Source organism: Mya arenaria, chromosome 5 (assembly GCF_026914265.1).
Source record: "Mya arenaria isolate MELC-2E11 chromosome 5, ASM2691426v1".
In the NCBI taxonomy this organism is placed as follows: domain Eukaryota; kingdom Metazoa; phylum Mollusca; class Bivalvia; order Myida; family Myidae; genus Mya; species Mya arenaria.
The window spans coordinates 68,073,644-68,145,732 of NC_069126.1; positions in this window are offsets into that span (position 1 = coordinate 68,073,644).

Here is a 72,089-nt window from a genome sequence, read left to right on the forward strand (position 1 = left end):
TAAGTTTTTAAAACAGGCTTTTGTCGGAATGTTCGGTTTTGGTAAACTCTATAGGAAACGTTTACTGTGCATAACCAAATGTCTTGTTTTAGAATGTCTAAACTGTTGATTTTTTCATTTTTGTTCCCTGGTCATATATCAAAGAAGTAAAGCCGTTATTTTACCTTTTTGGTGTGAAAGTAAAATAAAATATGAAAGCCATACACATTAGAATATGCGCATGCCTTTCAAGAGGCTTCATCCTGTTTTGCTTCATCACGTATTCTAGATATACACATGTATAATAAGAAAACACTTTCTGCTGTCACCAAATATATATTTTGGTCGTCACATTGTTAAAACAGTCATTGATGTTGTTGTTGTTGCTGTTGTTGTTGAAAAATAGGTTGGAACACTTTTTGTAATACATTTTACTACTTTCGAAAAAGGTCCTAGTTTAACTCGCATTGACATTTACACAAAAGTACATTAATATTTGCAATTGTTGACGAAATTAGTGTGTGTTTAAGAACAATCGTTGACATAATATTACAAATAACCAAATGGCTGTTGCAAATATGTATATCAATTCCATTCTATTATGAAGTTTTGATGACGAACTAGAACTTATCTTTCAGCTTTAGCCTTGAAGACATTCACTTTGTTTTTCCTTTAGCTCCTAATGGCAACTGTATCACTGCATAGCCATGGGCGAAGACTGTATGCCTTAATAGATTTTATTTCGTGGAAATCATGTTTAACAGTTGTTGTATATTATTGGTGAAACATTTACATATAGCATATAAACAAAACAGAAAGAAACACTCATAGCATGATTTCTTTATTGATACAATCTGACTATGTGCTATATGAATCTACATTGGAGACTAAAACGACAAACACACAAAACAAAACGGTTATATGTTAACATAGTTTAACAGCACATGTACCAGAACCCCATAAAACAATCCACTGCATGCACAAAATACAACAAATAAAATATATCAAAATTTACATTGTACAATAGTTATCAAGATATTGTCCATGAATAAATGTTTAAATTACCGCATCGAAAACTGTGTAGCCTTCAAAATGGGCGTAACCAGATTACAGGATCGCAAACGCCCCGACATTCAACATATAGGCCTAGTATGAGTCCGCAACTTGAAAATAATAAAGCAAAACAAAACCCAATACTTTATATTAAACCTGAAATACTCAATGACCAAATTCAAACTAATGCACGATACAACAAGACCTTGACACTCATACAACTTGTCTACGAACATACCTAAAACTATGCATTATTATGTGTCATAATGACATGGCCAATGTACAAACAAGAGGGGGACCCAAATGCAATAAGAAAAGAAAAACAATTGTTTAAAATATGTTATCAACAACTCTGAAAATTGTATTCAGTTCTTCGAAAACAAAATGATAAGATGCTAATAAAATTTAAAGTAATTAAGTAGCTTACTAAGTTAAGTGTGTATTGAGTTTTGAATGGCATATAAGATGTACAAGGAAGATATTAATGTGAGCATCAGCGAATCAAGATTTTTTTTATAAATAATTCAAACGACTTTTTCACTTATCTGCACATTTTACAAGCACGTGTAGCTTCGCCTACAAGTACACGTACATAGCGTGTTTTTTGCAAACTGTCTATAAGGTAACTTAAACATCACCACATGCATTTTTCAAATATTCAAGTACAAAGAGATTATTAGCTTATCTCCGGTGATATTCATCCATTTAAAGTGTTTCACCATATCTGAATATTAAAGAAAGTCATTGCATGTCTCTAAGGTTTTTTATACTAAGGATCGTTAAGTTCAAAATGTTATACCTGAACCAAAGATACTCTTTGCTTTAAATGTAAGTATTTGAAAAGGCAAGAGTCAATGATGTAAAGACTTACAAACAGTTTTAGAACTCGTGGTATCGGCGTATAGCTCCAATGCTTTTTGACGATGAGAGTGGTATTGTGGATGCCTCTCATCGAAGAGGCTGTGTGCTCGCGTCCCACTAGGGGTAAGGTATGATCACTCGATCTCTCATAAAGAACACTAGCTCCTTTTTTAATGTACAAGGTATATTCGAGAGTGATTTACATCAGCTTAAAATTGTCTTCACATTTAGCTGAAATATACTCGTATAAACAAATATTATCTATTATTTTGGCTAGCATCTGTTTATGACGGTGTAAATTGTTGTGTAAATCAGTTTGCATCAGTATCATTTTGGTTTACATATATACATTTATATATGCAATACTGTCATAGCTTCATACTAACACATACATACGACCATTGTAAGTACTTTTTCTTACCATAAACGCCTCGAAACGGTAAGCGAAAGTACGATGCTTATAGGAATTCCAAAGAATTCAAATTTTGCCCACATAGTAAATATTCACATCGGAAACTCAAAAAACTTTATTTAGCTTGAATATAATTTGCATCCGGGGGGTTTGTCAGACGGTACCTGGGTCAAATGTTGTTTTCACATAGTCGTAGTTGCTAACATTCTCGTTTGTACGGGTTTTGTTTTCTTCCCTATCCAATAGTGGTGGAGCGTCTTCTTTCTCGATTGCACGTGCAGACCCTCCTCTCTTAAACAATTAAGTTATGGTTTCTTTAGTAATTGGAATAAACATAAAACCAAGACTAAGAAAAACTTCGTTGAAAATTTAATGCTTCTAAAATACGTTTATTTTTTACAAATATTAAGTTACAAATAGGTTTTGGTTTTTAAACTCTTTGCTATTAGACTTGTTTCTGTAGTTTTTTTAAATAAGTATTGGGGCTAAACTTGTATGGACGAACTGTGAGTAACATTATACTACTAGCAAACAAGTATTACTTATCAAATGGCGATACATACTGTTACTTAAGCTAAATGATGTATGGTACTATGCTCAATTACGTTCAACCATCTGTGGCTTCTTACAAAACAATTTCAAACGGGTTTTATGAAACCTCTACTGTCCCGAGTGGTATGAAACCACTGAAGGTTTTTAGTTTCTAACGGTGTAATGATTGCTCCTTTACCTGATCATGTTATCGCTCTAAATCCAATCGCAAAACGTCGTTCATGACGAAGCTGAGATGACTTTGAATACGTGTATTAAACAAATTTAAATGCAATGTCAGGTTTTAATCGGCTTTTAAAAACGAATACTTACACAAATTCGATCATCGGCCTCCAACAATCAGAGGTTAAACAATAAATGATTCTTAGTCTAGACAACATTACATTTGATAAATAAACTTTAAGGCAATATTACTAGATTGTGAAGTGCAGTTGTCTCAATACTAGACTGAATTTCATCATACACAGGTGTACTTTGCTGTCTATCTGCAGGTCTTCTTCGGTGTAGAAGCGTTTCATAAACGGTGTCAAAGATAAAAATGCTTTCATCAATAATATAGTTTTCTTCAAATTCAATACAAACGAAAATGTTTGAAAATTGCAAAATACTCGCCAACATTCTTTCAGATATCGAACGTCAACCATTCATGTTTTTCCTTTTTTATGAACACAACAAAATCAACCGATGGTACAAATAGCCAAATATGAATATATAACATGCAAAAAAAAGCTCATTTATTGGTAATCTATCCAAAATTAATTGAATAACATTTATTTTATATTCATGTAAGGTGTGTGTATGTTTGTGCAGTGTTATTTATACTTTAGATTCTTATGCTTTTTAAAGATAACAGTAGATTTCTTGGCTGTTGAACATGTATTCGCAGCTTTCGTTGTTTTTACGATTTAATATCCTTATGGTATTTAAATTTCGTTTTAATAAGTTTCTATTCCCTTTGACCTAGTGAGCTGCAAATAGCCCTAAGATGTAAAGCCAAACATGTGTACTTTCTCAAGCTTCAATCATGATTGTTCGTATACAGGACACCGTTATGCTAATTATAGTAGTGAGGTAGCACACGATTTATGATGCTGGATAGACATATATTATTAACATTTTAAATTCATCAAAGTCGGCACATGATCACCAAAAACATGTGATATGTCACAGATAACTGTACTTGGGTCCACATTTGGTGCTAAGTAAAATATTATTAACGGGAAACCAACCATCACAAATAGCTAACGATGGACTTTGATGAGCTATATGAGATAATATTTGTCAAGAAATTTTTCAAATTATTACTTAAGACCGAGGAAAAACATATACGTATTGATTAAATATATACTGTTTTGAATGTCTAATTTCTATTAAAGTATCGGCACAGTTACCATGAGGCTTCCATCGATTAAATAGAATCACGGAAAACGTTGTAACAAGTAACCTATATATGTCCCCGATACGGCGTAAAGGACAGACATACACCACTTTTTGGTAGCAACTTGTGCAGGGTGGTGGTTGTTTCTGCAATTAAAGAAAATATTCCATACAAGTACTACAGTTTGGAAAGTAAAGTTTTTGTCGATATATCATTTTGTCCATTAGTAAATGTGTTTGTTGCATTTTTAATAATTATTCAAAATAATGTCAACCAGAGAAAGAAAACGAACAACGATTATAATAGTTAAATAACTTAATTCAGATGTGCATAAGTAGTGGAACAAACGTATTTAACACAGTAATATCAGTGATCACATTTATTTTATGTACTTTAATACAGGAGATTTCTTTAAACCTCCTTCGATTTCAAAGCGTTGCAAATATTTGGCATGCCTCCATCTCCTGTATTATTCAATGTTAACAGGCAATCCTCTATTTGGTGAAAGGTTTTTATAACAGTGTTATTTTCATACTCCAACCAAAGCGTCCATTGCCCTTTAGAAATGCAGTCATTTACAAGACATTTGACGGTCACTGTGATATTAAGAAGTAAATCGACAGGCGATGTCGCGTTCAAATACAGAATCTGACCACCTGAAATGTAGTGTAGAAATTGTTGAGAAGTAACCAAGCAAAATGAAAACACATTTAAGAGAAATCAGAAGATATTATGTTTTAAATCAGATTAAATCCTATTCCTGGTACAAGTGGGTAAAACATACTCAGTTAAAGATTTTACACCTACATTCTGGTAGACTGGTCGCTTTGTTAGAACAATGTTCATCAGCATATAAGTCACGGTTGGATTGATAAGGTGATAGAAAGTCAACAAATAATAAGTTCGAGAAAGTTCATAAACACGCTACTGTATATTCTCTAACTAAATGAGATCGTAATAATCGCATCTTGGTAAACATGTTATAGTTGCCCTAGCCATGTCTTTACGCACTTCGTAAAGCACATTGGAACCAGAACGGTAACTCAGACCTGCATCATTTGTAGAGTTCATACTATGAACGTATCTTAAATTATCGTTGTCGCTTTACCATTCAATTCTTCAAGGTGAATTTGACTCACGTGTTTTACAAGAACATTTAAGAAACAGACATACATATTGTTGTGATATCCTTGTATTTTGTCCACGGACAACGAAATGTTAAAGGGATGAACTGTTATGAAATTATGAAAACACATCGGTAAAACAGTAAGCTTAAATTATTTAATTGTACTTGTACTTTGACCACTTTTCACTGATATTCGAGAAAATATTGCTATTATTGTGCATTTATTTCAATGCGTGTGATATATACCATTTGATGTATATTATGATAGTAAAATGTTTCCTACTTGAGTGAAGGTGGTTATACATTACTGTACTTGAACGAAGGGTCATCATATAAATGTTCGATGCACATACATTCAAATTTAGGCATATTTTATAATGATACAATGATTACCAATTACACTCTAGGTTGATTGTATACTAGTAAACCAAACGTATATAACATTTAAATGTACGTGCACTATATAATTAATCAATGTGTACCATTTTAAATAAAGGTGCATATTATACTAGTTCAATATATATCAATTTGAAAGTAGGTGCATTTGAAAATAACAAAACATTTACCAATTCAGTTGTAGATTTATTTTACGTAGAGAGAATTTATGCATACTTAAGCTAAAGGTCGTTACATATTTTATCGAGTGAGCATCAAAAGCTATATTTCACGCGTGGCATAGCTCACTCGGTGAATAATATTGCGATCTTACACTGAACGCAAACAATTTTTCTTATTATTATATACCTAAAAAGAAGATATCAAAATGAGATTTAGTTGTTGTTGTTTTTTTAAAACGTGAACCAAATTGTATGCGAACGTAACGATATTGCGAAAACTGTAAACCGTGCCAAAGTATCGACATGTTATTTCACTATTTAAAATACTTAAATATCATTTTAATTTCACTTATTAATTTATATGAATAACCGGAAAGTTTATTATGAAATGTCTTATTTTTTCTATAGAATCGTTTGATTTAAATGATGTTTTAGTTGCATATTCTTAAGTTGCATTTAATGCATGCTTAACAACGGTACGTACGATCGAATGCTTACACGTCTAATATTTAAATACTTTATTAAAACTCAAAACCGATTCAATATACATTCAACCTACATTTCATACTGATATGTTTGCATACTGAAGCATCTTTTAGACCAAAATCGTATTTGCTGCTGATCTTCCTGCATCACATTTCTTTTTTCCATTCCACGTTTCGTTGGTCATTGTTACCTTTGCAGTACTTGTGAGAGTATGAGTAGATCCATTAAATGAAACAGTCTGTTAATCATCAGCTAGCAAGACATTGTCAATGAATATTTCTATTGTATGAGGCTGGGATAGCATTGCATACTTTACAGATTGCTGTAGATATATTTCCATGAAGAAACTCAGGAACTGTTAGAACAGGTTGGCTACATTTCTCTAAAATAAGAAAATAATTTAACAGCATTCAATATTATACCCATACCAATGAGTTCAATCTCCGCAAAAAAAACCAAAAAACGATTCAACGGTCGTCACTATGTGACTTCTATTTGCTTACCTACGCTACTTAGAATGCCATGCACTTTGTAAGGTGTTTCAATGACTGCATAAATAAACCGACATGTCAAATTTCGCCTTGAAAGTCCAGACATTAATTGATGAACGTTATGAAATCACTACATCCCTTTATTCCGGTTTTTTTCAGCAAGCAGAACTGAATAGTGGCTAATAAAAAGTACGACTTGTTGATGGTTGTGTCCCTTTGTCAGTTAAGCAATATACGACGGCGCCTACATAAACATAAATGCATTCTGTTATGTTAAAAGGACTTTGGACCTATAACTTGGTATTTTGGTCTTTCTGAAAACACAACAGCATTTATATAATCAGGCATATTACGCAACCTTTCAAAATACCGATGAAATATAGGTTGCATTGATACTCAAGCAGATAAAATCAGCAATCATAAGTTATTCATCTTACACTTATATGACTCATGTTTTCATTCAACGCAGTCAATCATGAAATAAAGCTGTACTTAATTTATCGAAATTATCGATAAAGTACAATAAAGGTACCTGAAATATTAAGATCCACAGACTCCATGGTTTGCACTGAATTACACTCTAAGACCCCTCGTCTATTTCATCAAAATTTATGATCGTTAATGTGTACAGATATTTAGATATTCTTTCCTTTTCGTACGAGCCTTCTCTTAGCAATAGCTCTTGAATGGTTTTCTTCCACGTTCGTCTAGTGTTGGCTTGACGCTGTATATATTGATCAGACGGAAAATATTCCAGTATAACGTCAGCACCGCGAACGACCGGACTTAGAAGAACGAGAGCCACACATCGACCAGTTATATCTATTTATACGACAAAAATCATTTTTTACAACAAAACCAAATGTTTACTTCATGTTCATTTATAGCAAAATTAATGTCAAACTTGATGTGGCAAATTAAAAACACAAATTCACTTATTTTGTTGTAGAGGCTTCAATTAAAACCAAAGTATAAAAAACAAAGGTTAGTCTTGAGATTATATATACTTATTAAACACTTTATATCTATTTAAACAAACGTAAAGCAAAATGTTTGTTTATACATTGCAATTGACTTTTGATATTTACATTTGATAGTTATAGATATTAAACGTGTTCTTATTGTTATATTTGTTGAACATTCAGCGTCAGAATTGGTGTATTGAATTGAAGCGTTCCATTACAAAAAGAATGACGCATCCTCCCAATATTTTTAACTAGTGGTCCATTAATTGTTTGAAAATGTGTGCCGCCTTTCAATATGTATTTTCCATTTTACATTTCACATCCCCAAGGGGAGAACGGTGTCATTATGAGTGTAACCTCCCTGTTGACAAACACAGGCCCTATCAATGATATCGATGCATGCTGGCTTCTTGCAGAACAGATGTAACTAGCAACAGCTGAAATTGTGTTTGTCAACTACATTATAACAACGAGGATTTCAAATCATGAATAAAATATATTTATTGTTGTTATTTTTTAATCTGAACGATTTCACGGTATACGATTTTGGAGGGTTTGTATGTTTATAATATTAGGAATCGACATTCAACATTAAATTCACAAAATAAGGCCGTGCTGTAGGGCGAATGTCATACAGATCGATGCTTATTTGAAACATTGCTCGTCATTCAGGTACTAAGACGACTGCTAAAACAATTTCTAAATCGTTAATTAATTCAAACGTCATTTATTTCCGCTTCTGACTAAACGTACTTATATTCTTCGTCCACTTTGCACACCTATTACCACAAATCTTAATCCAAGTTAAAAAGTGCTTGACATCTATAAAACTACGAGATTGACACTGCCAATTAACTATAGGCGTCAAAGAAATGAACAAAACACCTTACTGAAACCCGAAACCAGAAGCTTAATGTGTGGTAGCTTGATGGCTTCTGTGAATCAAATATGGTCCGAGGGTCGCCAATATTACACAGTAGTGGCAATGGTGTATGTTACCACACAATGCAATAACCGCACAATAACTTTTTACCCCTGGTGGTTCATTATAAGCAAACAATGGTCGACAATGATGGGAAATGTTCGAACACAATGCAAGTTGAAATCCCCAACAAAGAACAAACAAACAAAACATTTGATTAATCACAGTAGGGCGAATCATATAATAGAAACTACAAAATGGTTAGGAACTGCTGTCGACAATAGTGTAATATCAGAGATCCTCCCAGATGGGTACAACTTTTGCCATGTCTCTAGATCAGAGAGGAGGGGTGGTGGTGTAGGACTTGTATACCAACTTACCATCAATGTTAAGTCTGTACAATCGTTTACACAGGCAACACATTTTGAGCATATGGAATGCGACATCAGTACCAATAGCTCACATTTTATCTTGAGTTCGTTATACAGACCTCCTGTGTCAAAGGGCAACAACTTTCAAATTGCAACATTCTTCGAGGAGTGGTCATCATATTTAGATGAAGTAGCTTTGAGCCCAGAAGAAGTCATCTTAACAGGTGATCTAAACTTTCATCTCGATGACTATACCAACGTTGACAGTCAGAAGTTCCTTGAGACTCTCGAAGTACATGGGTTATCTCAACATGTAGTTGGTGCAACTCACAATCGTGGTCACACTCTGGATGTACTCATAACCAGACAAAGTAGCTCTCTACTCCAAGAAACTCCCGTGATAGAGAATCCAGGCCTATTTGACTCTAAAGGTTGCCCATCTGGTGATCATCTTGCCATATGCACCCATCTACAAACTCAAAAGCCAAAAAGAGAACATAAAATTGTATCTTTTCGTGCCTTCCGTGATATATCTATTGACGATCTTGTAACAGATATCACCAATTCATAAACGCTGCAGTCCATAGAGGGAACGAATGAGGAACTTGTAGAGAGGTATAATACAGGCCTCCAGGAGCTGTTAGATAAACATGCCCCATTACAAACCAAAGTTATAACCATCAGGCCAAACACACCATGGTATAATGATAGTCTCCGTGCTGCTAAGAGGAACCGTCGTAAAGCTGAGAGAAAGATGCGAAAATCTAATTTGACATTTCATACAGAGATATACAAAGAAGCTTGTATTATCTATAATAAACTTATGCTACAGACCAAAAAGGATTACTATTCATCCAAAATTGAAGAAAACAGTAACAATCGGTGTCACCTTTTTAAACTCACAAACACTCTCATGGGTTGTAAGCGAGATACGGTGTTACCATCCACCGATAATGACAAATCTTTGGCAAATAAATTTTGTGACTTTTTCATTGGAAAAATTATCAGTATCCGTAACAAGTTGAGTGAGAATCAGACTGACAATGATGTCCTTCGGGCTGATGTTAAGTTCATTGGAGAGCGCATGGAAGCCCTGGCTCCTGTTACCCCTGAAGAGGTTAGGAAAACCATCATACATGCATCTGCAAAGTCTTGTGAATTGGACCCCATTCCAACATCTCTGTTGAAGCCCTGTCTAGATAGTCTCCTCCCAATCATCACAGCTATAATGATTCAATCATTGTTGAACTCTGAAGTACCTACTCAATTTAAGCAGGCCATTGTACGACCCTTTCTAAAGAAACCTGGGTTGGATAATGATACATTTAGTAATTATAGACCTGTATCAAACCTCCCTTTTCTGTCTAAAGTGCTTGAAAAAGTGGTAGCAAGAAGGCTGGAGGATCACTTGGACACTAATACATTACATGACAATTTACAATCTGCGTACCGTGCACGACATTCCACAGAGACAGCACTTCTGCGAGTCCACCAAGACATAGCGGCCGCACTTGACAATAACTCATGTGTGGTTTTGATAATGTTAGATCTATCTGCCGCCTTTGATGTCATCGACCATCTTATTCTACTTAAACGTTTGGAACATTCCTATGGAATATCTGGCTCTGCCCTGCTGGGGTTTCACTCTTATCTGAGTTATAGGTCTCAACGCGTTGCAGTTCGGTCGGCTGTTTCTGACGAAACCTCTTTACATTTTGGCGTTCCTCAGGGCTCGGTACTGGGACCGAGAAAGTACTGTATGATCTCTAAACCAATAGGGGATATATGTAAGAACCACAACATGCTACACCATGGTTATGCTGATGATACGCAATGCTACCTTGTCATTAAACCAAAAGACAGTTGGACTAGTGTAGTACCAGCAATTGAAGCGTGCCTGTCGGACATCAGTTCCTGGATGCACCTGAACATGCTTAAGATCAACCAGGACAAAACTGAACTCATCATCTTTGCACCAAAACATCAAGTAAAGATTTTTTCTGGCTGCAAATTACAATTTGACGGAACAATTGTTCATGAATCATCATTTGTGAAAAACTTAGGTGCCTTCTTTGATAAAACTTTAAGCATGGACAAACAGGCTAATGCAATTTCAAAATCCTGTTTTTTCCATCTGCGTAATATTGGGCGGATTAGGCCATTCATTACCATAAATGCCTGTAAAACACTTGTGAATTCTCTCGTGACCTCTCGGCTGGACTATGCCAATGTTTTGCTATGTGGTGCAAACTGCAAAGTAATCGACAAACTGCAGCGCATCCAGAACACTGCCGCTCGTTTAATCACGCTTACAAAGAAGCGTGACCACATAACCCCGGTTCTATATTCTCTACACTGGCTCCCGGTTCCGTACAGAGTACAGTACAAAGTCATACTGTACTCTTTCAAAATCAGACATGATCTTGCTCCTGTATACATGAACAATCTAATTAGCGAATACCAGCCAATACGACTTCTGAGATCAGACTCTGCTAAGCTACTGAACGTTCCACGTACAAAATCTAAAACATATGGTGAAAGGAGATTTGATAAATGTGCAGCCAATCTTTGGAACAGCCTGCCAGTAGAAATTTAACACATTGACTCCCTGACAGTTTTCAAAAAGGCTTTAAAAACTCACCTATTTAAATTCGCGTATCAGTGAAATGATGTGGACTTTTCAACCTTTTAATTCGCGTGTGCAGCGCTTAGAGACTTGTTTTATAATGCGCTATACAATTATTTACATTCATTCATTTACATTCATTCAAAATGGCACCGGGTTAAAACAGAATCTCTGTTACAGGTCACTCAAAAGAATGACACTCAGGAAACGGGATAGACAAAACCAACCTACATCTGATAATCTGGCCATTTACAAAATAATATTACCATCGACTTTACTTCGGTACTTGGGTGTCCAGATTTTGTTATTTACACCATGATGATATAGAGGATATTTGTTTATTTCAGTGTAAGATCGTATTTTATTTCACGAGTGTCATAGAAAAACATATTTTCACGAGTGGCGAAGCCACGAGTGAAAATGTAGTTTTTTTATGATCACGAGTGAAATTAAATACGATCTTACACTGAAATAAACAAATTTTCTGTTTCTTTTATGCTTATTTTCGGAGTTTTATTTGTTTTTTATTTATTTCTGAATTACCCCCTTTTTGAAAAGGGTGGGCTTTACGCCGCTACCCGTGGGGTGCCCCTCATGCATAATTATAGCTGTCAACTTTTCTACTTTCGGTTTGCTGAGAAATAGTTCTGTGCTATTCATTCTTATTGCTTAATATTCGCTCGTTTTTTATTGCAAAGCTTTATGAATAGTAAACATGAAGTATTATTAGTGCACTAATGTTCCAAAAAATAATGAAAACACTTTTTATATTAACCAAATTACTACGCCGCTATTTATAGAATGAAAATTTGGAAGGTCAAATGTGTTAGCAAAACAAATGTGGATACGCATTGGATTTTAACCATTCTTCTTAGTTTAAGACTCCATATACGCGTGTTTTTAAAGTAAGTTAATATTCAGTCATCTTACTGTCAGAGACCAGTCTGTTTCACTTTAAAATGTTTGTTTTCCGGAAGAGTAAATGCCACGCTAGTTTGTTGATACATTTTGAGATGTGGGTGGGGTAAAAAATATCGGATCTATCTGTAAATTGTTGTGTGAATTCTCCAGGAAGCTCATTTTACGTACTACAACGGTTAACAGTTCAAAATACATTTGAACGATGCTATAAAATTTTATTTATGTTCGAACAGTTGTTTTTGTCTGTAATTTGTTTGGAATGAAAGCAAATGTTCGAACATTCAGCTTCAAAGATCAGTAGAATGTTTGATAAACGGGATAACCGGTAATAAACGGTAAGTTGTTAATTTCCAATTATATATTTATTTAAATTTATAAAATATTTCTTTATTTTTTAAACAGTTTTTGACATAATTTACTGAAGTCCAGTGTTCTGTTTTGACCAAGGCAAGTACATGTAACAACAAAGGATTTTAAAAGTAGTTCTGAATATTGATATTTTCACTCCTTATTTTGCAGTGAAAATATCAAATTGATATTTTCACTGTTGTTATTTCACTGTTAAAACCCCATATTTCATCGTAAAGCATGAAAGAAATCATTGTCTTTACCTTCTTACTTGGGTGTCTAGATCTGGTAATCTGGTAATTTCTATCATGGCAATACCGTAGGCTGTACCGTGATACATAGGTTTCCGGATCTGTTATTATTGTTATTTACACACTATGATAATACTTTTGACTTCGGTTTGGTACTTAGGTATCCGGAACTGGTCATGTGGCTATTTACAACAAGATAATACCATGCATTGTTCCATGATATCTGTCCATATCTAGTATTCTGGTTACTTGTTCATTGATCAGACTTTGGGCTATACCTTGGTACATTGGTATACATATCTGTAATCTAGATATCTGCACAATGGTCAGGCCATGTACTTTACCTTTGTACTTGTATGGCCAGATCTTGTAATCTTGCTATTTGTCCCATTATAAAACCATGTACTTTGCATTGTACATTGATGTACAGATCTGGTAATCTGGCTATTTCTCCCATGATAATTACCATGGATTGTACCATGTTTTTATGGTTTTATAAATGGACTGTATATAAGACATCGATGTCAAGATCTGGCTGTTTGCATCATAGGTAAAACCATGGACTGTATGAATTGGTACATGGGCGTCCGGATCCGGTAGCTTGACCGTGTTCACCATGATAATATCATAGATTAAACACTGTCAAGATCTGGCAGTCTGGCTATTTGTCCCATGATAAATTCATGAACATTTTGGATCTCCTTATTTGTAATTTGGCTATTTTCTCTATGACAATATCATGGATTGTACCTAAGTACTTGGGTTGCCAGATATGGAGACGAAGAAAATATGAGGATGAATTCAGAAAATACAGCTCTGAAAAAAACAGACAATTTGATCGAGTCATATAATAAAGAAATTGCTAGATAAATGTGAAATGCCTAACGGATCCAACCACGAGTAAGCTTTTTATTGAAAAGGTGCTTCCTCTTCGGGCTTGAATTATTATTGCCGGTAATGTTTGGGTCAAAGTTCACTAAGTGACTCAGTGAATTGTACCAGAAGTGGAAGGGATTCTTCTGTCATATGTTAAATGGACTTACTCATGTTTTAGAGCCATAAATAAGTTTATCATTTTATTACTGTATGACATCGACATTTCAAAACAAAGTGTTTTGGTTTTAGTGGGTTGCGAACCCACCCCGGTTAGGTAAATAAAATAAATAGATAACCGACACCCTCACCACTAGGCACCGTTTTATGCAAACCTGTTGGCTATTTCGACAGTTTAACAATACACTGATATCATCAGGTAATAGTGTCATTTAACCAATCTCGCAGCAACAAAGGCACAATTAAGTGAACCATTTGGAATGTTAACGCTAATGAAAATTGTGGTTTTCAAAGACGCTATTTGAACAAATATCAACATTTGCTGAATCGTATTTTTATCTTAGTTTTAACACTCCTTATGTTTTGCCACATTTTATTTCGCCATTTAAAAATGCATTGTACTTAACACATGAGCGAGTGCATTTAATTACTTCATGCAGTTCTGCTGCAGTTTACATTAATTTTGTTAATGTATGCACAGACATTTTCAACATTAAGGTGAATCTCAAAAAAGTGCTTCAAAAACAGTGACAGTGTTGTCGAATTATAAACCTCATGTTTAATGATAATGACATCAATACTTAGGGATACAAAACATATCAGAATGCACTAGGTAGTGAGAATAATTATATTGAAAATTATATCATGTATGATCAAACGCATTTTGTCAAGACTTGGAGAAGTACATTGCCTCATGGACAAATTCATTAGAATAAGCCAGTAAAATTAAGTGTAATATCTTTATATATTAAGGAACGGTCCCATAAAATGCACACAAAGCTTGATGTTGAATTAAGATATATTTAATCTATAAAAAAAGGAAAGAAATCCAACAAACTTCTATGAATGCAGATGATAATTTGGAATTTTTACTAGATCCAATATCCAGTGAATATTTGATTCCAATTAAAAGAAATGTTATGATCCCAGGAGCCAGTCTAAATAAAATTCTAGAATCTCACATGAGTTCAAGCAAAACCACAAAACCATACATCACACGCTAAGGTCTGGTTGTAACAATGGTTATTGTTTCAGTGTATTTCTTTTTGATAATACAATGAGCCATTGGTTATGTTTATATTATTAATATTGTTAATATTGTTTCTATGAGAACGTTGTCAATGTAACTTGATATAGACAATTAACTTGTGCTGATAAATTTTGATGGGCTAGAAATTGTATGTAAAAACACAATAAACAATGACAGTGCTCTTGTTTAAATTATACAATAATGCATTTGCTATTACTGTAAAGTAGCTATTGATTTAATATAATCTGCCTGTGCTACCTATAGTCATTTGTATTCAGTCGCTTGATAAACCCAGTAAAAAACATCAAAGTTGTATCTCATAGACGAACCAGACACAAGTAAAAATCATTTATATCGAAACACAGTGCTTAGAAATCGATTTTGGCTTTCTCGATTCCCTTTTTTGCTTAGCATCGCATGTACACTGCAATTTGAGCAAATTATAAAACATAAGGCGTCGGCAAACTTCGGCTGTGCCTTGTCTCCGGCCTTCGGACTCGGCAAGCCTCTCACCTGGTAACCACTATTCGGTTGCTCGGCAAAGATCGGGTCTGATTGATAACCGCCATGGGGACTCGGGAAGCCTTGGTTCTGCCTGATCACCGTCTTTTAACTCGACAAGCCTCGCGTAAGCCTGGTCATTACAACTTGAACTCGACAATACTCTGATCAGCCTGCTCACCGCAACGAGGACTCGGTTAGTTTTCGGTCAGCTTGATCAACGTTACTTGAACTTAGCAAGCCTCGGGTCTACCTGGGTCCTGCCATTTGGACTGGACAGGACTCTGATCTGCCTGTTCACTGCAATATTTATTTGGCAAGCCACATGCCTGCCTGGTCACCGGCACTAGCACTCGACAAGCCTCAGATCTGCATGGACATTGCCATTCAAATCAGCAACTCTTGGGTCCACCTGGTCATTGACATTGATACTAAGAAGGACTCGGGTCTGATTGGTCACCACCTCGCGCATTCACCAATTCTCGAGTCTGCCAGGTATTCGTCATTACGACTTGGGTCTACCTGTTCATAGCCTTTTGAACTCGGCAAGTCACGGGTTTTTTTTGGCCACCGCCAATCGAACTAGGCAAGCATCAGGTCAGGCTGGTCACAGCAACTCGGACGCGGCCAACTTCGGGTATGCCTGGTCACCGCCACTCAAACTTGGCAGGCCTCTGGCCTGCCTGGTCATCATCAGTTTGACTCAGCAGCCTATATGTGCTCATTGTTACTGCTATAACGTTTTAAGAGGGTATTTGTGTTTCATCCAGGAAGCTTTCTTTTGTTACAGGAACATAACAACAGAACACTGGACACACTTATTAAATGCCTTTGGATTAAGTTTAATGACTGTTCATCAATCACGTGTTTTATATTATATATGTACATTACTTTCTTTAGTAGGAATAAGTTTGCTTACATTTTGCTCGGTGCTTATATGAAATAAACATGGTCACCGCGCGCGTTGTACTTGTCGGTATTAATAAAAATAAAAAGTGCTACCACGTATGTTGTACTTACTCGGTATGTAAATAACAAAAAAAAACGACAAGCGACTATCAGCTTGCATGTTGTAGTTACTCGGTATGTATATGACAATATAACGACCAACGACTAACAGCTTGCATGTTGTAATTACTCGGTATGTATATAACAATATAACGACCAACGACTATCAGCTTGCATGTTGTACTTACTCGGTATGTATATGACAAAATAACGACAAGCGAATATCAGCTTGCATGTTGTACTTACTCGGTATGTACATGATCTAATAAATGTCAGCGCGCGACAGCGCTCATGTTATACCTACTCGATATATATATTTAATAAAAAGGTTAACGTGCGTAGCCGCGCACGTTGTACTTACTTGGAATGTTCATCAACCCAGACAGGTCACAGTTGTTTCAGTTGAAGTTTTTAAAAACAAAATGTTGTCATCAGTTGTAATAGCAAAAAAATGAAAAATGCAAATTAATCAGCTTAAATTATGCTAAAATATTTATTAGCCCTCCCTTGAATGGTTTTCTTTCATGAACGCCTAGTGAAAGTTTGGCGCTGTATATACTGATCAGATGTAAAATATTCCTGTATAATGTCTGTACCGCAAACGATCGAGCTAAGAAGAAAGAGAGCTCCTCATTCTCCAGAAATATCTGAATATTATAATGCAAAAACATTATTTTAACAAAACTATATGTCTACGTTATGTTCACTGATCGCAAAATTATTGTTCAATAGAATAAACTTGGGCAGGCCTAAAAGAAACATAAACTCGCTTAATTTGTTGTAGGAGGCTTGAATGTGAACCTAAATATAAAAAAAAATGAGTATACAAAAGAAATATACTAATTTAAACACTTCGTATCTCTATATTTAAATATTAAGTATAATATGGGTTAAAACAGTGATATAGACTATTTACCTTTCATATTTAATGATTCTAAGCGTGTTTTCGTTTGGTATTTGTTGAACATTTGGCGTAGAAGTCAGAGTTGTTCTATACAATTAAAGCGTTTATTCTAAAACAAAATGCCCCATCCTTTTAACTTGTGGTATTTTCATTGTTTGAAAATGTGTGCCGTCTTCCATTATGTTTTTCCATCCTACCTTACATCTCCAAGAGTAGAACGGTGTCGTTTTTAGTGTAACCTCCCTGTTGACAAAAGCAGGCCCTACAACTTACATATCTGCATGTATACTGACTCATTGCAGAACGGATAATTAAAAAGAGCTAAAATAGTGGTTGTGAAACACAATGAACAAACGACGTTTCACACGAATCGATAAAATATACTTCATTTCAATCCGAACAATTATGCGGTCTACGAGATGGGAGGGTTCGGAAAAGTGTTATTTCAGGAAACGACATTAACCTTAAATTTAACTAAAATAAGGCCGGGCTGTTGAAAATTATTGTCACGCATACCGATGCTTATTCAAACTTAATGGTGGTAGCTTGACAATCTTTGCGTTTACATTGTTTCCGTGAAGAGGAAGGAATGGTCCGAAGGTCGCCATTGTTCAAACGTAGTAACAAACGTGTATGTAACCACACATTACAACAATCACATAATATTATTTTAGCCCCTTATGTTGAACTTCTGATTATTGGCCAATGACCGGCAATTTTAAAATCAGATGCACATACGTAATAAAGCAAAAATAAATAACAACACATATTTTATTTACAATCCTTAAAGTATCAATAAAAATGTGTTGAAACGGTGTTTCTGTTATCGTCTTATGTGTTCAGTGAGATTAATATTTCATTGGGGATGGGGTAAATTATTTAACATAACCCAACTATTGTCCAAGCTAATTCTAAAGGTATGAAACAGAGCTTTTTTACAATATTCATATCGTTAATAATACCAATGGAAATCAATTTTGAAAAGGCAGGGGAGGGCAACCCACTGTCCTGAGAGATAATGCTTCGAACACACGTGGGAAGTAATGTCAAACAGCTAATAAATAACTTGTATCTTGCTTGATTCATGAATTGAAAGCACTCTTTTTTATAGAAAGTATCGCAGTACACTTGGTGCACTTACGTCGATAATTATATGTTTTGCTATAAAAAACTGCATGCCTTGTCCAGCAATTTGAAGTAACTGTTTCGTGGAGTTTGCGACAAGCAGCCAAAATCTACTTAACGATGGTTCTTCTAAAGGCGTGCTCATTAATCACAGTTTGACAAAAATGAATCTAAAAATTATAAAGTGTACAACTATAAATATATCATTTTCTGATATAAGTCTCGACCAAACAAAACGATCGTTACATAAGGTAAGGCAATATTTTATCATCGCCGTCATTTTGGTATTCCAAAAGAAGAATGTTGATTATTGCTTATTTCTGATGGTGATATAGAAAATCTATCTAAGAAAAATAACATATTTGTTCTCATCGCTTGCGTTCATATTGTTTGTTGACAGGTTAAAATCCGAAGTATTCTTAATTTAAACTGTGTTTGAAAGTCTTATTTTAATTGGCCAAAGTCAATCAGCACGGATTGCCGACTTCCAGCGATTCTCTAAATAGAAAACGGAGGAACGTCTCAGATTCCCTGTTTTAACTCAGAATCGGAGCGAATGCATCAGAGGGTTGAACGCATATTATATACATGATATATTTAAACGGATTAAAACAAATACTGATATAATAATGTTTAACTCCGGATATTTGTACCGGTAGTATAAGTATTTAATATGTTACCAATAATTAATCAATAATTAATTATGATAACTTGCTAGTGCAGGACATAATAATTTTAAACTCATGATACAAGTTCAACTGCAAGTGTTTTAAATGTATAAAACAAATACGAGAAAAGCTGAACTATTTAAACATCGAAACGTATTATTAATTGTTCTGTAAAATAAATCAATGTGACGATGGTTTAAATATTAAACAAGTACATTTATGCACTGAAATATGACTGCGATTTGTTCAAATTTTGGCCAAATACACAACCCTTTCTATCCACAAAATGTGTTAACGTATAACATTACCTTCGAACAGATCGGCAGGTTTACTTTTGGCATTATGTTTCATTTTACCAAAGAAAGTGTTCAGTCACTATTTTACCCTATTTGGTCAATATCTGTCTTATTTGAAAATAAATCATCATGAAGCCACAATACATTGTTGATTGGATATTTTGACACGAAACATAATCAATTAGACAAAAGAATAATGCACACGGGATTCAACAAATATTTGATCAAATTTCTTTTTTATACTTGCTTAACTCGTTATTTCAGCCAAAACATGTTGCTACAGGTTACGTTTTACACTCAACAAAATATTGTACATTTAAATTTAAGAATAAATTAAATATTGATTCTTCCCAATCGACTTATGTCTGTGGAAGGTAATTTCCTAGAGTGCACATGTATGCTAAACAGTTGTTACATGACTAGCACATCAAAACAATGATTGGGCCGATTTTCTAGAGTTTTTAAAGTTAACACTTATTTGCATACTATAGTAACACTTTCACCTTCTGGTTCAGTGTCAAAGTGCTGCTGTTTCCATTACTGAAAACATATAAAGTTTTGATCGAGGAAGTTATGTTTTATCGAAAGAGTTCATTAACGGTATCAGATTATTGCTTTTGTTCATCAGTTTCATTATTTAAATATGAAACCGTACTGCCAAATTTGAATTTTAAACATAAAATATATTGGACAGATTATTTAAAAGAAGGGCTTTTGCATTGTTTATGATCTACTAAGACAACATCATGTTTGTCAGAGCCCTTAAGAACATGCAATCCCGCAATTACATTAGTTTACACCGAATAACGGGACGGGTCACATGTGTCGTTTTATCAATAATTCAAACGATTGACGAAGTGATTGTCGTGGAAATTATAATAATCACATACATTTTTAATGAACATGGCTATACATAAACAGACAGTGTCTATCAGAAAAACGTTAAAAATACTCAAATTATTGAATGTAAGAGTTTGATAGTTTGGGATGACTGCAATCCCATATTATTTTGGTATCACAAGAGTAGAAAACAACTATGTTAAAAACATGCTTTTTTGGCCTTCAAATATATTTTGTTAATTTGTTAACTAATTGTTAACACCCGTCCCGTTATTCGGTGTTTTATTATTTTGTAAAAAAGTAAGTGTTAGTTTTGATATACTTCATGTTTTGTCCTTATACGAACATAAAAATGTTTCCGTTTTGAGTAAGTCAATTACATTGCGGTTTGAACAACTTAAAGAATAAAGAATATAGCGCCAGTCTGCGGATTCATATTCATAACGATTAAATCAATTCAATTTCAAATCCAAAGTTAAACTTAAGCGTTTCCGTTACTTGAGTTAAACAATTGTGGACTGACAGGGTGACCAACACATATCTTCCCTGAAAGTGTCTGTTTCTATTTTCTGAAAAGTAAAATGTGAATTATAATAGGCAATAAAAACGACAGAACAACCACAATCGCATTAATTAATAAATCAGTTTGCGGAGATATGCCACGACAATGGATGCTTATATGTGCTCAACTTGCCGTACTAGCTTCTGGTATGTTGTATTAGTAAACCGCTCTATATTAGACCAGAGTAATTAATGATAATTATGATCACTGGTTAATTTTACTCCTACTGCTACAACAAGTACTATTACTACTATTACTACTACTACTACTACTACTACTACTACTACTACTACTACTACAACTACTACTACTACTTCTACTACTACTACTACTTTTTATCATATGTGACTACAGGGACGTATAGTTTCTTCCATTATTCATGTTTAAAAGATTGTTTTGATAATTTCTGTGTTTCTACCTTATTAGATCAAACAAAGACTGCTCATTATTATTATTATTATTATTATTATTATTATTATTATTATTATTATTATTATACTTCTTCATCCTCATCTTCTTCTTTTTCTTTTTTTCTTTTTCTTCTTCTTCTTCTTCTTCTTCTTCTTCTTCTTCTTCTTCTTCTTCTTCTTCTTCTTCTTCTTCTTCTTCTTCTTCTTCTTCTTCTTCTTCATATAAAAAATATTGTTATTATATACCAGATTTTTAAAGCGCACTTTTATTTTTTTTTACCTTTTAAACGTTCAAAATCTCTGGCCTATCAAATTTACAACAATTAATTTTGATTATTATTGTTTTACTTGTAAGGTAACATTATTGAGGGTAATGAGTACTTATTAACAGTTTACAACCTTGATTGCAGCTCTATTTGGCTGCATATCGGCTGCCAGTAACCATTATGGAACACTATCAGTAGTAGGACCAGCCTTTGTGAACAGGGATGTAACACTTAAAGCGACACCGTTCTACCCTTGGGGATGTCACGTTCAGTGGAAATACATTATTGACGGACAAACACAAGTTCAAACAATGGATGCTGACTTTGCTACAAGATATTCGGAGAATGAATCATACTTTTTGAAATGGACGGCTACGTTTGCATACAACAGAGCTGTTTTCTACGCCGTATGTTCAACAAACACATCGATTAGAACAAGCAACGTATCTTTAAATATGACAGGTAAAATATCAAGAAAAAACGATTTATGTCGGTTACCTAAATGATAAAGATAAAACATACTAATACTGATATAAAGACTTTGCGTTGCATTTTTGTTTCCTCCATTTGTTGTTATTTGAGTCTTTAATCATTAAAGCCTTCTAACACAGGCATGGTAGTTTGTTTGCTACTGGGCCTGGTCCATGTACATTATACCTTACTATCATTTTTTTTTCTGAACTACCCGTATTTACCAAATTCACCTATAATTCTTTAAGCCGTTTTGGAAGTAAAATACAAAAAAATGTAAATAGTAATAAGCTAAATATGTGAAACTAATAAGATCTTTGTCGAGTTAATCAGCTCAAATAAATTAACTTCATTTGTTTTAGAAATATTTCTATACTTATTAGTTACTAAGTTCTAATCTTCAGATATTGTTGGACACTGTGGATCTCTCGTGCTTTTAAACCAAGTTGTTCACGGCGCGGACGTCAAATTAGGATACTTTCCGTCCGACCTTTCTCTATATTACAAATCATTCCTTACACGAACATGGAAGAAGAACAACGAAGAGATACAGCTACGCGAAGGTTATTACGTTGAGGAGACAGTATCTGCATATCTGTACACATTAACGGTACTCAACTTTGATCACAGAGATGCGGGTCATATATTTTAGAGTGCAATACAACAGAAACAGCGGACCATGTGCAGCTTTATGTTTTAGGTATCTTCATTGTTCTTCAGGGAATAATCAAACATTTAATTATTAATATTATTTCATGTTCATAATGATCACGTCCGATGGAAGTGAAACATGATTCATATAAGTGTTAGAAAATAAGTATGTACAATGTAAAATACCTTTTAAATTTTATTTTTTAAGTATACATTATATATACTATGCTAACTGATTTAAATGGGTTTTGTTGTTTTTAGAGCGACCAAGTTACCCAGTTCTCGGTCCAAAGTCCCCTGAATTTAATACAACAGAATGCATTTATGTTTATGGAGGCTCCGACTTATATTGCAAAACAGATAACGGAACAAAACCCGTCCATGTCGTACTTTTACTGGGCCAGGATTCAATTGTTCTTGCTGAAAGCAAATATATCAAAGGGTTGTACCGATTCCATGACGTTTATCAACGAATGACCGGTCTGTCAAGACAGAATGTGACATGCCAAGTTTCAAATGCAGCCCTGGAAACACCCTACGACGTGCATGACATTCTCTGTAACGTAGGTAAGCAAATAGGAGACTCATAATGAAAATATAAAAATCGATTTTTTGGATGTGAACCAATTTGGATCTTGCATAATAATAAATGTTAGAACACATTAGGCTTCAATTCCAGAGAAAGGTAGCCAGCCCGTGTTAACAGTTCCTGAATTCCTTGATGGAGAACGTTCGACAACAATCTGTGAAGTGCACAATGCTTTCCCAGCTCCGGCAATAGAAATACGCGTTGGCACATTTTTGCTAGCTGATGTTCAACAAATCGATTCATTTAATAGATCTTCTAATACTTTTACAAGCCGTTTAAAGGCGACAAAGACTAATAAGAGGTGGAATGGAAAAGAAATGTGTTGCATCAGGGATAGTAACAATGCTTTTGGTTTAACAAAAATGTCGATATGCGCGAACATCAGTATAAAATGTAAGTTTAACTCAAAGCGATTGACGACTATTGTTAAATTTTAAGAAAGGGAAAATATGATAAGGAAATCCAAATTTAATATAACGACATTTCCAATGGTAAGTGTTTGTATTATTAAACTTTAAATTCAATATTTTTCTTGTTTGGTTAGTATGAATTATTGAAAAATAAACATTATATGTTTGTATTTTCTAAATTCAAACGGTGACATTTGAATTTAATATTTAGGTTTTCAAGTTTGTTCTATTTTGTTTTCAGATCCCCCGTCGGATCTTTCCATATTATTCTACAAAATACATGAATGTAGCAACAATGCTTCTGTCTATATCTTAAACATGTTTTGTGAAACTGATGCATCAAATCCGCCTTGCGCAACTGAATGGGCAAGTGACAACGATAATTTAAGATACGTTCACATCAACAACTGGACGATTGGTAAAAATGGGAGTTTCCGATCTGTTTCTAACGTGTTGTACAATGTCACTAAAGACATGGCTGGTGGAACTATTACATGTTCAACAAGATGCGAACATTTCCCATCGCATTTAAATGCAAGCTATGCAATATCGTTTTCTGGTACGTACTGGGTCTGTTAAGTTTTCTCGAGTTTCGTTAACACTCTTAACCAAACCATAACTGTATTTCGTGTATTTCTTCTCTCAAAGTAATCTTACGGAATAAACATATTTATGCTCTCCGCAGATTTTAAGAGATTTATTAGTGAACTGAAAATGTGATCTCACTATTACATACAGTTATACATCTTCCGGAATGACGTTACGTTCGCGTACTACTTGGCGCGCTTTTCTAAAGGAAACTACACTTAACTACACCTAGTGTTTGTTTCACATTTAATACAACATACATGATAATAATTATGATAATAAAAATATGATTATTGCTTTATTTCATTTTAAGATCTCGATTATGTCATTCGTTAAATGTAGTTTAACCACTTGTAACTAGAATTCGGTTTATTCAACTTTACGTTGTATACTAACTGTTGTTTTCTCTATACTGCGTGTTCATTTAACTGTGCTACTTCCTGAAATATGTTGACACTACTTTTCGTATTAAGGATGTACATTTTTCTTTGGAAGGAAATGCCATCCGGATATGATATTTTTTACAGAATGTTTCATTCATTTGTAACTAGAACTAAATAGTAGATATCTTTAAATGTATCATAATAATAATAATAATAATAAGTCTTAATTCTTCAACATTTATCTGTTTTACTGTTTGTTTGTTATAGTTCTACGCTTACTTTTCAGGTGGACCAAGTCTCTCTTAAATTTGCAATTTAATTAGAAATAAACTATTTCAGGAAGTCAACCCAACGTTTATGAGAATCAGACATTTTCTTCAACATCACGATTTCCTGTCAACAAGGTACTTATTGGAACAGGCGTTTTCTGTGGACTCTGCATCTTGTTTATAATTGGAATTGGAAGTAAGTACTTGTGCTCCCTAAACGCTCTCTTGAATTTATATATTGAATGTTTTAAAGTTTTAAAATAGTACAATGGCGTAAACGAATGATCTAATCCAGAGTTATAAATAAATAGAAACTGTCCATATTGAAATTTGCTTTTATTATGTTTTGTTTTGCTTGACATTTCACTTTTATCTAATTTTATTTTTCACTTCATTTTAAGGTATGTTTAAAGTCTTTCAAGGGCCACAAATATAAGTTGCTGCCTTTTTTAATTGTAATGCATTATGATGTTTAACATTGCTTGACTTAAATGATCATAGCAAGAAAAACAACATATAATTTATAGCTTAGTGGCGACAAATTTCCCAGTTAAAAAGGCGCCAAAAATATCGCAAATAAATTTTATCCATACCCAAATCATATGCCTTTAATTGTTTAGATTATTAAAGACAAATAGGTTAAGAGACTTATTCACAGAAAGTACAAGGGCCAACATTGGAATATATTTGATATATTGTGCGAGAAATAATTGGGAAAGAGCATAACATTTTATCTATATTTCATTTTGTTCAACTTTCTTTAACTGACGTTTATTTAGAATATCTATTTTTATTTAAATGTCTAAAACTGCACAAGAAAATGAGTTTTTTAAATCAAATATCACAAAATAAAAATATTATTTTCAAAGACAGTTCAAACGAAACTAATTAGAACTAATATTGATCATACTTTTTTATGAACACATATTTTTAGGATGTGTATTACTTAAACGGCGAAAGGTCAACGAAGTCAACACAATAGAGATGTATGTACCAAATGCTATTTTGTAATTTCGAATTAATGATTCAAACTCCAGATGTACGTTTAATGTTACACAGTTGGATTTATGTACATTGTTGAAACATAAAGCAATTGATTCAGAACATAGTTTCAAGCAGATTAGGCTGTGGTTCGTATTACGATACTTAAACTTATATATGTCAAACTCGTATAAGTACAAATTTTCATAAAACAAATAAATACTTGCTATTTTTCAGTGTTGAAAATCACAGCGGTAAGTTTCTTTCTTTTGGTTTACTATACGTACATGCTTTTTATGCTCTTTGAATAGCCCGACATGTACTCTTGCGGATACGTTTTTTTCTTGCTTTTAATTGGTTTTGTTAAATATGTGTTTATGACATTACATATCTAAATTAATTACATAAACATATCCATTTTAATGAAGTGATACATCAAATTTAACTCTCTAAGAATATTAAATTAAAATACGCATTAATTTAAAATTCAACAACTGATATTTCATTTGATACAATATTCATCAGTTCAATTTTAATTTTTTTACCCCAAAATGTATGAGCATTTTCTCTGACATTTGCATCCTGGCATTTTGTAAGTTTTGATCCTGTTATAAATTCGTTAATTGTTGGGGTATTTTAAAAAAAAGAAGATATGATTAAAAACACAATCATTTTGCAAAGACATATGGTATTTTAACAAGTTTTAGACTAATGGTTCTCTTTACCTTATACCCTTTAATATTTCCCTCCAAATGGATGTTTATAATGATGCAATAAACAAAAAACAGACACCTCGTCGGACAATGACGTGCTACATATAGCAATGGAAGGAGTCCAGTACGCAGTCGTGCAGAGGCAGGCGGCCACTCAGAGGACTGGAATGCAGGTAACTCACTTCACTTCGTGACGTTTTCCACGAGAAAATTCATGTGATGCAATGTCATTCCGAAAGTACAAATTACCTTGGACGAAAACGTTTTCCTCATAGAGAACACCATCATTGCAAACATTATGGCCGGTGTGCAACCGTGCATACAGAATCCAGCCTTCATGTCTTCAAAGTTAATGACGTAACATGATATTTTACAAGATGCCATACAGGTTTAAACATACAAGAATCCTTTTCCGTTAAGCTCCGCAATCGGTAATGCTAGTAGTCACGTATCATGTTATTTGTGACAATTTTATACATATATTTCAGCAACCACATAATAACGACGGCCTATCGTACGCCGAGTTGGACATAAAGTTTCTACAAGAGGCTAACGCAAGAGTTTCGTCAAGGAGAAGTAACAAACCGACGGCTTATGCTGACATTGAGTTTACATAAACACAGAAATCTGCTTATTAATAAGAAGATCATGGGTAGCACACTACATCATAGTAGATATCTAGGTCAAAGACAAAGCAATCTAAAATTGATATACTGCCTTGTTTTGTTCTATACTGTTTTGCCTATGATTATGTTTATGTTTTGAACAGAAACGACTACTTCTGAAAAAAAGTTCAATTAAAAACAAATGATTTATATTAATTAAAATACTTTGATTGTGATTGTTGTTTTAACAATTGATTTATTCGGCACTAAGAGTGGGTGGGGGTCTATATTAATGTATTTTGTTCTGACTGTCTTCCGTGAAAAGTAGTTTTTATTCTTATTAATATTAAGACATTATAATTACTACAATATAGTTTGGGTACTGTATTTATTTATTTATTTATTCCAAATTGTTATTCATATAAACAGGTGCACACTTTCGTATGTCAGGCAAACAAAGGTTGCAAACATTTTTGTAATTCACTTCATATAACACTAATTTAATTTTAAAAACATGTAAATATTTTGTATTTGTTTTATACATATTTTGTTTTTGTATACAAGCCTAATGCATTTCACTTTATAAGAGAGTGCAGTTTCTTTTCTTTTTTTTGTCAAATTGGAATCATTTCCTTTTAGAAACACTTTCCTTCTTCCTTGTAACTATTGTTTTCTCTTAAATGCCTATTTGTTTAGTAAAGGTATGCGACTATGATATCAGCCAATCTTTCTTCCCTCACATATTTTATTTAAAATTGAATATTTTGCTAACAGTTATGAAATATGTTTTTGATAGCCATTGGTTTGGCTATTGTTTAGATCTTTATCGTACTCCGTTTAATACGTTCGTTTGAATATACCCTAATACGATAGCGTCAAATGTCCCCCAAAAGACACGTGGACGTTCGTGTTAATATGCAAAAGCCATATTACCTGAAGACGACAATATTGTTTGTACATAGCTTGTCATTAATTGAAATATTCATTATATATTTGTGTTTTTGAATTACCGAAGTTCTGTGACAATGTATTGAGTTTTCTAATTTTCTTCCCCATTTCTACGTTTTAGTTTAAGGTGTATAAAGTAATTGTAGATTAGTTTGTTTGTTCCGTGATTGTATCCACAGAGTAAATAGATGTATGACGTTGAATCTTACGCCAGTTTTCCAGTCATCAGGAAAATTAAGGATGTGTATGTGGTATTTTAGAACATCACTTGCATGTTTGATACATGTTACACCCTTGCCATGCCACTTTCTTATTAACATGCTTTGTTATTGTTTTTTTTGGAAGTTTGCTATTAGTCCATATTATTTCCTTTAATATTATCGCAGCTTCGTTTTTATATATGTATAGTACCCATGATTCTATTGTAGCCATTGATTTTATAAGATAACTATTGTTTTACAAGTACTTGTGGTTACACTAACTGTATTGAATAAATGCTCTTCCTCTTATGCTTGTGTAATATTGATTAATAATTTGTGCATAAACAGTGAAGAAAATTGATAATTCAAACTGAACGTTAACTTAGTAAATACAGAAAAGAAAGCAATATGAAAAAATATTTACTGAAAATCGTTATTAAGATCACTGCACTGGCTCCTTTAGCGAGCATGTATTGCGTAGTATATTACAATGGCACTCATTGAAGCCATTACATTTAGTCAAGCTTTGGAAATGCTCCAATGCGTCTTCATTTTTATTGTCAAATAGTTAAAACATGGAACACGAACAGAACACGAATATGAATTTTTACGAATAACCTTCGAAAGGGAAACATAAGAGATCGTATTCAATGTTGAAGGCAAGTTTTAACACATAACGGAAAGTTGTGGCTTCATTGTTTGCCTTTCGTGCATAAACGATATTCCAACACCACATGCAAAGAAAAATATGAGTATTTAACGTTTATCTTAAGTTTGCTTTAAACGTCGAAATGTAACGAAGATGCAATTATCCTTTCTAGCTGATCACATAACTAAATTTCTGATGCAATTAATTCCTTGAAAATAACGTACGTGCATACCCTATTTTCTCGACATTTCTCAAGTGTACCAGATTTAAAAATCTCATCTCAATTAGCTTAATTGCTACATTGCTAACTGTATTGAATAAATGCTCTTCCTCTTATGCTTGTGTAATATTGATTAATAATTTGTGCATAAACAGTGAAGAAAATTGATAATTCAAACTGAACGTTAACTTAGTAAATACAGAAAAGAAAGCAATATGAAAAAATATTTACTGAAAATCGTTATTAAGATCACTGCACTGGCTCCTTTAGCGAGCATGTATTGCGTAGTATATTACAATGGCGCTCATTGAAGCCATTACATTTAGTCAAGCTTTGGAAATGCTCCAATGCGTCTTCATTTTTATTGTCAAATAGTTAAAACATGGAACACGAACAGAACACGAATATGAATTTTTACGAATAACCTTCGAAAGGGAAACATAAGAGATCGTATTCAATGTTGAAGGCAAGTTTTAACACATAACGGAAAGTTGTGGCTTCATTGTTTGCCTTTCGTGCATAAACGATATTCCAACACCACATGCAAAGAAAAATATGAGTATTTAACGTTTATCTTAAGTTTGCTTTAAACGTCGAAATGTAACGAAGATGCAATTATCCTTTCTAGCTGATCACATAACTAAATTTCTGATGCAATTAATTCCTTGAAAATAACGTACGTGCATACCCAATTTTCTCGACATTTCTCAAGTGTACCAGATTTAAAAATCTCATCTCAATTAGCTTAATTGCTACATTGACCTTAATTTGCAAACTATTTTGTCCATACTTGAATTATTTATGTAAACAACATAATTAAATAATGCCAATCGAAAAACAAGTATAAGCTTTAAAAGGTGACATTGTTTAGGAAATATGGGCCTGACGATTATAATTTGTAATTGTAAAACACACAAATGGTGTAAATTCAGTCTGTAACTGACGATAAAAAAGGATTAGAAGTTTAATTTTATCAAAAGAGTGAGTTTGCAAACAGGCTTCTTAAAGTTTGGTATGCACCAGTGCTTTGTTTATTATTTGAGTATGTGCAGATCAAAGAATGAAAACAGTCGTGGAGACCGTCTAATTACGCATTTGTTAACCATTTCGGACTTATACATCCACCGATGATTTAGTGATGACTGTAAATAGCACGATCAAATAACTCAAATAACAAAATCAGCGTTTAAAGTACTAAACTCAATGAACATTACAAAACTCAAAGTGAGCGGAAACAATCTCAACATTATATATGTTATACATGAGACTTCGTTTTTTCCCTCCGTGATTAAGATTGGATTCGCCTAGTATTATAAATAAGAAAACCGAAAAAAACTTCAATATGAAGCTGCTCGAAAAATCACATGCTTTACTAGGTCTGCAAATGAAAGAAATATCATTCAGACGAAAGAATCAGACACAAAACTATCGAGTTACAGTGAATACTGCGCCTTGATGGCAATATTTAATAAGTGCAAATTTGCAGGCAATGGTCGGTTAATGAATAATTGGACATCATTTATACTATTGTAAGTTATATATTTATATCACAAAAGTATTGTGTCAGTGTATAAACTTAAATGGGCAGTTGTTAGATTTAGAGATAATGAGAAAATTATATGTATTTTGAACTCTCCAATAGCCTTTATGAAATGGCCTAGTAACCTCCTTTTCCATTCGGCCCTCGAAACATCAAGGTAGTTTTTTTGTGACGCTATTATAATTTGTCATTCACGAACAGTTAATAAACTATAAGGTTTTCTTTAGCACCAAAAACTTATTAATAGTTAAGGGTTAAAATAACACAAAATTGAATGGTGGCATTTGAATTAACACGACGTCGCCTTAGTTCTATGCTGTTCTTACAGCATTTTGAAGGGTTCTGAGAAAATTTGAGTTTACATTTTCAAGTTGTTAGAACTTCGTATTTTTAGCATATTGCACAGATAATTCAAAACACAATATGTCGATGATATATAAAAAAACCATTAACATTTAATAATATACTTTAATACGATATTTACTTTAATAAAAACCAAAATAACAACAAATGTATCGCTACTTGAAAACGATGAAGAATAAAGTAATACTTGTTCTAATAACTGATGAAGTAATTATTAAATGACCGGTAACAGACATCGCCTGCAAATGATTACATCCGTCCGGAGCAACTTTTCCAACCTAAAAAATATACTACACAGTAATTCAAAGACAGTCATATAAAACCATACATGATTCGGAATTCAATTAATTATTTGATGGTATTAATAATATAATATTAGTTCAAAAAGCACGCTTTTGTCCTAATATTCGGTTTTGGTAAACTTTTTAGCAAGTTATTGCTACTATACTAACATAATGTATTTCGAAGCATGTTTTAGGATGTGTTATATGTGGTTTTGTCATGTTTTGTTCCTTGTTTATATATGCTATAAGTAAAGCCGTAATTTTATCGTTTTGGTGGAAAATTTATGAAATACGAAGGAACATATATATTGGAATGGCGCCTGCCTTTCAAGGGGCTTTATCCTGTTTCGCGCTATCACGTTTTTAAATATACCTAGATTTTTCCTAGTTAAGCCCGCATTGAAATTTATACAAACGTATTTTATTTTCTGCAAATGTTGATGAAATAAGGGTTTATGTTTCTAAAAACAATCGTCGACAAAATATTACAAATTCTCAAATGGCCGTTGCAAATATGTATCTCAATTCTATTTTATGATGAAGTTTGGATGACGACCTAGAATTTATCTTTCAGCTATAGGCTTGACGACCTTCACATTGTTTTTTCCTTCTGTTCCTAATGGCAACTGTATCACTGCATGACCATGTGCAAAGCCTGTATGCCTTAATAAATTTTAGTTCGTGCACATTTCCGTATGTGCTAAAATCATGTTTATCATTGAAGTGGCATCATAAAAAATCGCAATATCTCTTCATTGGTAAGACATATTTAGTTGTCGATTGTTTTGAGTTTGGAGATAATGAATCACAGAAAACGAAGCTGCACAACTTTACTTTGTATATTTAACCATGAAAATCAAAGAACTGTCTTTTTCAATCAAAATGTTGAACAGTAGAAAGGTATAAAATCAAAATAAGGGATAGGGTGAACAATTAAGATTTTAGTTATCGTGTCAGTGTCGATATATTTAGTGAGAATTTGTGTTGGTGTCATTTGAAATCGTACATTAGAATCGAATCATACGAACTCTCTGTAATTGAGCTTAAAACAGTCAGTGAATTTTTGAGAAGCTCCTTTGGTTACAAAGCGTTGCAAATGTATGTCTTGTCTCCATCTCCCGTATAATTCAGGGTTAATAGGCATTCCTCTGTTTTGTGACAGGTTTTTATAACAGTATTATTTTCAAACTCCCACCAAAGCGTCCAAAGCCCGTTAGAAATGCAGCCATGTGCAAGACATTTGACGGCCACTGAAATATTAAGATGTAAATCGACAGGGGATGTTGCGTTCAAATAAAGAATCGGACCACCTGAAATATAGTGTAGGAATTGCTCAGATGTAGCACGAAAACACCGTTCAGAGAAAATAAAAGCTATTATGTTTTAAGGCATATTTAATCTCATTCCAGTTATAAGTTGGTAAAACATCTTAAGTTATTGATAATACGATTATACACGTTCATTCTGGTTGACGGATCAAGACCATGAACATATCAGTCACGGTTATATTGATTAGGTGATAGAAAGTTTACATATTATAAGTTCGAAAAAATGCCCTAAAATGCTACTGTATAGTCCCTAGGTAAATGAGTTTTGAAAAGATCGCATCTTGTTGAACATGTAATAGTTCCACCAGCCATGTCTTAACTTACATTGAAGAGCACGTTGAAAACAGAACGGTAACTCATATAAACCATTCAATTGCGCAAGGTGGATTTGACTCACTTGTTTTACAAAAAATATTTTAAAAACAGATAGACATATTGTTGGTATTTTGTTTACGGACAGCGAAATATCCACGGGAGGAACTGAAATGAAAGAATGAGAAAGCATTTGGCAGAACAGTGTGCTGAAATCCTTTAAATGTACTTGTACTTTGACCACTTAAAAGGAAATAAACATTCGTTTACAGATTAATGGCCAATAATATACGAGAAAACACGTATACGTTTAATTGTGCATTGATATCACCATCCACTAGGCCTTTAAATGTTATAAAAACAGAAAGCATGTAAAGTATACCACTTTAAGTATATTTATATAGTAAAATGTCATAATTGAGTGAAGGTTATTATACATTTATCGTATTTGAGAATAAGAGCATTTTATTCAATTTCGATATACATTGATTTAAATGAAGGTAATTTTAATAATGAATTAATGATTTACAATTACATTATAGGTAAATAGCATACTAGTATATTATATGCATATAACTTCTAAATGTACGTGCATTTTATTATCATATAATGTTTAAAATTTAAAATGTGGTACTTTCGATATTAACAAAACATTTACAAAATCAATTGTTGGTGTATTTTTTATAAAAAGAGGATAATTACATGCTTAAGTGTAAAATCGAAATATATTTCATCGAGTCAGCACCAAACGCTATATTTCACGAGTGGACTTGTTCTTGTTACTATATTCCTAAAAAGAATATTAAAACATGCCATTTAATTGTATTTTTAAAGCACCAAATTGTATGCGAATGTAACGACATTGCATAAATGACGTCGTTGAAATTTCAAAACAGTGAAATATAATATCGAAATGTTATTTCACTCTTTGAAAGAGTGAACTATCAATTCCATATTGCCATAGATATCAAATATTTAAAATCTTTATTCAAACTCGAAACCAATCCAACAAATATTCAACATACGTTTAAAACTGATATTTTTGCATAATATCATGCAGATCGATGCTTATTCGAAACATTGCTCGTCATTCAGGTACTCAGACGACTTCTAAAACAATTTCTAAACCGTTAATTAATTAAAACGTCATCAATTTCCACTTCTTACTATACGTACTAATATTCTTCGTCCACTTTACACACCTATCAACACAAATTTTAATCCAATTTAAAAAGCGCATGACATTTATAATACTACGAGATTAACATAGCCAATTTACTGTAAGCGTTAATGAAATGAACGTAACAACCTACAGAAACCCGAAATCAGAAGAAAACGACAACATCTATCCATTATACCTGCGCCTCTAAGTACGACACACCACTAATCAATGGGAACCAAAAGCTTAATGTATGGTAGCTTGACTGTTTCTTTTAAACAAATATGGTTCGAGGGTCGCCAATGTTACACAGTAGTGGGAATGGTGTATGCTTTCAAACAATAACTTTTTTATCCCTGGTGGTTCATGATAAGCAGACAATGGTCGACAATGATGGGAAAGCTCCGGAACACATTGTAAGTTAAAATCCCCGACAAAGTTCAAACAAACAAAACATTTTATTAATCAAAAGTGAGCAAATAATATAATAGGAACTACAAAATGACACCGGGTTTAAACAGAAGCTCTGTTAAAGGTCACTCAAAGGAATGGCACTCAGCAAACGGGATCGACAACACAAACATACAATAGACATCTGATAATCTGGCCATTTACAATATAATAATACCATCAACTTTACCTCGGTACTTGGGTGTCTAGATTTTGTAATTTACACCATGATAATATCATTGTCTTTACCTTTGTTATTGGGTTTCTAGATCCGGTAATCTGGCTGTTTATACCATGGTAATACCGTAGACTGTGATACTTAGGTTTTTGGATCTGTTAGTATTGTTATTTACACACTGTGATAATACTTTTGACTTAACCTTGGTACTTGTGTTACAGAAACTGGTCATGTGGCTTTTTACACCAGGATATTACTATGCATTGTACCATGATATCTGGGTGGCCAGATCTGGTAATCTGGTTACTGTTTCATTGACTAGGCAATGGATTATACCTTGGTACGTTGGTGTCCATATCTGGTAATTTGGATATCTGCACCATGGTCAGGCCATGTACTTTAACTTTGTACTTGTTTGACCAGATCTGCAGCCAATTGTATAAACAATAGTAAATAATTACCTCGGTAAGTAAAACCACCGGTAAATTCCGTGGTAATATTACCATGGCGGTAAATGCGTTGTATAAAAGAAATTACCAAGGCGTAAATTTACCAGGGTAAATTTTACCAAAATGTCCCATAATGCAATAGAGTGACGTCATTTGCCCGCACAGCTGTCAGATTGGAGGTATCTTTTTTATACAAAAATGAATGTCCACATTCCATTTTTATAAAAAAAAATATCTAAAAGGCAGGTTAATGACAAAATTCATCAAATCGGCCCAACAAGTTACCTGGTAAATATTCAACAAAACAGTACAAAGTATTTATAAGCTACTCCCGTGGCTGATCAATAAAACACTGTATGCAACACTGCAAGGGGTAGGTTTATTCTGAATTCAGGGGTGTTACCCTTTACTTCATACAAAACGGTCAACGAATACCGCAGGAAAATGCGAGCATTATTGCAACGATATGCAAGTCATAATGACACAATGTATCTGAATAATTTAAAAACAGAAATTAACTGACAAGAAATTATACTTGCTAACACAAAATTCAAAAAAATATCTTTGAATGGCATCTTCCGTTTTTCTCACGCTGGCACCTAAGGAATTTATAGTCAGTTTCAACTTGTCATAGAAATGATGCACTGAGTTTCATAGAATTGATTCTCATTAAAGTGATAATTTATATCTTTAATCTAATATGTACCATTGTTTCAGTCTTCCATGTATTTGTTAATTAAAGCTGGGTGTCCATTGTTATATTTTAAACTGAATTATTGCTGAAATTAAGAATATATGCAAGAAAACACCACTGATTCTTTTTTGTGTCAATACAGACACATATTATAAAATTCGTCACCTTAGTGCAAGAACTCAATATCTGCTTCTATATCTATATGTAGTTATTGAGTTATTGCACTAAGGTGACGAAATGTATTTCATATTTTCTATATCTTCTATGTGAAATGCCATTTCTTGAAGCATCCAACCACTTTGCAAATTCATAAGATTGTTAAACTACATGCGACATTTGTATAATATATCAGTTATGTTTATCATTAATGACCAAATGATCTTGAATCTTTTTCTTTGATCTTGTTTGTAACATATATATATATATATATATATATATATATATATATATATATATATATATATATATATATATATATATATATATATATATATATATATATATATATATATATATATATATATATATATATATATATTTGTATAATTATGTCCCTACCCATAGGCTTGCAGTAACCTCAACTTGGCACTAAAAGTGCAATCATGTATAATTAACTTAATGAACTTATTTTTAGTGTCTGCTTATTTATGTCATAATTGTTTCTGTTTAAAATAGAATGAAACGTGATCTCTTCAGTTATTGTCAGCACTATTTAATAATATTTTTTAACTATTTAAAAACTAAGCTGTCCCATTGTGGATGTAAAATTGAAGTGTTAGAAGTATTTACTCATACAGTCACCATATTTTCATTTTACAGGAACATAAAGTCAATATACAAGAAGTGTAACATTTATTTTCTATTTTCATTAAACTATAAATGGTCTTAAATTCAAAAGTCGATTCTTATGTATATACCAATAACCAGAATCAGCAATGTTAAACAGCATATAATTCACTAGCGGCTCCATGAAGTTCATGTTGTGATGTTTTCTTGACCGCACATTTGTCATATGACCTTGGTCTTCCACTGGTAGCAATCTAAAGATAAGTAAAATTATTTTGTAATCATTAAAATTATTTGTTGTCTGTGAAAATCAGCTTCATATTTAAAATGGCTGATTAATGAATATTGGGTGCGGATATGGAAATATGCATATGAGGGGATGGGGGGTGGCGGGGGGTGGCGGGGGGTTGACGGCGTTCCCTAGAGGCCAATGTTTCTATAAATTTGAAAGGTAAGTTAACAAGATCGTCGGGAAGAGATGATGGCTTTCACAATAAACAAACCAGTTATTGATATTTTGCTTTCATTAAAATGACAGTATACTGATAATTTACAGAAGAAAAAAAACAACCTTATTTTTACCTCACTGCTCTTGGTGTCTTTAATCAGGTGCCTGTTATATGTTCTATCATCACACTGGCTCTGCTGGCTTTCGCTGATGAAAAGCCTAAAATGATTATAATTTTCATTATCACAATTATGAAATGGTTGTGTACAATTGAACATAAACGTGTTAATCACAGAACTGTATATGTAACAGTATAATTTATATACATTTTAAAAAACTCAAAAAATCATACTTGGGTATGTTGTCATACCACAGCTGTTTGTTTTTTTATCAAATATACAGTAAACTTTTATATTATCAAGGCACTTTACAGTATTTTGGTTAGCAGTCACCCCATTGTGTGCCTCTATATAAAAGAAAACTGTGGAAATAGACTATAGACTGAGGTATATTTCATAGAAAATGACGTCATAGCTGTCATTTACAGTATTGTTCAATGTTTACAGGCAGTTCAATTTGATTGTAAATATTTATGTACAAAATACTCAAAATATGTGCAAAGTGTGATACATTTCAACAAAGTAAGGTCGAGACCTGCAATCAAGTGTTGGTCTCGAACCATTTCATTGAACTTTGAAAGATTTTGGAATTATTTAAACGCGAAACAAGGTAAATAACTTTCTTAAACTTCAGATTTCTTGTGTCACTGTGTTTGTACATGAAATTTGTTTGTTTGAATATTTATAATGCATTTATTTGTTCACACAGTGGTTATTGACGATTTCTTACCTCTGTATTCCTGTCTTCTATTGATATGGACGTAATGGAACAGTTTTCTAAGGACGAAGTTTCAGTTTGTCTTTAAAATCGACAAAATGAGTTGTGAATCGAGCGTTTATTTATGTCTGGTCGGCCATCTTGATTCTGGTAACTGAGACGGTAAATCAATTAACCACCTCTTGAAGGAGGGTAAATATTACCGCGGTAAATAGCTTGGTAAAATCTTAATTTTGTTTTATACAATTTATTACCGCCAATTTACCAGGAAAATTACCGCCGGTAAAATATTACCCTGGGTAAATCTGTTTTTACAATTGGCTGCTGGTAATCTTGCTTTTTACCCAATGATAAATCAATGTTTATTACCTGGTACATTGATATACAGATCTGGTAATTTTGCTAATTATCCCCTGACAATAACATTGACCGTACCTTGGTTTAATTGTCTTCTATATTTGGTAATCTGGCTAATTGTCCCATGATAATACCATGGACTGTACATTATAAATCGATGTCAATATCAAATAGTCTGGCTATTTGCATCATAAGTAATACCATGGACTGTGTCTTGGTACATGGGCGTCCGGATCCGGTAATCTGGTAGTTTTCACCATGATAATACCATGGATTAAACCATGTTTTCATGGTCTTCTAAATTTGGTAATTTGGCTATTGATTCCATGATTATACCATGGACTGTTCTTAAGAAATCGATGTCAGTATATAATAATCTGGCTATTTTTATCATATGTAATACCATGGACTGTATCTTGATACATGTGCGTCCGGATCCGGTAATCTGGCAGTTGGCATCAAGGTTATACCATGGACAGTACCTTGATATTTGGGTGTCCGGATCTGGTAATTCGGCTATTTGCACCATAATTATATGAAAGGATACTACTTGAATAAGCACAATAGCCAAACTATAACATGCAAACATATGTCATGCAGGTCAGAAGAGCATTTGTCAATAAATATTATGAGATCCGCAATGGAAGAGTCAGCGAATTCATTGGTTTACAACATGTCACTATACAATATGATCATATCGTCATCTAAATCAACAATCAAATGTGAAGTCAATTAAACAAGCATTTATATGCAGCACGCTACCAGCTGAGCTATTGCATACGTGTATAAGCTGTAAATGTGAGTTTCATGATTTTATTTTACAACGTGTTTAATCATGAAGACCGGTATTGAAAGAGATATGATGATCAATTCAGAAAATACAGTTGTGAGCTTACGTGAAATTTGATCGAGATATATAATAAAAAATAAATATGCTAGTTAATGTTAAATGCCTAACAGATCCAAGGAGGAGTAAAATCTTAAAAAGGCGCTTCCTCTACGGGATTGAAGTATTATTGCCAAAACCGTTTTGATAAACGTTTACTTAGTGACTAAGTGAAACGTACCGGGATAGTAAGGTACCCTTTTTGTCATAAGTTTAAGGGACTTGCTCATGCTTTGGGCCATACATTAGTTTTCCCGGTTATGCAAAAAAGTATTTTGGTGTTAGTAGGTTGCGAACCCACGCCGTTTAAGTCAAGAAAATAAAATAGATAACAGAAACATTTACCACTAGGCCACCGTTGAATACAAAGTTGTTGAATATTTTACAGTTTTAGAATTCACTGATATCATCACGTGCTAATGACAATCAAACAATCACGCAATGCCGGAATTACAATTAGGGTTATTAACGCTAATGAAAATTGTGATTTGTCACACTTTGATTGTTCATTCAAAATGCATTGTACTAAATACATGAACGAGAATTTTTATTTAAAAACAAGCAGTTCTGCTACAAATGACATTTTTTAATATAGACACAAATATGTAAAATATAACGGTAAATAACAAAATAATGCTCCAAAAAGAGGGACAATGTTGACGTATAATACACCTCATGTTAAATGATGATGTCACCAATACATTGGGATAAATCATATCTGAAAGCACTAGGTAGTGAGAATAGTTTGAGAACAATATCATGCATGACCAAAAATTGAGCTGTTCTGCTCATATCAATCTAAATAGAGCTACTGTGCATTCAATAAGGTACACATAACTTATAAGAATATTATGCAACACACAGTAAACATAAGTTTACCACATCTATTACTTATTCGCGTTTTCTTTCAAGATTGGGGGGGGGTACATTACTTCATGGCCAACATTCAGTATATATAATAATAGTAATATAAGCCAGTAAAAATAAGAGTAATAACCTTGTTAATGGAATGGTCCCATAAAATGCAAAAGTGTGTTGCTGAATTAAAATATATTTAATCTATTTTAAAAAAAATGAAATCCAACAAACCTCTAGAAATGCAGATGATGATTTGGATGTTTCACAAGATCCAGTCTCCAGTCAAATTTTGCTTTCATATGAAACCAATGTTAATATCCCGGGAGCCAGTCTAAATTAAACTTTAGAATCTAACATGAGTTCAAGCAAATCCCCAAAAAGAATCCATCATACGATAAAATCGGTTTGTACTAAATAGTGTTGTTTTAGGGTAATTTGTTTTGATGAAAAAACGAGGCAAGGATAATGTTTTCATTGTTATTATCTGTTTCTATGAGAAAAATGTTAATGTTACTTAATTAATCAATTAACAATTAACTTGTGCTGATAAAATTTGATGGATTAGAACTTTTATGTCTTAAGCCAAAAATACGAAAGTGATTTTGTACCTATTGTATTCGATAATGCATTTGCTGTTTTTTATAAAGTGGCTGTTAATTCAATATGATCTGCTTTCACTGATATACATACTCTATGGCAATATTTATTAAGTCATTATAATAAACTCAGTAAAAATAAAGTAAAATTAATCATTTAATATATCGAAAAACTGTAGTTCTAAATCGAGTTTGGCCTTTTCGATTGATGTTTTAGCTTAGGACCGCATGTACAATGCTATTTGAACAAACCATATAGGATTCGGCCTCGGCAAACCCCAGCTGGGCCTGGTCTCCGCCATACAGACTCGGCAAGTCTCTTGACCGCCAGGTCACCGTCAAGAGTTCACGGCAAGCTCCTCGTCAGCATAGTCACCATCATACGGGCTCGGTAACCCTCGGGTCTGTCTGCCTACCGCCATGAGGGTTTAACAAGGCACGGATTATCCTGGTACGTGATTTGCCGAGGACTCGGTCTGCTTGGTGACCGCCATCAGGCTTCGGAAAGCCTAGAGTCTGCTTGACCAGGGCCATTTTAACTCGAAAAGTCTCAGGTCAGCCTGGTCATCACCGATCAGACTCGGTAAGACTATTGTCAGCCTGTTCACTGAAACGAGGACTCGGCTAGCACCGGAACGGCTTGATCACCGTTACTTGAACTCGGCAAGGCTCCGGTCTACCTGGATACCGCCACTCGGACTCGGCAAGATTCTGGTGTGCTCGGTCGCTGTAACATCTATTTGGTAACCCACAGACATGCCTGGTCATCGGCACTAGGACTCGGCAAGCCTCATATCTGTCTGGTCATCGCAAGTCGGATTCGGCAACCTTTGGGACCCCCTGGTCACCGCCAATCAGCAAGCTTCGGGTCTGCTTGGTCACCACCTCTCGCACTCACCAAGCATCGAGTCAGCCTGGTCTTCGCCATTTCGACTTGGCAAGCCTCGGGTCTCCCTGGTCACCGCCAATCGGACTTGGTCCGGTGAGGCTTGTCACCACCACTCGGAGGCGGCAAACCTCGGGTCTGCCTTATCACCGCCACTTGAACTTGGCAAGCTTCTAGGTTGCCTGGTCACATTTGGACTCGGCAAACCACGTTTCTTCCTGGTCACTGCCATACCTTTTTAAGAGGGTATTTATGTTTGTTAATTACGACAGGATGTTTGTTTTGTGTCACGAACTTAACATCAGAACACTAGTGACAGTAATAAAATGTCTTTGTATAAAGTTTTGTGACTCTTCATCATTTACCTAAGAGTGTAAAACAGGTTTTATGTATTATATTTACATTATACTTCACTTAGAAGGAGAAAGGTTTGTTAAATTATGCTTGGTGATAACATGAAATGAAAATTATCACAGCGGCTGTTATATTACCACGGATCAAAAACTAATAGACTGGACACCGCGCTTGTCGTACTTGTCGATATTAATTGAAACTAAAAAAGCTACCAAACATGTTGTAATTGTTAAGTAGGTATATGGCAGCATAAGTACATTATACTTCACTTAGTAGGAGTAAGGTTTGTTAAATTATGTTCGGTGATTACATGAAATAAAAATGATCACAGCGGCTGTTATACTACCAAGGATTAAAAACTAATAGATTGGTCACCGCGCTTGTTGTACTTGTCGATATTAATTGAAATTAAAAAAGCTACCAAGCCTTTTGTAATTGTTCAGTAGGTATATGGCAACATAAGGGCCAGCGACGTTTAGCTTGCATGTTGTACTTACTCTGTATGTACATGATCTAAAAATGCCATCGCGTTATGGCGTTCATATTGTTCTAACGCGATTGATATATATCGAATAAAATGGTCACCGTGCTTAGCTGCACATGTTGTACATACATGGTATGTTCATCACATCAGATCGGTCACAGCTGTTTCAGCTGCAGTTGTTTTAAGAACTATGCATGCCAATATTGCATCTGTTGTAGTAGCCAAAAATGAAATTATTATTGGATCTGCCTAAAGTTTTATACTCAGTTAAGTAGATTGAATATGAAACTATTATGGTAGATTATCAATTGGTCATATTCAATTAATTCCCTAAAAATGTTATCCGTGTTTTAGGTGTACTTCTTATATTTAATAAAAAGCAAATGAATTGGCTTAATTTTTTCTAGAAAATGTTCTCCATATATAGCTCTCCCTTAAATGGGTTTCTTCAACGTTCGTCTAGTGGAAGCTTGGCGCAGTAAATACTGATCAGATTGAAAATATCCGAGTATAACGTCTGCACCGCGAACGATCGGGCTTCGAAGAACGAGAGCTCCACATTATCCAGAAATATCTGAGTATCATAACGTAGAAAATATCATTACAGCAAAACAATATGTCTACTATATGTTCTCTGATCAATGATCAACTTGATCACGCCAAAGAGAAACATAAACTCGCTTAATTCGTTGTAGGGGGCTTGAATTTAAATCAATTATAAAAAAGAGTAGACGAAAGAAATATACGATTTAAACACATCGTATCTATATAAATAAATGATAAGCATTATATGGGTTAAAACTGTGATATGGATTTTGACATTAACCTTTCATATGTATTGATTCTAAGCATGTTTTTATTTTGTATTGGATGAACATCCGGCGTAGAAGTCAGAGTTGTTGTATTAAATTGAAGCGTTCATTCTAAAACAAAATGCCCCATCCTTTGATTTTTTAACTTGTGGTCTATTCATTGTTTGAAAATGTGTGCCGCCTTTCATTATTTTTTTTCCATTCTACCTTACATCCTCAAGGGTAGGACGGTGTTTTTTTTAATGTAACTTCCCTTTTGACAAAAGCAGGCCCTACCACTTATATCGATGCATGTATACAAACTTCTTGCAGAACAGATAATTGAAAAGAGCTAGAATAGTGCTTGTAAAACACAATGAACAGACGACGGTTTAACAAGTACAAATAAAACATACTTTATCTTAATACGAACAATTATGCGGTCTACGAGATGAGTTTACATGGTTTCAGTGAACAGTAATGGTCCGAAGGTCGCCATTGTCCTAACGTAGTAACACAAGTGTATGTAACCACACAATACAACAATTACAAAACATTATTGTAACTCATTATGTTAAGTAATAGGAAAGGTTCCATTATCTATAGTGTTTCAATGCAATGAAAATGTGTTGAAACGGTGTTTCTATGACCGTAATAAGTGCTCAGTTGGTTAAAAAAATCTCTGGGAATGGGGTTTAAACGTTGGATACAAAAATGGATACAAAAACCTTACCTTTGACAGGGCAATCCACTGCCATGAGACCGAATGCTTCGAACACACTTGGGGAGTAATGTCAAACCGCTATAAAATATATGTTGTTACCCTGTCTGTTTCCCTATATTGGAGCCGAAACAAGATATCCGACTTTGAGTACGGATGAACTGCATCTCTGCTAATGTTATCGCACTCTAGCTTTTAAAAGTTGCCCTTTACCTGATGTTGAAAACCAGACGGCTAACTCCCTACGCGTATTACTGAAGCGAAGTGCTCGTAAATACTTCTAAAATAACTGGTATTGTCGATGCTATATTTTGAAATATCTACGATAATGTCGTTTCGGCTATAAGTTCTGCAGTTGTCAATAAAGTAAATTTGTGTTTTATTTTCAATACAATGGTAGACCTAACGTCAAAAGTAAACCAATGGGTGAGGCAGATATTTAACTCAAATTAAAATTGGTTGTTTTCTTAAAATTAAGAGGAGTAAAAATGAAATGAAATCTATAGATCTGAATGACTATGTCTACACGACGGAGGGCGACGAACACAAGCATAAATTTTAGTTTATGTACACGTGTGCAAAAATGATTGAATACAGTTTGTTGTTTAACAATTGTTTTGCATTTTTCTGTCTTAATTTTAACCACGAAAATTGAGAACACAATAAAGTATTGCATTCACGCACGCACGCAAACACTCATACATTCATGCGCACGTGCTCTTGTAGTAGAGCCCCAGCAAACGCATACGTACAGGCATGCAAACGCCGAACGCACACTCTCACGCACGCGCACACGCACGCATGACACCATACCATATTTATTTTACAGAAAGTAATATAATAACGAAAAGTACACGTTAAGTGTCTGTTTTTGCTTTAGTTTTCAGATTAAGCGATCCTTCTAGATACGAATTACATGTCATGTCCAATAATTTATGAATTGAAAGTACTCTTTTTTTATGAAACGGTAATACCTCAGAACACTTGGTTAAATACGTATATAATCATATGTTTTGCTATAAAATCGGCATGCCTTGTCAAGCAATAGAAAGTAACCGTTGCGTGGAGTTTCAGACAAGCATCCAACCGGTTACTTAATGATAATCCTGTTAAGGGCCCATTTATCACAGATTTGATAATGATAAATCTAAACAATCGAGTGTAAAACTATAGATGTATCATTTTACTGATATCAGTCTCGACTAAACAAAAATCTCGTTACATATGGTCGGCAAAAATTTGTCATCGCCGCCATTTCCAACAAAATAATTTTTCCCATTGCTTATTTCTGTAGGTGATAGAGAAACTCTATATAAGATAAATAACATATGTGTTCTCATCGCTTGCGTTCATATTGTTTTGTTGACAGATTAAACTCCCGAGGAGTCTTTATTTTATCTGAGTTTGGAAGTCTTTTTTTGATTGGCAATAGGCAATCGGCATGGTTTCCCGCTTTCGAAATTCTATATAGAAAAATGGGGATCGTTTCAGATTGTTTCAGATTGGCTAAAATTTTCGCTGTTTACACTCAGAACCGGAGCGATTGCACAAAAGTGTTGTACGCATGAAAATATCGCTCATGTGTACGAAAATGATATAGAGATTTTTTTTCCAAACATTAAAATAAACGATACAGGGTCACAACACAACAAAACAGATATATATGACTTTTCTAAAAAATAATAAATGTTACACCTTAGAAATGTCAACGAAACTAGAGTTCACTAGGATGATAAAGCCAATTCACATGTACTTAACCTGACATTTGTTTCAAACGTAAAACATTATTATATAATTAAAACAAGTATAGTAAAGCCTAATCGAAGCCAGGATCGACTAGATGAAAACAATGCAGTATAATACATTCGGCCTTTAAGGGAATTACTGATATCATCCGCATATATGAATCCGGGCTGCGCTTTGTTAACACACACAAACACACACACGCGCGCACGCAGGCACGCACGCAGGCACGCACGCACGCACGAACGCACGCACGCACGCACGCACGCACGCACGCACGCACGCACACACACACACACACACACACACACACACACACACACACACATTGTCTACTTTCACTTCCAAGTGTTTCAATATTCAGCAAGGATATTAATGAATTGATTTAGGCCGTTTCTATGAAAATAGTTTTTTACTACTGTTATATATATATAGTATGTATGCGATGTGCTGTTTGTGGAGTTTTGTGCTGTTCTTCCATGTTTCTTGTTTGTGATTTTTTGTTTTTATATTCTTTGGCGTTTACCCAGTGCCATTAAACCGGGTTTATGTTTAAACGTTTTGCCACTGAGCTTGTTTCTGTAGTTTTTCGCATAAATATTGTTAAAATGTTTATGTTGGCTAAAATTGATCAAAACCGCCAAGGCTTGTGGTTATCAATTATATCAAACATGTTTAAAGTATTTTGTTTCGAATGATCACTCTTGTAAAATCCGGTCCGTATTTCACCGCATGAACAACGCAAGTGAAGATTTCGATTGTGGCTGCGCCACTCAAAAAAAATATATTTTGGTGCTCACATGTTGTAATGTATTACGATCGTATACTGAGACGAACAATTTTCCTGTATTGATATCATAAATTCCAACACAAAATTATGTCATTACATGTTATTATATTTATTATTGTTTGTCAATTTTAGAAAACTGGCCCAATTTCTAGAAAGTCCAGAATCGTAACATTATTTCATGAAGTGAAATTTCATACTTAATTTTGATTTTTCTAAATAAAAACAACTTATCGTGATAATCATAAAGATAATTGCCTGTAAGTCCAAAAAAGCCTTACAGATATTAATATTACACAAATTATGACAAATCTAAAGTATTGGGCTTAGCTTGATCCTTTATGAGGGACTTGAGATGTTTCAAGGAATTGGGACTTGGTTTGATGAAAGTTGTATTGAATAACAACTGATGTATTCTCGCATACCGGACGTGTGTTTCCGGTCAGTGCTGGAAAAAACCGTCTTTCATATCCCCGCACATGTAAGATGAGTCACGTGCAAAAACGCGCGCCACTTCTTACTCTTTTTATTGAATGGTTTATGAAAAGTATATTATGCCATTTTAATAAAGTGCAATCAAATAAATAAGTATGCAAGACTTTTAATTCAATTGAAAATAAGTAATTGTAAAAACATGATTTTTCGAGGACATTTCTGACGTCAGTAGCGATTAAAAACTAATGCGTTTTATGACGTCAGTGAACAACGTCGCACACGCTTTTTGGTGTAATGTACAAAAATGCGTTTTCTACGTCAATATTTCGACAATTTGATGATTTTAGATATGCAAGAAAAAACATAAATCATGTTTCATTCGGTCCGGATGGACAGAATCCCAACCTCGGGCTTGCTGCATGGCCGGTAATTCGGCAAGCCTCGTTACCGGCTTACACGCGTGCCCTCAGGTCTTATTTTTCTTTCCGACCGGACAAAACATGAGAGATACTTATAATATCCTCTCTATATTAATAAATAAGGGAGAAAATTTTATGGCCAGTTCATTTTTACTTATCTCATATTGATTGCAATACTTGTTTTGGTATTTCAGAGAGGCGCCAGTTTATACATATCCAAGCTGCCTTTCATTCAACAGAGTGTGCTTGGCTCATACTCAGTCCCGTCCTTCTGCCTGACACAGAGAATGAACTCTTGAACAAGTATGTTCAGTTCCTCCGGCGGAATAATGCAGACTTTCTTCAACTGATTTTGGCTATTCGGGAACTGGGGTATCAACTTAATATGGGTTTTGGGTTTGCTGTCCGTGTTCTTGTTTTTTTTGGAGTTCACGGTATGCAGCATGAGCAAACTGGACCGGAGTAAAACGTTTACAATTCAAATCGGTGGAGTTATACTATGGAACAAAATTTTGAACTGAATGATTCATAGCAATAGACTAAATTGACCAATGGACTAAAGGAGCATGGACCGTGTGGTCTGCTGGAGCGACAGTACAGAGGTTCAACTGGGGGTATGGGATTGAATGCACACTAACTTCATTGTTATTCTCTGAATCTATCTCATGATTTGCAATGGTGTGCATAGCCTGATCAATGTCATTGTTCGAAAAACAATTATATAGGTCCTGAAAGTATTAGTCAGGCAATTTACTAATTCATGGCGCGCAGCATACTACTTTCACCTGTGCAGTAGGTGTGTACCTTGTACATAGGATACGTACCAATAGGCGTGTAAATGTCAAATATTTTGCCTTATTAAACCTTGCTGCCTATTAAATTCACACAGAAGAGACATTGTTTAGTTTGGATGTTTATTTATTTTATTTACTTTTAGAACGCAACCGGAAGTGGAGTGTGCTTGGACCTGCTACTATTACAATTTGTTGTCGGTTTTCAATATTATATTTGATCAGTGTGTACGCCAGTCAGGTTGCATACCATATTTGAAAAAAGTAGTCCCCAAACTAACATGACGTCAAATCGCGTGCGTCATCTGGCATTGGGAGGAATCCAGATGGAGTTTTCCACCACGGCTGAATTCACCGGAAATGCATATCCGGTGTGTTAGAAAAAATGAACTAAATGGACAGGACCAGTGGCAAAATTTCTGCCATGAGTGTGTTATGAGACTTTAATGAACAAACGGAAAGAACAATACAATAAATAAAATTAATTGCCTTATATTGAAATCAAAACGATGAAGAGCGGTTATATATCAAACAAACCTAAAAGAGTTCTGTAAATTAAGCACATATAAGCATCGATTGTCGTGGCATATCTCCGTTAATTGATTTCGTCATTAATTTAAATTGTGTTACATTTGTTATTTATCTTACGAACCAGTTAAATCGAGGCAAAAATATAATCCATTGTGGTAGCATTGCTCACGCAACAAATATTATTTACATTTGTAAATATGAAAGCAGTAGTTACTTGCACTTATTGTACATTCCTAAAATATGACTATCTACAATGAAAATTTTAGAAAATAGAAACAGTATTTTTTCATGGAAATTATATAAATGCAAAAAGCTACAGAAACATGCTCAGTAGCAAAACGTTTAAACATAAACCCGGTTTAGTGGCAATGGGCAACGCCAAAGATATAGAACACAAATTCACAAACAAGAAACATAGAACAGCACACAAATCTACAAACAGCACAGTGCATAAATACTATATATATAAATATATATATATATATAAAATTGGTATGTTTATCAAGAATTGTTAAGTACCGCCTTGGAACGGTCAGTAAAATGTAAATTTACTGGGGGTTTAAACCAGTTGATGTGCACAAACCTCACTCTTATCCCAACAATTCTTAATAAAGTTAAACGCAAAAGATAAATCTTATCAAAGTATTTGAAAGTATATCAAAACACAAAATAGTGTTCGCCCTTTCGGTCAGCAAATGCTTCATTAAAACACTCCAATGTCTTTGTTTTGGTAAGACAATAAATTGAACCGGTCGTACTAAATATTTTATACTTTTAATTTCCAATTGTTAATTAAAATCGAATTGGAACAAAACACAATAACTCATTATTTCTAATGTTGTTTAAACAATTAAATATAAATATGAAAGTCATTTTTTTCATTTAGTTTATTCAGCAACTACACTCTGCCAATGAACATAACAGGAATAGTTTTCTCTTGCTTGGATCTGTTGTGCATGTTACATATATATAACATATATTACTCGACTGTATTATCCTGATCCACCGGATCTCTATTTGCATAATGTCACAGTGTTTTTAATGTATGCTCGGAAATGTTCTCACTGGCGATAAAACATGTCGTAAAAGTGTGTGTGTGTGTGTGTGTGTGTGTGTGTGCGTGCGTGCGTGCGTGCGTGCGTGCGTGCGTGTATGTGTGTGTGCGTGTGCGTGTGTATGAATTTGTGTAAGCGTATGTGCATTCCAGCGTGCATGCATATCTTTGTGAGTGTGTGTTAATTATATTTGTTCGGAAGTCTGTATAAATTAAACAGAAAATGTCTGGTATGCCCGGTAATTGAACCACGGTCCTTCTGGAAAAAATATAATTAGTCATTGGCGTTCATCATTTAGCCACATGTGAATATACAATTATGATTGCATGTGAACTAATACTCAGATACAAATAGATATCCCCAATAAAAGTGACTTAATGCACGACTCGCTCGCCGTTATGATCGTTAATATATGCATGCATAAAGTATCATAAGGATCTGGCTAATATCGTCGGACCATAATTTTGGTAGATGGTTTATAATTCCATTACTGTCACTACAAAGTATTCCCTATATTTCAGATTTGCATTTGACAGTTCCGATGTGGGCAAAAAATGTAGGCCTTCTAAGTAAAATTGATTTACATTTTACATAACTGGTGGATTCAGTTTTATACAATTGACATGCTATGAGCTCATTATTTCGTTGACCGTCTCAACCGTTATTGATAAAGTATATTAACATCAATGATATATGTGCTTAATATCATTTGTGCCCGTTTCCCCCATTTATTTTGTCATAATTCGATCCGTGTACAAGTGTACAGTCCATGACATAACAATGGTGCAAATAGCCAGATTACCAGATCTGGACACCTAAGTATCACGTGACAGTCCATGGTAGACTGATTGAAAACAGTATAACCTGTTAATTTGTTTTCGAATATTAAAGTGACTATTAAAGTGACCATTAAAGTGAGATGGTATGAGTATCATCTTTGAATGTATTTAATCGCATTTAAAGTAAACATGTTTGTTTAACTTCATTTAACTAATTTATTTTATAAGATCAATTCTTATTAAAATTTCTTGATTTTCTAAAATACAAATTCAATTCAACAAGTGTTGCCTCTACAATATTGTGTTACTTGGTCACAGGGAAAGACCAAGAGCTCCAGACGTTGCTGCAGTTATTACAGATGGTCTGTTGAAATATCCGCCTCTCACAATGAGACAAGCCGACCACGCGAAACAAGAGCGAAATTTGATGTTTGCAGTTTGGTATCGGCAATGGACCGACCACGACGAGCTGTCGTAAATGGCAAATGGTCAGCAATTTGTAATCGAAATTGATGACTACGATTATGTGGAAATAGATTTAACTGTTGCCATGCATGCGGAGGTAAAACGATCGTTATGTCTTTCATAAGGTGTTAGATCGATTACTTTATAAATTCAAAAGTTATTATATCATTGGCAATTATTATGTTAAGTAATAAATGCATGTATATATTTCATTTGCATTAAATTGTAAATGTCATGTGATGAATGTTGACATTCAGTAAAGCTGTCTTCTAATCACTATACACTGAGTCAGACGACGGTACCAACAACACCACCAAAGTATGTTGACATGATTCGTATTTGTAAAACGTTTCAACGAGACTCATTTTATGACTTTGAAAACTTCACAATACACAACTGCCCCAAATCATGCGGATATTGTCCAGGTTCTAGAATAGTAAGTCGTAGCTTTGACAATAAAATGAATCTTATATATTCAACAACAATTTTCAGATAAATGTAATTTCACAAACAAATGCCCTATCCTGCATGCTATTATACGCAAAGGTTTAATTTCGAGATAACGAGGAATGATTCGTATAGTAAAATGAGTCCATGCACCGTTCAGGTAGTATCAATATAGCAATATCAATGTTGAGCTTTTCAGAATGAAATACATACATTAAATGAAAATAAAAAGACATTACATGAAATGACTCGGACACAGATTTGTTCGCGTGGATAAAAACTAGTTGCGGATACGTAATTGCTTAGTTCCAACCAAGTTTAGTGTTTAGTTTAAACTTATTTATTCTTCAACGATTGTGAAACAAGTTTTTACAACATAACATTAATCGATGATACGATCTCACGCGATATGTGGTTTTGAGTTGTGGGAGAAAGTCCGAGTACTCCGAGGAAATCCATTTGTCTGGCTTTGATACAAAGGATTCGATAAAACGACAAATTATTATTACCTGAGATACCTTGTTATTTGATTGAATCAAAATAGTGAGTGTGAAGCGCTGATATAATTTGAATTGTCTTTGTTTTCCAGTTTGTGTTATCTAAATCGTTGTTGGTTTGAGCAACTTAACTTTCAACATTCAAGAACAGTGTTTAACGTATTTTATTTCTTTTTTTTGAGATGAATTAAACGAATACAGAAAATAGCGTTTGTCTTCTGGACGAAGCTTTTTTCATATATACGAAAGTACTTTCAGTTCAATCCATTGTCAAAGCCTAAGTATATCGATTGGCGTTTCCGGTTCTAAAGTAAAACAATTGTTAACTAAAAGGAGCATGACACACTTATCTTCCCTTATTTAAAGACATTTGAAGGATGGTCTGTTTCTTTGTTCTAATAACAATAAGAAAAAAAAAGATACACAGTTTAAATTAATGAATAAATCATTGAACGGAGATATGCCTCGACAATCGATGTTCAAATATGCTCAATTTACAGTACAAAGTTTTGGTTTGTTGGATGCTCTTCATCGTTTTTATTTCAATATAACACAGGAGTTACAACAACTACTACTACTACTACTACTACTACTACTACTACTACTACTACTACTACTACTACTACTACTACTACTACTACTACTACTACTACTACTACTACTACTACTACTACTACTACTACTACTACTTCTACTACTACTGTTTCTATATTTTGTTATAATTCTTATTCTTTGCTATAACCCGTGTGTCCATCTCTTATGTTACCTATTATCTTTATTATTATTATTATTATTATTATTATTATTATTATTATTATTATTATTATTATTATTATTATTACAACCTTGATTGCAGCTCTGTTTGGCTACATATCGGCTGCATCAAACCATTATGGAATTATCTCAGTGGTAGGACCAGGTTTTGTGGACAGGGAGGTAACACTGAAAGCGACACCGTTCTACCCTTGGGGATGTGACGTAGAGTGGAAATACATTATTGACGGAGAAACACAAGTTCGAACTATGGATGTTGACTTTGCTATAAGATATTCGGAAGATGAATCATTCTTTTTGAACTGGAAGGCTACTGTTGCATACAACAAATCTGTCTTCTACGCCGTATGTTCGACAAACACAACACTAAGAACAAGCGTCGTATCTTTAAATATCACAGGTAAAACGATTTAAGTCGGTTACCCAAATGATGAAAATACGCATATTAATACGGATATAAAGAATGTGCGTTGCATTTTGGTTTCCTCCATTTGTTGTTATTTGGGTCTTTACTCATTAATTCCTACTAACACAGGCTGGTAGGTCGTTTTCCACTGGGCCTGTCTATGTACTTTATTTGTCGGTATCATTTTCTTAAAATACAAGAAACTGTAAATGGTAATAAGCCAAATATGCAAAGAAAATATGATCTTTGTCGAATTAATCAGTTCAAATCAATTAACTTCAATTGTTTTAGAAAACTTCTAAACATTAATTACTTATATCTAATATACAGAATAGCAAAGAGATACAGCTACGCAAAGGTTATTACGTAGAGGAAACAGTATCTGCATATCTGTACACACTAACAGTACTCAACTTTGATAAAAACAATGAGGGCTCATATATTTTAGAGGGCAATCCAGAACAAACCACGAACTATGTGTAGCTTTATATTCCAGGTACCTACTTCACTGAATAATCAAAATAAATATTATGTTTTTGATGTTCACGTCTGATGGAGTAAAATACGATTCATATAAGTGTTAAAATAAGTATGTAAAATGTAAAATACCCTTTTTAGTCGTTTAATTATGCTAACTGATCTAAACGATTTTATTGTTTTTTAGAACGACCGAGTTATCCAGTTCTCGGTCCAAAGTCCCCTGACTTTAATACAACAGAATGCATTTATGTTAATGGAGGCTCATACTTGTATTGCAAGTCTGAAAATGGAACTAACCCCGTACAAGTCGTACTTAAACTAGACCAGAATGTATTTGTTCTTGCTGAAAGCAAAGAGACCAAAGGATTGTACATATTCCGTAAGGTTCATAAACGAATGGCTGGTCTGTCTAGACAGAATGTGACATGCCTAGTTTCAAATGCAGCCATAGAAACACCATACGAAGTGCATGGCATTTTCTGTAACGTAGGTAAGCAAATACGAGACACATAATGAAAATCTATAAATCGTGTTTTTGGTGGAGGTTAAACTATTTTGACCTTGCATAATATTTATTGTTAGTACATCATTAGGCTTCAATTCCAGAGAAAGGTAGCCCGCCCGTGATAACAGTTCCTGAATTCCTTGATGGAGAAAGTTCGACAACAATCTGTGAAGTGCACAATGCTATCCCAGCCCCGGCAATAGAAATACGCGTTGGCAAAGTCTTGCTAGCTGAAGTTCAACAAACTGATTCATTTAATAAATCTTCTAATACGTTTACAAGCCTTGCAAAGTCGACAAAGACTTATAAAACGTGGAATGAAAAACAAATGTGCTATACCAAGAAGAGCAAACATGGCTTTGGTTTAAAACTAATGCCAATATGCAAAAACATCAGTATGAAATGTAAGTTTAACTCAAAGCGATTGACATTTATTTTTTTTATTTTAAGAAGGAAATATATGATTAGAAAACCCAAATTTTATATAACTACATATCCCACAAGTAAATGTTTGTATTATTAAAGTATAAATTCAACATTTTGTTTGGCAAGAGTGCATTATTGAAAAATAAACATTGTATGTGTATACATTTTGAATTAATAACGGTAACATTTGAATTTTATATTTATATTGATGAGTTGATTCTATTTCGTTTTTAGATCCCCCGTCGGATCTTTCCATATTCGTCAACAAAAGGCAAGAAAATAGCAACAATGTTTTTGTCTGTTTCTTAAACGTGTCTTGTGAAACGGATGCATCAAATCCGCCTTGCACAATTGAAAGGTCAAGTGACAACGATAATTTAAGATACGTTCAAAGCACCAACTGGACTTATGGTGAAAGTGGGAGTTTCCGATCTGTTTCCAACGTGCTCTTCAATGTCACTAAAGACATGGCTGGTGGAACTTTTACATGTACAATAAGTTGCGACCATTTCCCATCGCATTTAAATGCAAGCTATGAAGTATCGTTTTCTGGTACGTACTCGGTCTGATACCTTTTCTCGAGTTTCGTTAACATTCAAGCAAACCAAAACTGCTGTTTCATGTTATTTCTTCATTCAAAGGAACCTTACGGAGTATACTTATTCATGCGTTCCGCTGATTTTTTGAGATTTATCGGTGAAATGAAAATGATATCTCACTATTTTATCAAGTGAAATAACAATCTGAATGAATTTAATGCTTTCATAAAGTTGTACGTTGTTTCTTCCAAATCAATAATCAGTGCTCATAGGCCTGGGACACAATTTCAACGCAGTCTATTCGCAATGATGTTACGTTCGCTGTCCTGAAGAAAACTTCACTTAACTACACATAATGTTTGTTTGAAACATAATGTCATTGAGGTACTTAGAGTTTACCTATAAGTTCATTATTAAAAAAATAAATATTATTAGGTTTCCTAAAGTTAATGCATATTTTGATAAGATTTGCTTTTAACGTTTTTTCTTGAATTAGGATTGTTGGGATAAAAGTGAGGTTTGTGCACATAAACTGGTTTAACCCCCCCCCCCCCGTAAATTTACATTTTATTGACCGTTCCAAGGCGGTGCAATCCTTGATAAACATACCTAGTTATATATATATATATATATATATATATATATATATATATATATATATATATATATATATATATATATATATATATATATAGCATGTATGCACTGTGCTGTTTGTCGAGTTTTGTGTTGTTCTTTCATGTTTCTTGTTTGAGATTTTTTTATGTTCTATGTCTTTGGCGTTTACCCTGTGCCATTAAACCTGGTTTATTTTATGCTTTTGCTACTGAGCTTGTTTCTGTAGTATTTTATATAAGATACTATGATAATATGATAATATAAAGATGACAATTGTTTTGTTTCAGTGTAAGATCGTGCTCAATTATTTCATTCAATATGATATACTCACTTGTAACTAGAACTTTAAATATACTTTAAGATGTATACTGACTGTTGTTTTCTCTATACTGTGTATTCCTTTAACTGTGGAAGAATTCGCCTTCCGGAATGTATTTTTACATTATGATATATTTTTATACAGAGAATATAAACTATTTCAGGAAGTCAACTCCATGATAATGACAATCAGACATTTACTTCAACATCCCGATTTCCTATCAACAACGTACTTATTGGAACCGGCTCTTTCTGTGGACTCTGCATCTTGTTTATAATCGGAAGTAAGGATTTACTCCCTAAATTATCTCATAAATTTTAATACTGAATGTAGTAAAGTTCAGTTCTTTTTAAACAATCACACTGTGCAGTTTTGAAAGAGTACAACGGCGTGAACAAATCATCATTTACTATTTTAAGGTAGGTTCAAAGTCTTTAAAGGGCAACAATATAAGATGCTGCCTTTTTCAATTGTAATGCACTGTGATGTTTAACATACTTGACTTTAATGATCATAGCAAAAAACATACAATTTATAGCTACGTGGCAATAAATTTCGCCAAAATATCTCTAATAATATTTTATCCGTAACAAAATCATACGCATTTTTTTTATTTTGATCATTAAAGACAAATAAGTTCAACATAATGTTGCATTAAAAAAAACACATCAACCTATATTGCGCTCCTTTAAAGATTTATTTACAAAACGGACAAGGGCCAACATGGGCATATGTATTTTATATCGTGCGAAACATAATTAGGAAAGAGCATAACATTTTATCTATACTTTCAATTTGTTCAACTTTAATTCTTTAATTGACGTTTATATAAAATATCTATATTTTATTTAAATGTCTAAAACTGCAGAAGAAAATTAGTTTTCTGAATCAAATATCACAAAATAAAAATTATTATTTTCAAAGACAGTTCAAACAAAACTGTTTAGAACTAATGTTGATTATTCATTTTTGTACAAATATCTTCTTTATGATGTGTATTACTGAAACAGCGAAAGGTCAACGATATCAACACAATAGAGATGTATGTACCAAACGTTATTTTGTAATTTCGAATTAAAGTGACACTCTTATTCAAAATCAATACATACACATGTTTAACACACATAAATTTTGAGTGATAAACCTTCTACTTCTTACTGAACAATGCATCCACGGAAAATATGGATTACTGATATCAAGTTTTTAACCGTGTATTTAGTAGCTGAAAACACACAAAAAAACATTAAATGTTTGGTGAATGCTAAAAGATTTACTGTGATCTACTATTGTCTTATAAGGTAGACAACCTTGTTTTTTGCGCCTTTTTTCAAATTAAACACAGTATCCTTCATAAGAACCATTATTTTCGACGTTTGATAATCCTTTTTGGAGAATTAAAACAATTGTATTAAATATGGCAAATCTTTTTGGGAGTAATAGTGCATCTTTAATGATTCAGACTCTCAGATGTTCATTGAATGTTACAAAGTTGGATTTAACACATTATTGATTCATTAGGCAATTGATTCAGAACATAGTTTTAAGCAGATTGTGCTTTGATTTGTATTACGATACTAAAGCTTATTTATGTCAAACTGGTATAATTACTTATTTCAATAAAAAAAATACTTATTTTTCAGTGTTGAAAATCACAGCGGTAAGTTTCTGTCTTTTGGTTTACTATACGTACATCTATGCTCTTTGAATATCCCGACATGTACCCTTGCGGATACATTTGTTGCTTGCTTTTAATAAGTTTCGTTGAATAAGTGTTTATGATTTAACATATCGAAATTAATTACATATACATATCCATTTAAATGAGTTGACACAAATCAAAATTAACTCTCTATGCATATCAAAGATAAGATACGCATCAATTTAAGATTCAACAACTGGTATTTAATTTGATACAATATTCATCAGTTCAAATTTGATATTTTACCCCAAATGGATGAGCACTGTCTCTGACATTTGCATCCTGGCACTTTGTAAGTTTGGATCCTGTTATTAATTCGTTAGTGTTTTGGGTATTTTTAAAAAAAAAAATGATTAAAAACACAAACAGTTTGCAAAGACATATGGTATTTTAACAAGTTTTAGACTAATGGTTCTGTATACCTTATACCCTTTAATATTTCCCTTCAATTGGATGTTTATAGTGATGCAATAAACAAAAAACAGACACCTCGTCGGACAATGGCGTGCTACATATAGCAATGGAAGGAGTCCAGTACGCAGGCGTGAGAGGCAGTCGGTCACTCAAAGGACTGGAATGCAGGTAACTCACTTCACTCTGTGACGTTTTCCAAGAGAAAATTCATGTGAATGTCATACCGAAAGTACAAAGAACCTTGGACGAAAACGTTTCCCTCATAGAGAACACATCATCATTGCAAACATAATGGTCGGTGTGCAACCGTTCATACAGAATCCAACCTTCATGTCTTCAAAGTTAATGACGTAACATGATATTCTACAAGATGCCATACAGGTTTAAACATACAAGAATCTTTTTCCGATAAGCTCCGCAATCGGTTATGCTAGTAGTCACGTATCATATTATTTGGTTTTTGTGACAGATTTATACATATATTTCAGCAAACACATAATGACGACGGCCTACCGTACGCCGAGTTGGACATAAAGTTCCTACAAGAGGCTAACGCAAGAGTTTCGTCAAGGAGAAGTAACACACCGACGGAGTATGCTGACATTGAGTTTACCTTAACACAGAAATCTGCTTATTAATAAGAATATCATGGGTAGCACAATAAATCATAGTAGATCTTTAGGTCAAAGACAAAGCAATCTAAAAGAAATATACTGCCTTGTTTTGTTTCTATACTGTTTTGCCTATGATTATGTTTATGTTTGAACGTTTTATTTTGAACAGAAACGACTACTTTTGAAAAAAAGTTCAATTAAAAACAAATGATTTATATTAATTAAAATACTTGATTGTGATTGTTGTTTTAACAATTGATTTATTCGGCACTAAGAGTGTGGTGAGGGGGTCTCTATTAATGTATGTAAATATGAAAAAAATATTTACTAAAAATCGTTATCAAGATCACTGCACTGGCTCCTTCAACGAGCATGTATTGCGTAGTATATTACGGTGGCACTCATTGAAGACACTACATTTAGTCAAGCTTTGGAAATGCTTCAATGCGTCTTCATTTTTATTGTCAAATAGTTAAAACATGGAGCTACAGAACACGATTTTTACGAATAACCTTCGAAAGGGAAATATAAGAGATCGTATTCAATGTTGAAGGCAAGTTTTAACACATAACGAAAAGTTGTGGCTTCATCGTTTGCCGTTCGTGCATAAACGATATTCCAACACCACATGCAAAGAAAAATATGAGTATTTAACGTTTATCTTAAGTTTTCTTTAAACGTCGAAATGTGACGAAGATGCAATTATCCTTTCTAGCTGATCACATAACTCAATTTCTGGTGCAATAAATTCCTTGAAAATAACGTACGTGCAAACCCTATTTTCTCGACATTTCTCAAGTGTACCAGATTTAAAAATCTCATCTTTCTTAGCTAAATTGCTACAAAACTCAAAGTGAGCGGAAACAATCTCAACATTATATATGTTATACATGAGACTTCGTTTTTTCCCTCCGTGATTAAGATAGGATTCGCCTAGTATTATAAATAAGAAAACCGAAAACTTCAATATGAAGCTGCTCGAAAAATCACATGCTTAACTAGGTCTGCAAATGAAAAAAATATCATTCAGACGAAAGAATCAGACACAAAACTATCGAGTTACAGTGAATACTGCGCCTTGATGGCAATATTTAATAAGTGCAGATTTGCATTAATGGTCGGTTAGTGAATAATTGGACATAATTTATACTATTGTAAGTTATATATTTATATCACAACAGTATTGTGTCAGTGTGTAAACTTAAATGTGCAGTTGTTAAATTTAAAGTTAATGAGAAAATTATATGTACTTTGAACTCTCCAATAGCCTTTATGAAATGGCCTAGTAACCTCCTTTTCCATTCGGCCCTCGAAACATCAAGGTAGTTTTTTTGTGACGCTATTATAATTTGTCATTCATGAACAGTTTATAAACTATAATGTTTTCTTTAGCGCCGAAAACTTATTGATATTTAAGGGTAAAAATAACACAAAATTGAATGGTGGCATTTGAATTAACACGACGTCGCCTTAGTTCTATGATGTTCTTACAGCATTTTGAAGGGTTCTGAGAAAATTTGAGTTTACATTTTTAAGTTGTTAGAACTTCGTATTTTCAGCATAATTGCACAGATAATTCAAAACACAATAGGTCGATGATATATAAAAAAAACCATTAACATTTAATAATATACTTTAATACGATGTTTACTTTTATAAAAACCAAAATAACAACAAATGTATCGTTACTTGAAAACGATGAAGAATAAAGTAATACTTGTTCTAATAACTGATGAAGTAATTATTAAATGACCGGTAACAGACATCGCCTGCAAATGATTAAATCCGTCCGGAGCAACTTTTCCAACCTAAAATATATACTACACAGTAATTCAAAGACAGTCATATAAAACCATACATGATTCGGAATTAAGTCAATTAATTATTTGATGGTATTAATAAAATAATATTAGTCCAAAAAGCACGCTTTTGTCATAATTTTCGGTTTTGGTAAACTTTTTAGCAAGTTATTACTACTATGCATAACATAATGTCTTTCGAAGCATGTTTTAGGATGTTTTATATGTGTTTTTGTCATGTTTTGTTCCTTGTTTATATATGTTATAAGTAAAGCCGTAATTTTATCGTTTTGGTGGAAAATTTATGAACTACAAAGGTAGATATATATTGGAATGGCGCCTGCCTTTCAAGGGGCTTTATTCTGTTTCGCGCTATCACGTTTTTAAATATACCTAGATTTTTCCTAGTTAAGCCCGCATTGAAATTTATACAAAAGTATTTTAATTTCTGCAATTGTTGATGAACTAAGTGTTTATGTTTCTATGTATCTCAATTCCATTTTATGATGAAGTTTGGATGACGACCTAGAATTTATCTTTCAGCTATAGGCTTGACGACCTTCGCATTGTTTTTCTTTCTGTTCCTAATGGCAACTGTATCACTGCATGACCATTGGCAAAGCCCGTATGCCTTAATAAATTTTAGTTCGTGCACATTTCGGTATGTGCTAAAATCATGTTTATCTTGTTGGTGACACAATTACATAAAGGATATAAACAAAAAAGGAAGAAACAATCATGGCACGTTTTCTTTATTGATACACTCTGGCTATGTGCAATATGAATATTCAATGGAGACGAAAAGGACAAAAACACCAAACAAAACGGATGTATGTTAACATTGTTTAACAGTTCATGTTCCAGAACCCCATAAAATAATCTACAGCATGCACAAAATACAACAAATAAAATATATCAATATTTACACTTTACAATAGTTATCAAAATATTATTCATAAATAAATAGTTTAGTTACCGCATCAAAAACTGTGTAACCTTCAAAATGGGCGTAAACCAGATTACAGTAACGCAAAGGACCCGACAATCTACAATTGAACGTATAGGCCTAGTATGAGTTCGCATCAACTTGAAAAGAATAAAGCAAAACAAAACATAATACATTGATTATAAACCTCAAGTACAAAATGACCAAATACAAAAAAATGTCCGATACAACAAGACCTTGACACTCATCTAATGCAACTCTTCGAACATACTTCGACTCTTCAAATTGTGTTCATTTCTTCACAAAAATATGATAAGATGCTTATTACATTTTAAGTAATTAAGTGGTAAGATGTAGAAAGAAGATATTAATGTGAGTATCAGCCAAATAAGAAAAATAATAAAATTTTGCAAACAACTTTTTCAAATATCTCCACCTTTTACAAGCACGTGTACCTTCGCCTACAAGTACATGTACACGTCGTGTTTCGCAAACCGTCTATAGAGTAAATTAAAGATCACCACATGCATATTTAAATAATTCATGTACAAAGAGTTAAGTTTATATTATCTCCGGTGATGTTCATTCATTAAAACTGTTTCACCATATCTGAATATTAAAGAAAGTCATTGCATGTCTCTAAAGTTGGTATACACAGGATGGTTTAGTTCAAAATGTTATATTGAAATAAAGAAACCCTGGCTTTTTAAATAAGTATTTGAAAAGGCAAGAGTCAATGACGTATATGACTTACAAACAGTGGTATCTACGTATAGCTCCAATGCGTTTTTGCCCATAAGAGTGGTATTGTGGATGTATCTCATCCAAATGGTTGTGTGTTCGCGTTCCACTAGGGGTAAGGTATGATCACTCGACCTCTCATAAAGAACAGTAGTTTTTTTTTCTAATTTACAAGTTATATTGGAGAGTGATTTACATCAGCTTAAAACTGTTTTCACATTTAGCTGAAATATATTCGTATAAACAAATATTATCTATTAGTTTGGCTAGCATCTGTTTATGGTGTAAGTTGTTGTGTAAATCATTTTGCATCAGTATCATTTTGGTTTACATATAATCATGTATATATGCAATACTGACATACCTACACCTCAAAACGGTAGGAGAAAATACGATGCGTATAGGAATTCAGAAACACTGAAATTTGTCCACATTGAAAATATTAACATCGGAAACTCTAAAAGCTTTATATAGCGTGAATATAATTTGCATCCGGTGGGATTGTCTGACGGTCCCTGTGGTCAGATGTTGTTTTCACATAGTGGTAATTGCTAACATTCTCGTTTGTACGGGTTTTGTTTTCTTCCCTATCCAATAGTGGTGGAGCGTCTTCTTTCTCGATTGCCCCTGCAGACACTCCTCTCTTAAACAATTAAATTTTGGCTTATTTAATCATTGGAATAAACATGAATACAAGATACAATCACTACGTAAAAAACCCCTAATGCTTCTAGAGTACGATTAATTTTACAAATATGAAGTCAGAAATGGTTATGGTGCCAAACTGGTATGAACACACTGCAAGTAACATTATAATATTATCAAACAAAGACTACTTATCAAATTGTGATACACACTATTACTTACACTATTGGTGTATGGTACTTTGCTCAATGATATGTACATGTCAGTGGCTTCTTACAAAACAATTTCACACGGGTTGTATGCAACCTCTACGCTCTCAAGTGGTATGAAGGCCTCAGCTTCGTACAGTCTAATGATTATACCTCAATGTGATCCTTTTTTGTTCTAAACCAATACCAAGACGTCGTTCATGACAATGCTGAGATGTCTTTGAAGACGTGTATTAAACCATTTTGATTGCTATGTCAAGTTTTAACCGGTGTTTAATAATTACATCTTACACAATTTCCAACTTCGGCTTCCAACTATCAGATGTAAAACAAAAGTTCTTACCAGATTGTGAAGCGCAGTTGTCTCAATACTAGACTGAACCTCATCATACACAGGTGTTCTTCGCTCTCTATCTGCAGGTCTTCTTCGGCGTAAGAGTGTTTCATAAACTGTGTCAAAGATATAAATGCTTTCATCAATAACATAGTTTTCTTCGGATTAAATAAAAATAATGTTTTTAAATTGCAATAGACCTGCCGACATTCTTTCATTCGAATTGAAATTAACCGATGTCAAAAATTAGGAATTTTTTACATTTACACATGCAATAACAATCTAGCTCAGTAATTGGTGATCTATCCAAAATTCTTTTAATAATATTCACGTAATATTGATGTAAATGTGAGTATTTCTGTGCAGTGTTTTTGTCCTTTAGATCCTTATGCTTTTTGAACATTACAGAAGAGTTCTTGGCTATTGAACACTATTACGTAGCGTCCATTGTATAATCGATTTAAGGTAATTGGTGTTTGCAAATGTTCGTAACATGTTTCTCTTCCATTCGCCCTAGTGACCTGCAAATGTACCTCTCATGTATAGCCAAACATGTACTTTCTCAAGCTTCATTCATAATTATTCGTTTACAGGGCCAACTTGTGCTGATTATTGTAGTGAAATAACACACGATTTTTGTCGCTTCATATAATTACATAATCATTTTTTAAGCAGGCACTTGATTACCAAAGACATTCGTTCTGTCACAAATAAATGAAATTGAGTCTACCTTTGATACTGACTAAAATGTTTTTAACGGGAAACCAACTATTACAAATATCTATTGATGAGATGTGATGAACTATATTAGAATGTATCAAGAAATCATTCAGATAGTGACTAAATGCCGGGGAAAAACATATATGTATATATTGATTTATCATATATTGTTTTGAATGTCTTATTTTCTATTAAAGTATCGGCACAATTACCATGAGGTTTCCATCGCCTAAATGGAATCACGGTAAACGTTGTAACTAGTAAAGCTGTAAATGTTCCGATACGGCGTAAAGGACAGACGTAATCCACCCTTTCGTAACAACGTATGCAGGGTTGGTGGTTGATCCTGCAATAACATAAAAAAGCGATACTTGTACTACAGTTTCGAAAGTACAGTTTGGTAACTATATTGTTTTGTCCATTAGTAATTGTATTGCATTTCTTATACTAAAAATGGCGCCAATTACCTAACATTAAAATATAATGTGTATGTTTCTTGTTAACATTAAAGAAAACCAACAACGATCAGATTAGGTAGAAGTTAATCCAGATGTGCATATGTAGTGTTTCAGATTGCTTAACACTTAATTAACACAATAAATTCTGTGATATTATATAATTTGCGATTGGAAGTGGCATCATAAAAAATCGCAATATCTCTTCATTGGTAAGATATTTTTAGTTGTCGATTGTTTTGAGTTTGGAGATAATGAATCACAGAAAACGAAGCTGCACAACTTTACTTTGTAGATTTAACCATGGATATCAAAGAACTGTCCTTTTCAATCAAAATGTTGAACAGTAGAAAGGTATAAAATCAAAATAAGGGATAGTGTGAACAATTAAGATTTTAGTAATCGTGTCATTGTCGATATAATTAGTGATGCTTGGTGTTGGTGTAATTTGAAATCGTACATTAGAATCGAATCATACGAACCTTCTGTAATTGAGCTTAAAAGAGTCAGGGAATTTTTGAGATGCTCCTTTGATTTCAAAGCGTTGCAAATGTATGTCTTGTTCACATCTCCGGTATGATTCAGGGTTAACAGGCATACCTCTGTTTTGCGACAGGTTTTTATAGCAGTGGTATTTTCATACTCCCACCAAAGCGTCCATTTCTCTTACACATGCAGACATTTACAAGACATTTGACGGTCACTGTGGTATTAAGAGGTAACATGACAGGCGATGTCATGTCCAAATACTGAATCGGACCGCCTTAAAAGTAGTGTAGAAATTGTTGAGAAGTAACCAAGTAAAATAAAAACACATTTAAGAGAAATCAGAAGGTATTATGTTTTAAGACAGATTATATCCTATTCCTGGTACAAGTGGGTAAAACTCGGTTAAAGAGTATACACCTACATTCTTGTAGACGGGTCGCTTTGTAATGCCCATGAACATATAAGTCACAGTTGGATTGATATAGTGTTAGAAAGTCAAAATACGATAAGTTCAAGAATGTACATAAAAACGCTAATGTATATTCTCTAACTAAATGAGAACGTAATAATCGCATCTTGGTGAACATGTTATAGTTGCCCTAGCCATGTCTTGAGTCACTTTGTAAAGCACATTGGATTCAGAAAGGAACTCCGACCTTCATCATAAGTAGAGTTCCTACTATGAACGTATCTTAAATTATCGTTGTCGCTTTACCATTCAATATAGAAGGGTATTAACGCAAAAATTACATCTTGCTTTCTTACGTTGCATCGTGCTTTCTGACTTGTACATCTTGGATTCTTACTTTTACATTTTGTAATATGACATGCACTCAATGCATTCTGGCTTGCACATCTTGCATTATGACTTGCACATTTTGCTTTAAATTGCATGAATCGTTCGTTATATGACTATCTACAAATTTGTCTACGTTAAAGTTATATGTTTGATGCTAAAATCAGTTCAGTTTAATTATAATGATCGTAAACTGTCTACATTTAATGTGTACAAAAATAGGAAACCTATGTTAATCGATTATACATGTATAAATAATACATGGAAGCACGCACTTTGTGAAATAATATGCCATAATGCCATTGGTGCTCGCACAGAGTATGACCGTCTCCTGATCGTGTATGTCCTGCAGAGAACATTGCGAAGCATAACGCCAAGTGGATCAACTTCTCTCATTATTCTGCGAATGCGTGATTCGGTTATTCGAATGCCTACTGACATCAAATGTCCTTTAACTGACTTGTATCCAATGGAAGGAAATTGTGTCACTTTCTGCTGAACTACTGCCAGCAGTTCTTCATCACTTATGGAAGAGTATGACTGCCTTATTGAAAGCCCATAGTCTTCCATTCTGTTGCTGACTGTGTTCTTGTACTGACTGACAGCATATCCGACATTTGCTTTAATGTAAATCCTTTTTCAATAAAATATAAAAGTGTCTCCTCAGGAATGTTATAAGAAGGTCGGCCTTTTGCAGAAGTATACAATAAATTTGGTTTCTTCTGACAGACAGACTCTTCTGATTCAGCACTCATAAGGATATCAAAGGCTTCATTAACTTTATCAAAACTCATATTTACATCTACATGATAGGACAACTGATTTAGTAATGTCCTTACTGAGTCTATTTCATATTCTATGTTTTCAGTCCGGAAATTGCCAACATTATTAGCGACCTGGATGATTCTGTCTCTAATAGCAGATTTTATATGTCAAAGTTCCGTCTGCTCATGGTTGTCCCTACAACAGAAACAAAACACCAATGACAAAATATAAGGTTAATCAAATGAATTGTTTGTCATAGAAGATATTAATAAACATTATTTCTACATTCTCAGTGGTGTTTGTATTGCAAATACTATTGCCTTAAGGCATAAAACTTTTTTGTTTTAAATGAATAAGATCTGCTATACATTTCCAATATCATGAAGGCTATAACTAAAGAAAACTACTAAAAAGGCATCTTCAGCCCAACATGCAATATTCATTTTATAACCATTTCTTGGGACCATTTTTGTACATTTTGTTTTTATGTACTCATCAATTAATATTATGAAATCATTCGTCTTAAAGCTGCACTCTCACAGATTGACAGTTTTGACAATTTATTTTATTTTTCTCTCAGAATCAGCTGATTTTGGCAGCAGTTCCTTCAATTCAGTTTTAAGCTGACACTGTGAACAAGAACCTGGGGCCGTATTCATAAAGCATCTTAGTGAATAATTTCAACTTAGTGAAAAATGACATTTTTTGACAAGTTGAGTTTAAAAAAAATCTAACAATGTATGTACAAATTTATTTGAAAATAGGCAAGAAAATGTCCTAATTAATAAAAACACATTAAAAAATGTTGTGGATGGTCACAGGTATTGGAAATAAGCCATGTCAAAAATTAGGAACTTTTCAAGAGGATGAAATATTTTACTAAGAAGTTTTTTATGGCCAAGCACTTTGAACAACTGTTGTATTTTTATAATTATTTTGTTGATTAAAAAATAATTCTAAAATCATTGATTTGGAAATGTGCAACTTGTCATTGTCAGCTGGAAATATAATTTGACCCACAGAGTTTTAGTAATAAATACAAAAATTGGTTAAATCGTTTTGTATATATATTTATCTTGTTTCCTCCATAGTGGAAATGGAAATTTCAAAACAAAGGGACGTAACTTGGTAAACTGAATTCGAACCGCAATACGGACTTTACCGAGAATATAACTGTAGCCCCACCTGTTAGCATACTTTGGTGTCACATATTATTACGTCGTATTATGCTTGCTGCATTCGGCTTTCGGCTATGCGTCATTCTACCTTATGACATTCGTCATTCAAGCTGAGTAAATAGACCCAAATACAAACAGTTGCAGGTTAAGTTATTGAATTCATATACCAGATCAACAAATGAATAATAATTGATCGTTAAATAACGATATCAACATACAATTAAGCAAGACGCACACAGCAGAAAGCATAATGTGCATGTAAGAAAGCAACATGTAAAAGTAAGAATGCAAGATGTACAAGTCAGAATGCAAGATGTACAAGTTAGAAAGCACGATGTAACGTAAGAAAGCAAGATGCAATTTTGCGTTAAACCCCTTCCATAATTCAATTCTTCAACTAAAGGTGAATTTGATTCGATTGTTTCAACAAGAAACATTTAAGAAACAGACAGGCATATTGTTGTTGTATCCTTGTATTTTGTTTACGGACAGCGAAATGTTAAAGGGATGAACTGTTATTGAATAATGAGAAAACATTCGTAAAAAAGTAAGCTGAAATTATTTAATTGTTCTTGTACTTTGACCACTTTCTTTACAAGGCAATAACTATTCGTTTACAGATAAGTGGTCACTGATATTCGAGAAAATATTGTTTATATTGTGCATTTATTTTAATGCGTGTGAAATATACCATTTGATGTATATTATGATAGTAAAATGTTTCCTACTTGAGTGAAGGTGATACATTATTGTAACGTAGGGGCATCATATACATGTTCGATGCACATCAATTCAAATTTAGGCATATTTTATAATGATATAATGATTACCAACTACATTGTAGGTGGATTGTATACTAGTATACTAAACGTATATAACTTTTAAATGTACGTGCATTTCATAATTATACAACGTTTACCATTTCAAATAAAGCTGCATTTTATACTAGTTCAATATATTTCAATTTGAAAGTGGTAGAATTAAAAAAAAAAAAACATTTACCATTTCAATAAAATATATATATATTTTATATAGAGAGTATGTATGTATTCTTTAGCGTAAGGTCGTTACATATTTTACCGCGTGAGCACCAAAAGCTATATTTCACGCGTGGCATAGCTCACTCGGTGAATAATATTGCGATCTCACACTGAAAGCAAACAATTGTTTTTATTATTATATGCCTAAAAAGAAGATATTAAAATGAGAATTAATAGTGTGTTAATGTTTTTTAAAGTGCGCCAAATTGTATGCGAACGTAACGATATTGTGAAAATGACATCGCTGAAATTGTTTCCCAGCCCTGTACGTGCTGCCGTTTGATTTGAAAGTGAGAATGTGGGCTGTAACTGTAATCCGTGACAAATATCGACATGTTATTTCACTATTGTAGGTGGATTGTATACTAGTATACTGAACGTATATAACTTTTAAATGTACGTGCATTTTATAATTAAAGACTGTTTACCATTTCAAATAAAGGTGCATTTTATACTTGTTCAATATATATAGATTTGAAAGTAGTAGCATTTAAAATAACAAACCATTTACCATTTCAATTGCATGTTTTTTATATAGAGAGTATGTATGTATTCTTTAGCGTAAGGTCGTTACATATTTTACCGAGTGAGCACCAAAAGCTTTATTTCACGCGTGGCATAGCTCACTCAGTGACTAATATAACGATCTCACACTGAAAGCAAACAATTGTTTTTATTATCATATGCCTAAAAAGAAGATATTAAAATGAGATTTCATAGTGAGGTTGTTTTTTTAAAAGTGCGTCTAACGATATTGCGAAAATAACATCGCTGAAATTGTGTCCCAGCCCTGTACGCGCTGCCCTCTGATTTGGAAGTGAGAATGTGGGCTGTAACTGTAAACCGTGACAAATATCGACATGTTATTTCACTATTTAAAATACTGAAACATCATTTTTATTCGACTTATAAATATATATGAATAATAGGAAAGTATATTATGAAATGTCTTAATTTTTCCATAGAATTGTTTGGTTTAATTGATATTTTAGTTGCATATTCTTAAGTTGCATGTCATGCATGATTAACAACGGTACGTACGATCGAATGCTTACAAATCTTATATTTAAATACTTTATTTAAACTCTAAACCGATCCAACATATATTCAATCTACATTTTATACTGATATGTTTTTATACTGAAGCATCTTCTAGACCAAAACCATATTTGCTGCTGTTCCTCCTGCAACACATTTCTTTTCCATTCCATGCTTCGTTGGTCATTGTCACCTTTGTTGTACTTGTAAAAGTATGTATAGACCCATTCAATAAATCAACTTGTTGAGCATCAGTTAGCAAGACAATGTATATTTCTATTGTGGGAGCTGGGATAGCATTGCACACTTCACAGATTGCCGTAGAATTGTCTCCATCGTGCAATTCAGGAAGAGTTAAAACAGGCAGGCTATTTTCTCTGAACTTTGTTTTAAAAAAATAGCACAATTCGTTTTTATAATCAAACCACTGAGTTCAACCTCCGCAAAAAAAAACGAAAAAAAAACTCGTCACTATGCATCTTTTATTGGCTTACCTACGCTTCATAGAATGCCATGCATTTCGTAAGGTGTTTCAATGGATTTATAGGAAATCTGACATGTCGCATTCCGTCTTGAAAGTCCAGCCATTCGTTGATGAACGTTATGAAATCGGTACAGCCCTTTATTCCGTTCGCTTTCAGCAAGATGAACTGAATACTGGCCAATTAAAAGTACGATTTATTTAGGTTGTGCCCTTTGTCAGTTAAGCAATATGCGTCGGCGCCTCCATAAACATAAATGCATTCTGTTATGTTAAAGTCAAAGGACTTAGGACCTATAACTTGGTATTTCGTTATTAAAAACAACAACATTGATATGATCCGGAATATTACAAAACCTTTCAAAATACATGTACCCATGAACATATAGGTTACATTGATACTTAAGCAGATATATTCAGCAATCATAACCTATTCTTCAAACACTTATATGACTCATGTTTTCATTCAAAGCAGTCAATCATGAAATAAAACAGTACATAATTTCTCAGAATTCTCGATGAAGTACATTTAAGGTACCTGAAATATAATGATGCGCGGACTCCGTGAGTTGCACTGAATTACACTCTAAAGTATATGACCCCTCGTCTATTTCATCGAAGTAATGTTTACAGATATTTATACATTCTTTCCTCTTCGTAAGGGCCCTCTCGTAGCTTTATCTCTTGAATGGTTTTCTTTCACGTTAGTCTAGTGTTGGCTTGACAATGTATATATTGATCAGACGGAAAATATCCCAGTATAACGTCTGCACCGCGAACGACAGGACAAAAAACACACACACACACACAATTTTACAACAAAACCATATGTCTACAATATGTCCATTAATGGCAAATTTAATGTCCACCTTGATGAGCCAAAATACAAACACTAAATCGTTTTTTTTGTTGTAGAGGCTTCAATTAAAACCAAAGAATAAACAACAAAGGGTGGTCTTTTACTACTTATTAAACACTACATATCTATTCAAATAAACGTAAAGCAAAATGTTTGTTTATACATTGAAATTGACTTTCGATATTTACCTTTCATAGTTTCAGATATTAAACGTGTTTTATTGTTAGATTTGTTGAACATTCAGCATAAAAGTCAGAATTGCTGTAAAAACAGGCCCGTTCAATGAGATCGATGCATACTGGCTTCTTGCAGAACTGATGTTGTTAAAAGAGCTGGAATTGTGATTGTCAACCACATTATATCAACGATGCTTTCACATCATAAGTAAAATATTCTTATTTGTTTTTTTGTTTTTGTTTTTAATCTGAACAAGTACGCGGTATACATATTG